Raw genomic sequence first — 72,089 nt, forward strand, 5'->3', positions numbered from 1 at the left:
CATCTCCATAGACACGCTTATTGTATTGAAAATTTGGGATATCCATAAACACGCTTATTGTATTGAAATTTTGGGATCTCCATAGACACGCATATTGTATTGAAATTTTGGGATCGAGAATGAGTTTCAGATTTTAGTATTGAGAAGGGGTTGGTGTGATTTCAGTTCATAAATGATTGATATGAGTGTAATCTTTCAATTTTTCAAATTTTAAAATCCGTACAAATAAAATAGAAATCTTATTTAAAAAAATTATGAAATATGGATAAAAATCGAAAACAGATTTTAGAAAATGGATTTAGGGTGTTGCTCCCTCCACCACCACACCTTTCTTCCTCCACCTCCCCAATTATTTTTAATTCCAATTATATCCTCAAATTAAAAAATTTTACTTTTACTATTTTAATTTATTTCAAACGTAGTTCTCCTACTTTACTCCCTACACTCAATCTTTCTATCTCTCAATTCCGTTTAACAATTCATCTTCTGTTTTATTTTACAACTCCATTTGTCTTCTCCGTTTCACTTCTCCTTGTCCGTTTCTTTCTTCTTCATTTTCCTTACATTATTAAAATACATTAAAAATATATTGAAAAATAATAAATCAAAACATTTAAATTAAATTTTTAAAATATTTCCCAAATAAAGAATAAACTAATAAAACAAACCCTAAAATTAAAAACGTAATCTTTCGGAGTCCGTTTAAGGAAAAAACGGATTTTATGGAAAAAACGGATGTCAACATCCGTTTAAGGAAAAAACGGATCTCGACATCCGTTTTACCTTAAACGGATGTTGACATCCGTTGAAGGATTTTGACATCCTTTGACGGATTTTGACATCCGTTGAAGGATGTCACCTCCGTTTAAAGGTTACGTTTTTTATTTTAGTGTTTTATTTGAAGGTTTATTCCAATAAGCACCTTGAGGAAGCAACAGACGCACTGCACCACTCCACACACTGCACGACACTGCACCACGATAGGAAGAGTGCTTGATAATTCTTTCCACCATCACCAATCTTTACAACTTCTAGTATCTCACAACGACAAAAGAAAGAGAGGAAGAAATATAATGTTAAAATGAAAAAAAAGTATTTCACTCATGTACGGAGGACTAGAATAGGTTATTAGTAGAATAGGTGGTGAATGGGTAAAATTAAAAAATAACCTTAAAAATAAAATTTTACTTAGGGGCAAAATAGTAAATGGGAGGTAGAGGGAGAAAGGTGTGGTGGTGGAGGGAGCAACACCCATGGATTTTTAATATATGTACAAAATTGGATGAGACTGGGCCACGCCGAAACCCATAAACAAAAGACATACTAAAGCTATCCCAAGAACATCTATCATTTTTCAATGTATCAAAATATCAAACCAAAAGAAACCCATTATGATAAAAGTTCAAACGTATAATTGTAATCATTTAAACACCTCTGTATTCAATTGTACAAAACACTTTTTTTGAATAATATTCAGTTTCATTCTTTTCTTTATGTTTCATTTTTTTAAACAACTTGTAGTATCTCACAACAACAAAAGAAAGAGAGGAAGAAATATACTGTTAAAATGAAAAAAAAGTATTTTACTCATGTACGGAGGACTAGAATAGGTTATTAGTGGAATAGGTTGTGAATGGGTAAAATTAAAAAATAACCTTAAAAATAAAATTTTACTTAGGGGCAAAATAGTAAATGGGAGGTAGAGGGAGAAAGGTGTGGTGGTGGAGGGAGCAACACCCATGGATTTTTAATATATGTAAAAAATTGGATGAGACTGGGCCAAGCCGAAACCCATAAACAAAAGACATACTAAAGCTATCCCAAGAACATCTATCATTTTTCAATGTATCAAAATATCAAACCAAAAGAAACCCATTATCATAAAAGTTCAAACGTATAATTGTAATCATTTAAACACCTCTGTATTCAATTGTACAAAACATTTTTTTTTTAATAATATTCAGTTTCATTCTTTTCTTTGTGTTTAATTTTTTTAAACAACTTGTAGTATCTCACAACGACAAAAGAAAGAGAGGAAGAAATATAATGTTAAAATGAAAAAAAAAGTATTTTACTCCTGTACGGAGAACTAGAATAGGTTATTAGTGGAATAGGTTGTGAATGGGTAAAATTAAAAAATAACCTTAAAAATAAAATTTTACATAGGGGCGAAATAGTAAATGGGAGGTAGAGGCAGAAAGGTGTGGTGGTGGAGGGAGCAACACCCATGGATTTTAAATATATATACAAAATTGGATGAGACTGGGCCAAGCCGAAACCCATAAACAAAAGACATACTAAAGCTATCCCAAGAACATCTATCATTTTTCAATGTATCAAAATATCAAACCAAAAGAAACCCATTATCATAAAAGTTCAAACGTATAATTGCAATCATTTAAACACCTCTGTATTCAATTGTACAAAACATTTTTTTTGAATAATATTCAGTTTCATTCTTTTCTTTGTGTTTCATTTTTTTAAACAACTTAATCTAGAGATAGTAAATAATTTTTGTATTGAATCTCAAACGGGAAACTAAGGCTAATTCACAACAACAATATATATTCAAGCAAACAAATAATTACATATGCAACACGTAATATATTCAACCAAACAATATATTCAACCAAACAATATATTCAACCAAGAGTAAATAATGTCATTTCAATTAAATTTAGGGTTTAGATACTTGAGTTTATTTCACTTGTTTACAACATGTTTCTCAAACCTTATTTGAATATTGTTTAAATTAACGTACCTCCCTTCCTTCCATCTAAAACCCAACAAGTCTTTTTCTTTTTAAATTTCTTTCTTGTTATTTCTTCTAAACTAAACTATCCAAAATTAACTCTCGCTTTTTTGTCTACTTTTCCTTATTTTTATCTACACCAAATGCGTTCAATTGGTCTCAAAATCTATCTATCTTGCTATTTTTTTATGTCTTATATTTTGTTAACTACCTTCAGTTACACTCTTTGAATCAATTCCTTGAAAAATACTCAGCCTTCAAAATCTATTGTTGAAAGGGGACAAAGGGACACATTGCAGTACACTTCCATTCTCCCTTTACTTCTTTAACTAACTTCGCTTCCACTCTTTGAATCCCTATGTTCTAAAAGACTTATTCTTCTTTTCAATTTCAAAAATAAATAAAAAATAAAATACATTTTCAATCACTAAGTGTTAGGATTAGAACCAATTAATCATCCCAAATTTTCAGTCTTCAAAGTTTGTTGAAACTCAACTTTTATTTTTTTAAATAACAATGTTACAGTTCAACGTGTCAATCACTACACTGTACATTTCTAAATTAACTCCGAATAGAATAGAGTGCGTAACACACTAAACTAAATAGCCAATACACTAGCCAATACACTGCCAACAAAATTCACTTACTCAAAACAACCAATACATACAATTTGTTTCTCTTTCGACCTCTATCAATTATTATCAGCAAAAGCACAATAAACCAACATCAATGCACACAGCAAGATTGAAATAGTGTTGGAGGCAGTACCGACAGAGGCAGTAGTGGCGGAGGAAGCACCGGCAGGGCAACGGTGGCGCGACGGTGAAGGAAGGAGGCGCGGCCAAGAACGAGGACGAGCAGGAATGCGCGACCACTGGCAAGACCGAGACAAGTGATACCACTGGCAACAGCACTGGCGAAGGTAGCACCGGCGAGGCAGCAATGGCGCGACGGCGAAGGGAGGAGGCACGACCAACAACGAAGACGAGCAGCGGCACAACCAAGACGGAGGCAGGCGAGACCACTGGCAGCAAAGCGGTGGCGCGGTGAGCAAGGAGTGAAACTGGTGGAGGAACGCGTAAATGAAGAAGAAGACCGTATACGAGGAAGAAGAAGTTGTCGTAAATGAAGGTTCTACGAGATTGTGAAATATGAAGTGGGTCTACTACCTCGGTTACTCAAACACGCGAGGTAATAGCCACATACAGCATCGGTTATAAGCAGAAACGAAGTAGAACGTGTGGCTAATAGACCTCGGTTTTTGGCTGAACCGATGCCCTAGGTCTGGCGTAGCAGGCAAGTACAAGCTGGAGCAGGCGTAGCAGGGAGCTGTGGCAGGTGGAGCAGTGGTTTAGGCATCGGTTGCCCTCCTGACCGAAGCAATAACAAGCACAGCAGAGGTGTATAGGCTTCGGTCCACTTGTGCCCGAAGCAATACGAGGTGCTTTAGGCACCGGTTACCTAGCCAACCGAGCCAGTAGGCAGTAGGTAGTTGTCAGATTTCTCATGCCCTTTTTAGCTTTTCAGAGGCGTAGCAGTGGTTTATAGGCCTCGGATTTCATCTTAACCGAGGCATTATAGCTTTTACACCACAGGTTAAATGGTGACCGAGGTATATAAGCTTGTCCACTTCGGTTTTCTGATAACCGAAGCGTATGTGGGGCGTCAGAATCTTCATTTTGTTCTAGTGTCTACTTCATTTTTCATTATATATTTTGTTATATGTTTTAGATCATTTATATTTTTTTATCTGTTTTGTTATTTGTTTATGCTCTTTATGAGTAGCTAACGATGCCACAACTATGATTACACATTTCATAACTTGCAAAAAATAAACTATAAAGAAAGAAAGCCAAAACCAAAGAAAATTGAAGGACAAAAGACTTACAAGAGCAAAGATGGAAGCATCTAAAACGACACAAGAATAAACTCTCACTATCATAAAGTCTGCTTCATAGCAACACAAACAAAGTATGTTTCATAGAAGTAGATACAAAGCCTACCTAAGTTGGTAGCACAAGTTAAAACCTGCCCCGACAACACATGAGCCTACCTAAGTCGGCAGGACGAGTTAAAGTCGGCCTCAACAACACATATGCCTACATAGGTTAGTAGCACAAGTTAAAGCTTGCCTCGGTAACATATGAGCCTATCTAAGTCGGTAGCCCGAATTAAAACCTACTTTGGCATCACATGAGCCTACCTAAGTCGGTAGAATGAGATAAGGTATGCTTCGGTTGCACATGAGCCTACCTAAGACGGTACCACAAGTTAAAGTTTGCCTTGATAGGATATAAGCATATTTAAGACGGTAAATATGCGAGTGAAGACCTTTTGGGAAGTTTTCCCGGAAAATGTGCCAGTGAGGACAAAGCACATTGGAAAGCCTTGTGTTGATGTGTGGGGGCAGTCAATATTCCTTGTAAGTTGTCAGGGCGTTACATATATCAACAAAACATGAGTCGATTGGTTTACTTTGACGTCAAAGTTACGTCAGCTTTACATCAATCCCCTTCCAATTGACGCCAAATTTTGCTTTAATATAAATATTTATTCAAATATATTAGACGTCAAGCACTTTAATATTCGACGTTGATAAGTTGTCGTTGAAGCTATCAAATTAATACTACTTTTCAAGGCAACTTCAGTATTGCCAAGTAGCATTCAAGAAAGTAGATAGGGTTAAAGTAACCCTGAGTCGTCTCCCAACGAATACGAAATTGCCTTTTAATATTTGAATCTTATGCATGCAATGCAATGTTCAAGAATAAAAATGATGTTTGGAGAAGGTTTAAAGAACAAATAAAAAAACTTTAAAACGATTATAATGAAATAGGCTAATTCCACTGCTTTTCCAAGATAGATTCATCATCGGTTATTCACAGATAATTGTTCAATTGATTATTATTTAAGTTTCAAATTAATTAAAGTACATTCTTAATTAATTTGAGGGCGATCATGCACTTAACCAAAGTAAATTCTCAATCAAATGCAAAACCTTTCTAGATTATTCACAATGAATTCAACCAAAGTACATTCTCAATTAAATCTTATTGTGTTTAATCATGTCTATTCTTAAATCGCCAAACCAAATTAAAAACTAATCAATCAAAGTAAATTCTCAATTGATTATAGTTGAAATTATTACTACCAATCAAAGTACATTCTTAATTGATAGTAAAAATCATTTAATCATATGAAAGTTCCTAATACAAGATGAAAGAAAAGTGAGAGAAGTGGTGAATGAATGAGTGAAGTGAAGTGGAGTCTCCCTTGGGTCTCTTTATATAGGACTTGATTGGGCTTGGATTCTAAATATTCAGTTGACAGAATCTTTTATCTTATATCTTCCAAATAACTAAAAGATTTAGATAATTATAACATTATTTGGAAGATGTTTTCTGTTGATATTCCCAAATTAAATTAACTCAACAACTGAATTTTATCTTTTAGCTTTTCTGACTTTTCAAAATTGCACAAAGCCTTGAAATTTCCTCTATCTGCGCTTTAGCCCCAACTGAATTTCCCAAAATTGCAACTGAACCCCTATTTGACCAACCTTGACCAGATTCAAATCTGTTGACCAGTTTTTGACTCATATGGACGTGAACAATGAGAGAGCCCGCCACGTGGCAGACCCCACTTCACCAAAATTAGGGTTTTGGAATTGCATATTAGGAAAACACCTTGCTGCTTCTCCTGCGCCGCGAGAATGGAAGAGGAATCGCGTTTCTGAAGGCATTGCTCTTCTCCTTTGCGGTGCGCGATGAGGATGAACTCACAAGGATAGGGGTGCGTCACGATCCTGAATCTGTGTTTCTTTGTAGGTTTGATTTTGATGCAGGTTCTGATGCGGTGCTGGAGGTGATGGATGGAGAAGATGAACGGAGGTTCGAGACTGGACGAACTCACAATCTGGTGGAGGCCCTTGCGGCTGACACTGATGGCTGTATTGACGCGTTTTTGCTTCGCGGTTGGAGGTTGCAGATGAGTCGCCCTTGCCTTCTGTTCCTGGGTTTCTGAATGCAGGTTTTGAAATTCCTAGAGGTGTGTCGCGGCAGCTTGTTGATGTGGCACGAAGAAGATAGATTGGTCTCGCGTGACGACAAATGTGCATGACGGACTCGCGATGGTGGCGGAGCGGCGCGGTTTCACGGTACGCGAAGACGAGCACGGTTGCTGCGTGACGGCGTGATGGCTCGAGAATATGGAGGAGGCTGTCACGGTGGAACTCACGATGGTGACCGACGCTAGTTGTGGATGTTGATGGAGGAAGAAGAAGTTGGCTGGCGGTGAGGATGGTACGACGGCGGCTGACTGCGTATGGCCTGGCGGAGGTAGAACGACAGCTAGGGTTTGGATTAGGAATTAGGGTTTCAGTGGGTGAAAGATGATGATGACGTGGCGGAGGGAGGTGATGTGGCAGCATGTGGTTGGCTAAATCTGTGTAGGGAGGATTTGGACACGTGGCATGATGTGGTGGAGTTTGGCCTAGGAGGGGTATGGGTAGGGAAATTTAGGAGGTGTATTCAGAATATGGTTACTGTTTGGCTTAATATTGGGCCTGGTTAAGAGAAGAGGGGTGTATGTAGGGAAATTGAGAGGTGCAAGGGTAAAAGTTGTCTGTTTGGCCCATCTGTACATTATTTTTCAAATAAAACCTGATTTTGGGCCTTAATTTGCAATTTAGACCAATAAAGCTTTAATTTCAGTTGCACAAATAAATATTAGAAAATCCAATAATAATTTATGCGCTAAAACTCGCTTTTACGTCTCTTTAATTCTTAAACCCAACAATTTCAATCATCACAAATTAACTTTAAATCAATCATTTAAGCACATGAATCTCATCAAAAATTTTAATTTTAAAGCATAAATGTGGACATAAATATGCACTCATAAAACGTGTCTATAAACAACAAGAAACGTCGCCCTAAATAAATTGACGTCAACGTTACGTCATACATCTTTGACCTTTACGTCAACTTTACATCTCTTCCCTATACATTTGACATCAAATTTTCTCTTAAATGTAACTAGTTATTCAGATATTAGACGTCGAATTCTGTAGAGCAGACGTGGATATAAAAGCGTAACGTCGAACGGTGGGTGTTCGACGTTAAAATTATGTCTCACAATATGACGTCGAATACGAATACGTCGTTAAAAGCCAAAAATATTCGACGTTGTACGTTGAAAGAACAACTAAAGGAATTGAAATTGAGGCTAAATTTGTCAGAGTGGTTAAAACGTACATTGAACCATCCTTTTGATCGCTACATGTAGGAAGGGCAACCTCTTCATTATTTATTTACAAGTGCAAAAACTTTTTTTACTATCTATACGTAGACTATAGATTCTAGTATTTATATTAAGTAGTCAAAGTTAGAAATTAGATTTACCTTGGATAAATTATAAAAAGAAGAAGAGAGAAGAGCATTTAAGATTTATTGTATTGAAATTTTGGGATCGAGAAGAAGTTTATGAGTTTCATATTTTAGTATTCGGAAGAAGTTGATGGTTTCAGTTCATATATGTTTAGATATGAGCGTAATCTAAATTGGAAATTTGAATTTTTCAGATTTTAAAATCCATATAAATAAAATAGAAATCTAGTTTATAAAAAATTATGAAATATGAATCAAATATATAAAACAGATTTTAGAAAATGGATTTTTAATGGATCAATTCAGTACAAAATGGCCAACCAGATCTTTTACCCACCCTTACTGACACCCTAAAAACATCTATCATTTTCCATCAATCAAAATGAAAGAACTGATGGATGAGAAACCAAAACCCATAAAAAAAACATACACACACAATCTAAGTAACCCTATACATCGGAAAAAGAAATCCATTATTACAAAAGTAAAGGTTGGCATGATTGTAATCATTTAAACACTTATGACATGTATAAACATTTTTTTCTTGTAACACCTTAAAATTAATATCGCTACAAAACTTAAAGCATTTACATATTCAATTACTAATTACCTCAGTTTATACACTTTATATTTATTTATTTGTTAACTTCCTCTTACGAATGAATGGATGACGTAAAAGAAAACAATTAAGAACACATTATTTTTAAAAGTTTTACATAGAGTTTTAAAAGACAAATATATGTTAGTTAGAAGCATTCAAGAACTTTTAACAAACTGAAACAAAAAGTTAAGTGGAAAACACTAATTGATAAGAGACAACACCGCTAGATGTTCTAATCCAACAATCAACAAGCTATGAGACGATCTAAATTATTAGATGTTAAGCACTCTTTCATCCTAAAAAGTAGTTTAGTATAGATTCTACCGTATGAATGTATTTGCTTCTAAAACTAATCATTTTGTTGATGAATGTATAACTACATTCTATGTTTTTTTTCTTACAAATCAAAATACCTTTTAGGCCTATAATTGGTATCAAGTGCTCTTATAAAAGGGACCTATGAGAGAACTCAAAAGAAGAGAGAAAACTATAAATATAGTAAAAGAGAAATCAAAGCTATATTTTGTAATACCAAACCTTCTAAACAGTGTCCAATAATGTATCTCTACCGACATTTCTTATATTTCTAGAAAAGAATTATAAACTCTAAGTTATGAAGATGAGAGTTCAATTAGGAGATGTCTAGGAAGTAGAGAGAATTAGTATTCAACAACCTTTTTTTTACAAGAAAATCTTATTATAGCTTAGATGAAGTTTCACGGCAACCTAGTTGTCAAATTATCCTAGGACATTACTATCTTGGGTTTAGTTCTAGATGATGTTTTAATGAAAACTTCAAACTTAGATACGATAAAAAAAAAAGTCTAGAAGAAATGAGAAGACCAAGAAAACGTACACTCTTTACTTTAGAAAGAAAATTTGAAGTCTTGAAGATGAAAGATGATAAAATCATAGAGGATTTACTAGGTTGATGAAAAAGTTGTAAATAATATCACATTGTTGGAAAAAAATATCAATCAACAAATAGTTGAAAAAAGTCTAAGGAGGGTTCTCTAGTAAAAGGTTTGAATGAGAAAATTGTCAAAGAGATTACTTTGAAAAATATTTAAAAGGTGAGCGAAATTTTTTAAAAGTTTAGAATATGTAAAATAAATACTGTGGAAAAGAACAGTTGATAACATAAAGGTAAAACACCACTACCATATGTAGATACATTAAAAGCTTAATTAATATATAATTAATTTGGTTCTTATATTTAACATCTTGATTCGTTTTGATTCTATTTTTTTATTTAATTAAGTCTTAATATTTATTAAATGAAGTTAATGTGGATACAAAATCAAAATTATATATTAACTTTATTTAAAAGATATTAAAACTCCGGTGAACAAAAAAATAAATATAAAAACAAAAGTAAATAAAAAAATCTAAATATAGATATTAAGTTACTAATTAAAATCATATTGAAATTGAAATAAAAATGATTATATATATGCTTAGTATATAAAATCAACAAAATCAAAATTCTCAAAAGGAAAACCTCATTAAAATTGAAAATATTTCTCATGAACTTAAAAAAAACTCAACAGAGGGCACTTGGTTGATTGATAATGGTTAAACTCTACATGATCGACAATCTAGATTTTTTTTTCTTTTTTTTTTTTTGCAAAGCTTAAACTTGAAGGAAGATAGTGAAGATTGGAATTGAGACAAACTTGCCCTAGCAAGTATTGGTAAATGAAGTATGCCCATTCATGCAATAATAGGTACTAAATTTAATGATGTTCTTTTAGTTTAGTGTTTTGATTATGTGAGTCAAATGATATGAAATATTGTTTGTTATTTAAAAAAGAAAGAAATTGTGTAGTTACTTATTAATAGTGATAAATTACTTCACCTGGCGATTATAAAAAGAAGCTTTTCTATTAATTATATTTTATTTATAGTCAAGAGTTTAAAGTTAAAACTTGATTCCAAGCTGACACATAGATTTTTTTCACCTGAACATGATATCTATTCAATTTACTCAAAAACATGAATTAGTCAAAGAATTACCCAATATTCAAGTTATTTTCATGGGTATAAAGGTTGTTACATAATTTTTTTTCCGATTCCAACCACACAGAAAGTAAGTTGGATTAATTCACTCTAGTGTACATATTAAAATTGCTTCACTCAATGGCAAGAAAAATTGCATTTCCTTCATGAATCACTTTACAATAATGACTTGGGTTTACTTTATTAAATTGAAATCCGAAGTTTATTATGTTTTTAAGAAATTTATAACCCTAGTTGAAACTCAAAATATAACTGTTGTGAAGAAACTTGAAACCGGCAACGAGGAGATTTTTCTACTAAATTTAATTATTTTGTGATAACTTAGAAAATGAACGACATCTTAAAGTGAGTTATTGACTTAAACAAAATGAAGTTTCAAGAGAAAAAGTTTACTAACATGTAATTATGTCTTCAATTCTGAATATACCTATTTTAATATATTAAATCTTTTTACTAGTAGAAAAAAATGAAAAGCAAATGTTAATTTTATTTGTTTTTCTCATACTCACTATAAGATTTGTTACCATCCTTCAGAAAACTCAAACAACCTAAGCTATGTAATGTTTCTGTATATATAAATTGAACTTAATAAAATATAAATTAAATTTTAATTTTAATTTTTTTTTTAGTAAAATAGATACACACAAAATATGAATAATATAATACTCATTCCCAATCAATTTATAAACGTATATTAATACCAGCTCTTTCCTAGATACTCAGATATTGCTCCATATACTTAGGGTACGGATATTTTTATATCCCTAAATTTGACCCTGTTACGTGATTAAAGTAAGCAAATTTATTGAAACAAAATTTAAATTCCTAAGTTTTGTACCATTGATAATTTTAAACGATTAAGTCAATTCTTAATTTTTGTAAAAGGAGCATGTTAGTTACAATTCTTTAATAAATAGAAACTCTTTATTTTCGAGTTTTGAAATTTGAAGTAGTTGTATTTATAACGAAAAAGGTTAATGCATATTAGACATTAATTTCGATTAAATATTAACAGTGTTAAAGTGAAAGAAAAGTACAAAATTTGGGGAATGTATAAAGCTACAGTGAATTTTGGTTTAAACGTCTAAAATAAATCTCTTATTTCTTCGAAATTTGAAATTATAATTTTTATCTCTTGCATTTTATAAAAAGCATTTCTTTTAGGAATTTTAAAACTTTACAGTTACATTATATCACTCTGAGATATTAGTTGATATTTTTTTAGAGTTTAAGAGTTAACTATTGTGATAAATATTAAAAGTAAAACATAATTATTCTTACTTTAGAAAATGTTACAAAAATAAAAAGAAAACTGAAAATTCAATTTTATGTAACTAAAAATATATGGTATGAGTTAATCAAGAGATTATATTAGCTTATGTGTAAAACAAATTATGATTTAGTAGTAATCATTAAGGTGAAATTAATAAATAATGAAGACTGAGCTCACATTCAAATAAAGAATTAATAACTATTTCAATTTAAATATTTAAAGTGATATGCGTTAGAAGTCAATTTTAAACGTTGCTTAATTATATATTTCAAATGTGAAATTAGACTTTAATAAATGTTAATGAATAGTATAATAATGATTCATAGATCAAATAATAGAATTAATAAATAATAAATTTTACTTATACGGAATTTTAATAAGTGGAATTTAATTATAATAAACACTAAATTTAAATTCACAAATTAATACTTAAGTTTAAAATTTTATAAAGTAACCTAAGTTAGAAGTTGATTTTGAATATAAAATTAAATATTGATAGATAATTTAATAAGGATTCATTCATACGGTGAAATAATAAATTAAAATAAATATTAAATTTTATTAAAATGTACTCTAATATATAATTCTGAGTAATACATTATAATTCAATCTTAAAATGGCAAATGTTGTTTTATTGATGGATATGTTTTATTGGAGTGCATGCATTTGTGGAGAGTAGAATGTGTATCATTTCCTGAAACAACAACAAGTGAAAATTGCACAGAAACCCCCACTAGTGTATCCCAAATTATGACAGTTAAAGTTGCAATTGTCGAAAGAAACACATGGTCCAGCACAGTCTACCCATGGACTCACCGTCACAGGTTGCCCTGTAATAAACAACAAAAGTTCCAAACATTTGTAAAAAACAATTCCAGATATTCCTTTCATCAAATCATTCAAATGGGGTTCCAGATTTTCAACAACTATATGCCTACAAAAAACCACTTCAAAACTTGGCATTCATATATAACATTTTTCTTATATCACCCACTCTTTCAACCAAAGTTTGTCAGCACACACACACGTTTGAAAAATCAAAAATCAGATTTTGAATTCTTACCTGTTGTCAGAACCAAAGCAGAACATAGAATTCCCAGAAATACAAGTCGAAAGATGGAGAAGACCATTTTGTGAAGGATATACTGGTATGAATTCTTTCTTCTTCTCTGTGTTGGGATGCTTTTTATATACAAAACTCTAATTTTTGTCTCTATTTGTAACAATACCACAATGATGAAGTAAAACCTAACTGAAATAACAATTAATGATTTAGGTATTATATATACTCCACTTGAATAAAACCTATACACTCATTAAATACAATAATTTATTATTCTTTTCTATATTCAATTTATGTATATTTTAAGGGTTTTTTTCGTTAATTAAGAAATATAATAACTTTTCTTAATTCTAATAAAATAGTTATGTGATATTTAATTTTATTTTTATGATCTAATCAAGTAGGACTCAAAAGTTTGAGAAACTTAAAATAAATTTAAAAATAAAACTTTTTTATTTATTAGTATAAATATTTATAATTAAAATATATTATAATTTTGAAAAACACAAACAAATTTTAAAACGAGACATTTTCTCTAATAAAATAATTTATTGTAAAAATCAATAATTACTTATAATAATTTAATTTAAAATTTATTTTTATATATAATTTTATAATTAATTTAGTAAAGATATATTAATGCTAAAAAGTATTTAAATTTTATTTTTGTAAAAACTTAAGACTAAGACGATTAAACCCTCGTCTAATAGACATTATTTCAAAATTGAAATACACATAAAAGTATAATAGAAAAAAAAATGATAAACGTATTCATGAAATTCTAAAAGAAAAGATAAACTAATAATTTGTTTTAAAGACTTGAGAAAATGGGTCAAGTCGGATACGGATAGTGTCTATCCACAAACTAATCCGATAAAAGAAATCCACCTGCTATTCGCACGGATATTCGCTTAAAAAATACTTGCGGATATTTTAAAATTCCTCGGATACCAATGGATACCCGTAAATATTTAAAAAAAATATATATTTTTATAAACTATTATAATAAAACTTAAATAAAATTACAAAAAATATATAAAATATAATATATATTAAATTAAATATAAATTAAAATTTAATTTTAATTATATTTAAACTTATAAATATAAATTAAAGTTAATTTTAATTAAATTTAACTTAATAAAACATAAATTAAACTTTTATTTTTATTTTTTGTGGTTAGCAGATATCCACGAGTACAAATAGTATAATACCCGCACCCGATCCGTTTATAAGTGGATATTAAAAAACTCGCTATCCACAACCCGCAGATAGTAAATATCAACGCGTACTAACTATCCGTCGCAGATTTTATCCACAAATATCTATGGATGCGAATTTTTTTACTATCCTTACTTGAGACAAATAAAAAAACAGAAGAAACAGATTTGTTAAATACTATAAACATTTATTACATATTTAACATTTCACAAAATACTTATTAAAGAAATTATTACTTTTTCTATTGCCAGCAACAAATTTAGTACTTAAAAACTAATATATATAAAATAATGCTTCAAAATGTATATTAAAGTATTGAAGTGAACTATAATTTTATGTATTGATTTCTATTATCATATTATTATTTGAAATATCATTATAGCACTACAAAAATAATTAATTCTATTGGCGGTTTATTATATGTGTTCCATCCTCCACCAACAATATCCCCTGAGACTGACCAAAACAACCCCTGCCGCCACCTCCCCCTCCCCTTCCCTTACCGTCCATGGCAGGTAGCTCTTGCATGGAGCAACTCCTCTAACTCCCTCACCCTGTGCATGGACCAGATTGAGTGTCGCCTCCGCCACATCGTCGCCACCCTCTCAGACCGCCTCAAGCGCGCCGAGAGTGCCTTCATGGAGTGCGTCGTGGGGAACTGGTTCTGGTGCTGGGAGGAGCATAATATCGCTGCCGCCAAGGAGGTGGGGGGGCGCGGATGCTAAAGCACAAATGGAAGAGGTGGTGAGCGTGGTTCTTTGGGCGAACCGCGTGAGGCGGAGCGTTCTTGTGGACATAATGAGCGCAACCATTGTGTACCAGGCAATGCTCTTTCTTGAAGGCCTAGCCCAATTCCTCATTGGCTTCAGAGAGTAGGACCTGCTCAATGTCGTCGAACAGTGCAAGGTCTTTCCTCACGCTAAACATTATCGCCCTTCCTCTCACTGATCCATACTCCAACATTTTCAATTCATGTCTAAATTTTCTTTATTCTACAGAGACCACTATTAGCATTAAATATATATTTTAGTCTTTCCTTTTTCTGCCATGTTTTCCTTAATTTCAAGTCTTACACAATAATATAGTTTCTGCACTTTTTTTTCCCTTTCATGATTTTTCCGAAATATTTCATTTTATTACAAACAGATGGGGAAATACCCCGCTTGATGAAGCCCTGATGTGTGGAAATAAGATTCGATCAAGTTGCTTGAAGATGCAAAATATGCTCAACTGTTAGAATTCCCTCGAATTCCTCCCAAGAATTTACAAGTACTGACATATTGCATTACCTTTATAGTTTTCCTAAGAGGTGGATAGGAAGTATGGTAGAATAAACTTCTTAGCAATTTTGATTGATTAATTCTTCCATCCTAAAGTGATAATGCCTGAGAATTTTATAACATGTACAGGAATGTATTATTATGTAGCCTAACATATTGGCAATGTTTTACACTTTTTCGTTTTCTCTTAATTCTCTGCTTAGTTTTCTTTGTTAAATTTTATTTTTGGCACTTGATTACTTACCTGTTTCTCTCATAATCGAAGCAAGATTATAACATGACACTTGATGCACTTGATCAATCTATATTTGTTGTCTTGGGTTCAGATAGTTAGCAGGGACATGATAGTTTACTCCAAATAGAAGCATACAACTGTTGATGGTAAACTCCATACTTAACAAGTTGATTTTTGTAAGATCCTAGAAAAACGAACACCATTAATTCCCTGTCTCATCCTCTTTAATTGCTCTAAAAACCCTTCTGTCGTGTATTAAAAACGCACTTCCAGACTCTCTGCCTTCCTGCCAGGTGTCGTGATGGAATGTTCCTAAATCAGTAGTGGAAGACAAGTGTCAGCAAGAGAACAGACGTTGGTTTTTAAACAAAAATGATTTTTCTGAAGTCCGCGTCACTCTCTGCATGCACTCTTCTTCTTCCTCAGAACTCAACCTCCATTTTCTCCACCTTCTCTCTAGAAAGCCTTCAACTTCTCTCTACTGTTACTCACCCATTTCTTCTCCGTTCAATATTCAGAACCGTAGAAACGTTCGTCGCGCCGTGAGCTTCCATTTGAACCGAACAGTTTTTAGAACTGAAACGGGTAAGTTTTCCTTCAGTAGTTCGTTCTTAGGTTTTCTGAAAAACTAAGTTTTGGCTGCATGCAAGAGTTTAGTCTGAGTATATCGATTTTTCTTGTGGTTAGATTGATTGGAATAGTAAGTGATCATTACTGCTAGAGAACGAATGTTGGACGAGTCTCAATTCTTACGTATTGAACGTTTAAGTCATCAATCCGGGTAAGGGAAGCTTATTAAATTTAATTCGTATGCTTTTGTTTGTGTTGTATCAATGTTCTGAGAGTTGCGTGAAGCATGACCTATGATATTTGATTTTGATATATGATCATCAGTATGAGTTGATATATGGTGAATATGAAATGTACTATGATATGAGTATTTGAAAATATGAAATATACATGCTGAGAAATGAGTGAATGTAAGTGAAACTTGAATATAAACTCCCCTATGATAACGTACGTTCGACATTAAACGGTTCTTGACCGTTTGGTGTTCTAGTAAACTTCTTTGAATTGGAATACTTTCATTTGGGAAGAATTCTGGTTGAGGATGAGCTGTGTCGGTCTTCTACTTAGAACTCATAATGAGCAGTGTCGATCTTATACATAGCAATCGTATTGAGTAGTGCTCGGTCTTACACCAAGCACTCTTACTCCTTTCTTGAAAAATCCCTTGATGAAAAATAGTGTTGGTTTAACTTCAATAATGTTCTCTACCGTGCTCACTCGTTTACTAGCATTGGAATTCTTGTATGTAAACTCTACCAACTGGTCCTTCCGACAAGTTGACCAACCTTGATATTCCACGAATCGAACCTCAGGTCGTCCATCTGTGTCGACCGACCGTGTTGATCACCCATGATAATACAGATCATCCATCTGTGTCGACTGACCATGTCGAAGCACCCTTGTTAATACAGGTCGTTCATCTGTGTCGACCGACCATGTTGATCACCCTTGTAATACAGATCATCCATCTTTGTCGACCGACCATGTCGAGCACCCTTGTTAATACAGGTCGTTCATCTGTGTCGACCGACCATGTTCATCACCCTTGTAATACAGATCATCCATCTGTGTCGACCGACCATGTCGAGCACCCTTGTTAATACAGGTTGTTCATCTGTGTCGACCGACCATGTTGATCACCCTTGTAATACAGATCATCCATCTGTGCCGACCGACGATGTCGAGCCACCTTGTAATACAGGTCGTCCATCTGTGTCGACCAACCATGTTGAACACCCATGTTAATACAGGTCGTCCATCTATCTTGTAGTCGGTCCTATTCTGTTTTGGAACGGGGGAAATTCTTAGGTCTCGTTCCTCACGTTTGTCCTCGTTATAAAGAGGGCTAAACGTTAGTGATTTTATGTACTTGTACTGAAAGACAAAAACAAAAATAAAGTGAAAGATTATAAATGATGAACAGTATATGTGATGATTTAATGATTATGGAATTTGAACGAGCGTTCCAGGGAGGAACGACTCTTACATATATTGAATATTAAATTTGGTAAAGTATGACTGTGGATAAGTTAAGACTTGCGGTCCATCTTGATGTTCCGTGAGTACTCATCCTCATGTAGAGGGAGTATGTCATGTGTGGGAATGGCAGGAGGTCCTTAGTCCATAAGTTAACATGGGCGACGTAAGAACGGACTAACCTCGAGTGGCAGCTGTTTGGTGTATCCCAATTACTACATCACTCGGGTGCAAGGACGCTTGTAACTACGCAGATTCATATAGTCCGGACGGTCGGTCTAGTATATATATATATATTTCGAATGATGTTATATGTGGAATTATGTGCTTGTTTGAATTGAAATGTTTGTTGTATATGTTGATGTATAAATTAAATTACATAAGCTTACCCTGTGTTCTCTTCTTTGCGTTGTCGATCGTCTTTGTACGTCTGTCCTGTCTATGCAATGATCATCCGTGTGGATGTGAGTAGGTGGTGAGGCGTTGCTTGAGGAAACGCTGGAAGAAGAAAATTTGGAGGAAGCAACCCTCGTAGATGTTGAAGTGAAGGCCGAACAGTAGACGTTCGGTTAGCTGTTTAGATTAGATATTTTTTTTTATTGTACTGATTTTTAGATCGACCCCTTTTGATTAATTGACCGTTCGGTATTTCTGTTTTGTAAACTGATCGGACAGGCATGCTTGGGTCGAGCGTTGTGTTGTATTTAACTTATTGTAAGGCCATTCGGCCGGAACCTTTGCTCACGTTAATTAAGACTGATTTGGTTTATCATTAATTGTAATTAATTCTATTATATGGTGTTTACTGTATTTTTGGGATGTTACAATTTTGATATAGAAAGATGACAAATAAGTATGTGATAGTAATCTTGTATGGTATGTGGTGATTTAGGAGCTTTTCATACCCATAATCCCCATTTAAATTCCACCTGACCTTTATCTACTCAGATCCAATTATATCACCAACATGTTGAACATATAATATGACACATTTATTCTAACATTGTAAACTCTCATGCAGTCTCACTTCTTTGCTAACATGGCTAAAATTTTTGGCTGAGGTAGTTAATCCTAAGAACCTTGAGCTAAATTCTGCAGAGAAAAAGTTTATACATGCCTACAATGGAAAGCCAATACTTTCACGCCCTCAACACAGTTTCTTTAAGGTTACACAAATGGATCACCTGGCTTCAAATTTTCTTCTTTAAATTTAATTATCATGCTAAATGAATTTATACCCTTGTGTATCAACTGTTAAATTATGTGTCTTCAATTCGTCATTGTATGGACCAAACTACTTTGAGATTGACTTGGATATACATCGCTTTGGCTATATATCAAGGAAAGCACTTGATCCACTTCAAGACCGTACAAAAAATGTTGTACTTAATTTAGGCTTAACTATCCAGGCAAAATATGGGCTTAACTACTCATTCTCTTAGACAAATGAAAGATTCAATTCTTTGTTTCATAAGTTGTATCTTATCTATGCAATTGTTATCATTCTAATAATACCCTTTTTCTTCTATGCTTTGACAGCCTTAAAAGTAGGAGGAATTGCCAGAGCAAGTCTTATGCTGCTTACGACTGAATAAAATTGATTTTGTTAACCACAGTCAAATTCCTACACTAGTACAGGTAGAGGATATAACACCGGTTAAAATTGGTTATAGGCACTGGTTCTACAACCGGTGCATAACCAGACGAGGTAAAAAAACGTAGATATTATGCCTCGGTCATGAACCGAGACAAAAATGGTAAGATTATGCCCCGAATTTTAGATAACCGAAGCCGTAACACTATTTTTTTAATTATTTTTTTTTAAATTTAGGTAACCCAGTTCAGTTCAAGTTCAGTTCAAGCAAAAGGATTTGGTGACCGAGATTCACAAAAATGCAACTGCAAGAAGAAAAAATCAAAGCAACAGAAACGTGGTTTAGTAATCCAGAACCCAGAAGCAAAAATCAAAGCAATAGAAACGTGTTTTGGTAATCCAGAACACAGAAGCGCAACCCATAACCCAGAACAGCAGCCTAGAACAACAACATGCAAACCAAAACAACAACCCAGAACCACCATAACAACAACCCAAATCGTGCCTCCATGATTCAATCTTCTCCACCTCAACCTGCACACAGAACCCAGAAACTCAAAAATCGGAGAAACGAAACTCAAATTGCAGCAACCAAACTCAAATCGCAGAAGCCAAACTCAAATCGAAGAAACCAAACTCAAATCACAGAAACTCAAACGGTAGGAGAGAAAACAGAGATGGTGAGGGAGATCGAGGAATTGTTGCTGTCGCCGCGTCCTCGCCGCCGCCGCGTCCACCATCGTTTCTCTCTCACCGGAAACCACCGATCTCGCGGCTATGCTGGCTGTGTGGGTGCCGTGACCGTCATCGTCGCGAGGGGATCTAGACTCAAGGACGTTGGGGTCGTGGTCGCCCGTCGGAGATCTCGTCCATGGAGTGGGACGAGACCGCACTCGGAGAAGGCGATGTCGCCGGTGGAGCGGTCGGGGACGAGGTCGCAGTCGGAGTAGATGATGCCGCCGGTGGAATGGTCGAGAACGAGACTGGACGACGCGAGAAAGCGATGGAGGGAGAGGGAGGGAGGGAGTCAGATTTGGAGGAAGAAGGAGAGGAGGGAGAGCGAGGGAGCGAGGGTGGGAGTCGGATCTGGAAGAGGGAGGGAGGGAGTCTCTGGAGGAAGAAGGAAAGGAGGGAGAGCGAGGGAGCGAGAGTGGGAGTCGAATCTGGAAGAGGAAGGGAGGGAGTCTTTGGAGGAAGAAGGAAAGGAGGGAGAGCGAGGGAGCGAGAGTGGGAGTCGGATCTGGAAGAGGGAGGGAGGGAGTCTCTGGAGGAAGAAGGAAAGGAGGGAGAGCGAGGGAGAGCGAGGGAGCGAGAGTGGTTAAGATACGAGCACATATGACTCGGTTATCTGCGCGCCCGAAACGATATATGCATATAGGTCTCGGTTCTACACCTGACCGAGGCATATAGTCCTCAAAAAAAAAATGAAAAAAAAATATAAAATGATTATATACCTCGGTTTCCGTTTAAACCGAGGCATAAACACTATTTCGTACTGGTTCTGAACGAACCGAAGCCATAGGCTCTGCACAGGTGGGCTTTTAGGCTTCGGTCATTGCTTTAACCGAGGTAATATGACTTATATGCTTTGGTTGATTTTGAACCGAGACGTATAAGTTCGCTTAAACTACGAAAATGCCACCGCATTTTGATAGGCTTCGGTTTCACCTAAACCGGTGCCTATAACGCGAGTTTAAAAGCAGTTTTTTTACTAGTGCTACCATTGTAGCTCATGATGATAATTAATTCATGTTGGCATTAGGTGGAAAATTAGGATAAAACCCATATGAACATCAAAGGCGGAAAGAAAAGACAAGATTGAGGGTTGTTTTGTAAGAAGTGGGTGTTGAATCTACTTAACAATGGAGGTAAAAGAAGAGAATTTGTGTTTTCTCTCACATATGCAAGATTTTTGTTTTCTTTTAGTGTATTCAAGTCCTGATTCTATGTCTTTCTTACACCTTTTGATTGATTGTCATCCTGGTTGTTAAGTTCGTAGTATATTTGGTTTAAGGTGAAAAATGAAAACTATTTGAATAGTTTCATGAATTATGAACAAGATTAACTTAATCTGAAACCAAATCAAACATGTGTTAATTCTCTTCATCATTCCATTAGTCTTCTTTGGGATATTATTACCATCTACTGTTTCAAGGTTGTGCCATCACAGTAAACATTAATTAAATTGTTCTTTAATTTTGTAATAATAGTTCTCTGGTCAGAGACTTAAAATCATAATGTAATATGCCTTTATGAATACCTGGCAAACAATATAAACATTTTCTGCGTTTTGAAGAAAACCCCTGGAAATAGGGGTGGTTTTTGCCAAACCCTGGCTATTTCTGGCGGTTTTTGCAAAACCCCGGTTATTTTCGACAGTTTTTGTAAAACCCCGACTATTTCTGGCAGTTTTTGTAAAACCCGGCTATTTTCGATGTTTTTTACGAAACCCCTGTCATTCTCAGCGGTTTTCGCAAAACCCTCGCTAATTCCGGCGGTTTTTTCCCAAAATCGCCGGTAATTATTTACCGACGCAGCTTTTCCCAGGGGATTTTGCAACCGCAAGAATTGTATTTTCTGGGGGTTAAAATCCCAGTAACATAAAAAATAATTCCTACTAAAATTATAGATTTTTGTAGTGTAGAGAATATTTTGATGTAAAAATATATTCAATACACATTATTATAAACTTAAAAATATTTCAAGTTTATGTGTTAAGGTTTTAATATAATTATTACTCAGTCATTATACTTTCATATTATATATATACTTCTATTCAATAAAAGTAATTAAATATAGGTTTAATACATCATTTGGTCCCTACTTTTGGGGGTTTTGTTCAAAATGGTCTCACCTTTTGAAAAAGTTCAGTAAGGTCCCATATTTTGGTTTAAAATGTTCAATTCGGTCCTTTTCGTGGACGGCGTTAGAAACTTAACGATGGTGGTGCCACTATGGCGAAATTTGAGTGAGCTGTTATGTTTTGATGGTTACGTGGCACTGTAAATTGGGGAAATATCCTAAATTGAGGACCCTAAAGTGAAAATTAGAATCAGAAGCCCTAAATTGGGGAAAAATCCCCAATCTTCTCTTGCTTCTTCTTCATCTCTACTCCCTGCAACCTCATCCAGACAAGACACACCTTCTTCACATTCCGAACCAGCACTGCAGCAACTGCGGTGAACACTCTTCTTCTACTTCTTTTTCTCCTTCGCTAGACGATTGATTTCAGCTTTTGCTTGGTTCAGCAGCCACTCCACGGTATTGCTAGCTTTGTCAATGCCCAGCATATCTTGCAAACCAAAAAACCTCCTTGCAACATTAAGGGAAAGTCTCATTCTCCTATCCCTCAGTCCCCTGCGGTGCTGTTGGAGGGAAATATGAGAAAGACTAACCGGTTGAGGGTCGGGGTTTTGATATTGGGGATTTTTCCCCAATTTAGGGTTTCTGATTCTAATTTAGGGTTTAGGGTTATTAAAACTTTAGGGTTTTCCCCAATTTAGGATATTTCCCCAATTTATAGTGCCACGTAACCATCAAAACATAACAGCTCACTCAAATTTCGTCACAATAGCATCACCACTGTTAAGTTTCTAACGCCGTCCACGAAAAGGACCGAATTGAACATTTTAAACCAAAATATGGGACTTTACTGAACTTTTTCAAAAGGTGGGACCATTTTGAACAAAACCCCCAAAAGTAGGGACCAAATGATGTATTAAACCTTAAATATAAAATGAATACCCATATATAGCTAATGGAGTATTTTATAAGAAATAAATTAATCACTAGTACGGAAAGGATTTTAGACGTTTGTTATTTTGGGTTGTTAACGTCTGGTCTCTGTCCGATGTCTATATTGGTGACCTTAATGAGACATAAGACCCTTTAAGTTAGACGTCAGACCTATATAGGTCAGACGTCTATATAGACGTCAGATCCATACAGGTCAGACGTCTTTGAGGTTGTTCTTGACTCATGGTAATTCGAGTTTTTTATATTTTAGTTGAAGAGAATATATTGTACATTTTTTTATTAGATGGTTTTAAAAATGTAGTGAAGGGAATTGGAGGAGTGCAAAATGCAAGAAATCGCCGCCCAAGGACACGAGAATAACTGCACCAAAACCCAACGAAAACACATTTTAATCGGTTCAAATGAAAGATAATGCATCAAAGAGTGATGTCATCGGAGTAAAATTAATTTAAAACGATGCAAAAGTGAGAAAACGAACTTGAAAAGCATAACCCGTAGAGAGAAAACGCGACGAAGATGATGAACAATGAGTGCGTGTAACGGCTGTCTCGCGTTCGCAATGTTTTAATGCTGACATTTAGATGTTGGTTTCCCCATAACAGACATCTAAATGGAGTCAAAAAGTGAATTTTTAAATTCTTGGACTCCGCATTTGGACGTCGGTTCCCCCAATAACAGACGTCTAAAGTGCTTTAGAAGTCGGAGTGGTGGAATCCGACTTCTAAATGGAGTCAAAAAGTGACTTTTTAAATTTCTGTGATGTGTTTGTAGACGTCGGTTCCCCCAAGAACAGACGTCTAAAGTGCTTTAAAAGTTGGAGTGGCGGGATCAGACGTCTAAATGGAGTCAAAAAATGACTTTTTAAATTTTTGGGTTGTGTATTTTGACGTCGGTTCCCCAACAACAAAACGTCTAAAGTGCTTTAGAAGTCGGAGTGGCGGAATCAGACGTCTAAATGGAGTCAAAAATTAACTTTTTAAATTTCTAGATTGTGTATTTAGACGTCGGTTCCCCAACTAACAGACGTCTAAAGTACTTTAGAAGTCGGTTCCCCCCATAACAGACGTCTAATTAGAATAAAAAATTATTATTTTTTTAACTTTTTCGTTTAGTTTTGGCGTCTATTTGGGAGAGCCGACGTATATGAGTATTTAGATGTCGGGCCCCTCCATAACCGACGTCTAAATAGTTGTTTTATTTACAAAAAATGCAACCGGTCATTATTTACGTTGGATATTCGAGGGTCAGACGCCTAAAGGGTGATGTTAAAGGTATTTTTTGCACTAGTGAATCTAGCTGTGAGACCCTAGAAAATAGAGTATTAGAATTGATAGGTATTTTAAAATAATGAGATCGAATATTTCTTTTTAAAATTAAAATAATTCAATAATATAAATAGAATTTTTTAAACTCGTATCATTATAAAAAACATTCACCATCTCTCTAGAACTCTTTCTCTGAGTTCTCTTTTCCTTCTTTCTAAAATTTCTAACTCCTAGATCATCCGTTCGACGATCAGAAAGTGTTTGAACGATCCCGATGGTGAATCATTTATTTTCATCCGATCAATCTTTCGTAGAACAAGTAAATTTATGCTCCTTTTTTCTCATATTATTTGGTCAGGTCCATGCGTAAAAATTCCTTCGCATTGTCAAATTAGTTTTCTTCTTATCTCTTCATTGATCAAAGGTCCTAAGGACTTTCTCTGATAATGTTTTTGTGATTTGTAGGTTTTCTAGAGTTTCGTGAGCTCGAAGCAAGAACAACGAGCTATGTAGAGTTGTGGTAACTTCCTTTTAAGGTAAGAGAAGCTAGTTTTTGTGTTTTGAGTATTAAATTTCAAGTATGACTAATGAATTTCTATAATGATAAGATGATTTAGTTATATTAAAGATAAATGGTTTGGTGATAATTGTGTTTTGATTGAGTGAAATTAGTTGTGTGATATTTGATTTCTTGTATGAACATGTGATTGATTAGGATAAACTTGTAAATGATGTTTATGAAATGATGATATTATATTTTGGTTGAAATGTTGAATGAAAATGTATTTGTAAGATTTTGGATCATATTTGTAAAACCTTCGTTAAAGATGTATTTGAATATGTGATCAATGTAGAAATATTGTTTAATTTAAATAAAATTATTATATTACTTAATTATTTAGAGCTTAGTATAATGGAGTAAAGGTTTGGTGACTATGCTTAATGTAAGACCTTGTTTGTCGAGACCTTTGTAGTGAGGTAAAGGTATAGTGGTTATGTTTTATGAGATATGAAACTTAATGGAATTAAGTTTAAAATTAATGAAATGGGAAAATAAGAAGTAAGTGAAAAAGGATAAGTTAAATTAGATTTTAAAAGGTTACATAAACAGTGAACTAAGCTTGGTTCAGTGGTAGCCGCGCTGTAATGGTTGTGTGTCTTGAGTTTTGGCTTCAATTCCTGACGAGAACAAAAGTGGAAGGTGTTTTATCCTGCACCAACCCTTCGTCCTACACTTTCAATTGTTCTTTAACTCTTCACTATTTTAACAAAACTTTATCTTTTATTTATAATTTAATAACTATTTAATTTAATTTCAAAAATTTAATATTATTTAATATTTTTTCATATTTTAATAATTATTAAAATATAATTTGTATTATTATAATATTATATTACAAAAATTAAAATTAAAATAATTAAAAAATAAATAATAATAATTTTTTTAATATTATTATATAATAAAATAAATTATATGTTAATAATTATTTAAATAAAAAATATATTAAACAATATTAAAATTTTAAATTAAATTAAATAATTATATAAATAAAAATCAAATTTTCAAAAAAACTTTCGTGTCGGAATTATCGGATACCAATATCCGATAATTTTATTTCATATAATAATTATATTATAATTTTTATTACTTTTATTTTAATTATTTTAATTTTTGTAATATAGTTATTATAATAATACAAATTATATTTTAATAATTATTAAAATATTAAATAATATTAAATTTTATTAAATAGTTATTAAATTATAAATAAAAGATAAAGTTTTGAAAATTTTGTTAAAAAAGTGCAGAGTTAAAGAAATATAGGATGAAGAGTTGGAAGTATAGGATAAAACACTCTTACTTTAAACTTTAAATAGAAACAGAAAAAGTAAAACAGATTTATTAAGGTTAAAAATAAATTTATGAAAAAATTGGAGGTACAGCATAAAACACTCTTAGGTTATTGAGAGTCAGAGAACTCAGAAGCCGGAGAGCGAGATACAAGAAATTCGAACCTAGGGTTGCCGAACAAGGGGAAATCGAACAAGGTATGGAAGCTAGTTCTTGTTTGGATTAGTTGTAATGGTTGTGAATTTGGTGCTCCAATTTTTGATTCTGTTTTGTTATATTGGATTGTTCAAGAATCATGTGAATTATGTATAAGGTGTTTTGAGTTTGAATATTATGTTCATGTTTGGGATTCAGTGAAATTGTTTGAGAAAGTGGCGTTCTTGTTTGAGTTTTTTTTTTTTTTTTTTCTACATTATTCTTAGGTGTTGTATGATTGGTGGGAACTATTGTTATTATATGTTTTGGAGAATAAGATTCTGGTAAAATTCTTTCTGAAAAAATAAGAATGAACTCCAGGGATTGAAAAATTGTGTATAGATTATTTTTGTTGCTGTTATACATGGAGATAATTAGTTTAATCTTGCATGAATTGATTAAAACATAAACTGTATATGTTAGAGCTGATATATGAAAGAAGGTATGTATGGGATTGGTTGCTATGATTAAGTCTGCTTATAATTGTTAATTTGAGAATAACACGTAGTAGTTTTTTCTAAACTATTTGGTTATTGAATTTGTGGGAAAGGGGTTAAGAGTGTATGAGCATCAAGAACCTGTACATAGCAATTTGACATGCATAATGGACTTGTATTTGGCTATTTGGTATGGTTAATGCTGGTTGTGATTATAGCCTTTTGGAGACTTTGTTTTAGGTTGTTCAGATATTATTATTTTCTATGGTTGTTGAAAATACGTATTACCATAGTGTTGGTGCAAAATTCCGTTGTTTAGTTTACCTTTGAACTATTTGTACTATATATTCATTGCTAACTATTTAGCTAATGGGACAACAGAGTTTTCTCATTTGGATTTTTGTATTAGTGAAATTCATTGATGTCAACAAAAGGCATGGGAAGGATATTGAAAGTTCCCGATGTGATTTTATATTGGGGTTTTGAAATTTTCTTTATCTTTTCTTTTAGTTTTTCTCTTTTTTATTTTTATAGAAGAAGAACGACCACAGAAAGAAATGAGTTGTTCAACAGATTTCGAAACCATGCTCGAGCAGCTCAGCCACCGCATAAAAGAAAAACAAAGAGAAAGTTCGAATTTGATTTTCATTAATAAGATGGTTACTGAACGAATTGAACAGGATTTGATTTTCATTAAAAAGATGGTTATTGAACGAATTGAACAGGAGAAGTTTATGACTAGTATATGGGAAGACTGTCAGAAACTAAAGTCAGGTAAATTTTTATTTATTTTTACTTAAAAATATATTAAATTTTAGGGTTAAATATGTTTTTAGTCCCTGAACTATCAGACGATTTTGTTTTTAGTCCCTGCTCAGAACTTTGATGGTTTTTAGTCCTTATAGTTTTGAAACTCTGAGTACTAGTCCTTAAAAATGGACGGTGTTAAGTTTTTGTAGATGTGACAAACGGCGATGCCACGTGATCACTGATATCTGCCTTTACTCTCTGCCACGTGGGATGTTTAACTGTTGAATTGAGATTAAGTCAAGAGCACTTCGTTATCTTTTATAAATGAGATTTGAAGAAGTTAGGTTCTTCTTCGTGGCTGCAGTTGGGGTCAAAGAACTTGGGTTCAGCATGTTGAACTAAGTGGACTCGATGGTCCATGTGAGAACTTTGGAAACAACGTCAATGTTCACATGTGGTCCATGTGGTTGTTGCAACAGTATGTAGATGTTAACGACCAAACCTACCTGGGCGGAAACCTCAATGTTTCTGACGCCGACTCGTTCCAAATCTCACTTTTTGCTATTCTTCACATTTGCATCCATGTTCAAGTTCCCTTCCTCACTACGAGGAATTGGGGGCACTCATTCTAATCTTCCCTCCTCGTTCCCAACATTTGCTATTGCCTATGGAAATTGCACTTTCTCTTCACAGATCCCAAACCCCACTTATGGGTTCTTCATCTCCTGGGAACCTTTCTTCTTTAGGGCGTTGCTTTGCCTCAAAGGAAAGAGATTGGTGTCACCCGTTTTCCCGGATATGTTGTTCCGTGAAATTTTCTCCAATTGAAAAAATTTACTTTGCCCCAATTAAGAACCCTAATTAACTTTGCCCCAATTAAGAACTCTAATTGCCCAATTAAGAACCCTAATTGTTAATTTGATTTCAATCAAGAACGTGGCAGAAAGAGAAGAGGGCAGCTGGTATTTCACGTGGCAACGCCGTTTGCCACCTCCACAAAAACTTAACACCGTTCAATTTGAAGGACTAATACTCAGAGTTTCAAAACTATAAGGACTAAAAACCATCAAAGTTCTGAGCAGGGACTAAAAACAAAATCGTCTGATAGTTCAGGGACTAAAAACATATTTAACCCTAAATTTTATTATGTTGTTGTATTTATTTTTTGTTGTGTTTTCAGTAAGGAAGCAGGAAGAATCAAAAAGGAAATACAAGAGCTGAAAGAAGAAATTAAAAGAATAAAGGAAGAAATACAAGAACTGAAAAAAGAATTTAAAACAATGAAGACTGACATGGACGAATTCAAGAAGAGTAACAAAAAAGCATTGGATTCGATGATGGCAAAACTAACTCAATTAGTGCCATCTACATAGAGAGGCTTATTGTATTGAAATTTTGGGATGTATATAGACACGCTTATTGTATTGAAATTTTGGGATCTACATAGACATACTTATTGTATTGAAATTTTGGGATCTACATACACACGCTTCATGAGTTTCAAATTTTAGTATTGAGGAGGAGTTTCAGTTAGTTTCAGATTTTAGTATTGGGGAGGAGTTGGTGGTTTCAGTTCATAAATTATTGGATATGAGCGTAATCTTTGAATTTTCCAGATTTTAAAATCAGTATAAATAAAATAGAAATCTTGTTTAAAAAAATTATGAAATATGCATTAAAAATAGAAAACAGATTTTAAAAAATGGATTTTTAATGGATCAATTCAGTACAAAATTGGATGAGATTGGTCCAACCAGATTTTTTGTCCATTTTGCTCACCCCTACTGACACCCCAAGAACACTCTCTGTACCATTTCATATCCATTTTGTCCTTGTTCTACTTACATAAAAAAATCTTCAACGTGAGATACATCCCTTTTAATAAATTTTTTAAAAATATTTTGATTATTATTTAAATAATAATATATAAATTAAATTAATAATAATTATTTTATTAAATAAAATAAAATTAATTTATAAATAATTAAGTAATAATTTTTAAAAAATTAAATAATATTTATATATTAATTTAAAATATAACAAATTAAAAAACAAAAAATTATAAAAAAAACTATAATGGATGTGATTCGTTTTAATAAATTTTTTAAAAATATTTTGATTATTATTTAAATAATAATATATAAATTAAATTAATAATAATTATTTTATTAAATAAAATAAAATTAATTTATAAATAATTAAATAATAATTTTAAAAATAAATAATAATATTTATATATTAATTTAAAATATAATAAATTAGAAAACAAAATCCTAAAATAAAAATTGCAACCGAGGTCACCACATCAAGAATGTTAATGGATGTACCACATGGGTTAATGTGCACATCCATTCTAATAAAATTTTTAAAAATATTTTAATTATTATTTAAATAATAATACATAAATTAAATTAATAATAATTATTTTATTAAATTAAATTAATTTATAAATAATTATTTAATAATTTTAAAAAAATTAAATAATATTTATATATTAATTTAAAATACAATAAATTAAAATATTAAAAACTAAAAAAAAAAACTCAACCGATGTGGCACATCCTTTAACGGATGTCGTACATTTATTGAAGAATTTTTTCTGCAATGGATATCGACATCCGTCTAAGAAAAGACATCCGTTTAAAAAAAGAGGTGGGAGTGTAGGATATTTTAAAATATAAAAGATAATTTTAGAATTTAAAAAAAAATATGGTAATGTAAGCAACAATGTGGGATGTGATATAGGGAGTAACCCTCCATTTTTCATTAATCAAAATATCATTAAAAACATAAAGAAAGTATCAAAGAATTGATGGTGACAAACCAAAACCCGTAAACAAAAGACATACTAAAGCTATACACAGTCTAAGTAGCCCTACAGATTGGAAAAAGAAACCCATTATCATAAAAGTTGGCAAACTTGTAATCATTTAAACACTTTTCTAGAAGACATGTTTAAATTTTTTTTTCCTGAAAAATATTTGACACCTTAAAATCAATACCTCTACAAAACTTAACGCATTTTATTGATGAATGTAGTTATGTATAACTACATTCTATGTTTTCTTCTTAGAAATGAAAATACCTTTTAGGCCTATAAATGGTATCAAGTGCTTTTATAATCTCAAGACACCTATGAGAGAACTCAAAAGAAGAGAGAAAACCATAAATATAATAAAAGAGAAATCAAAGCTATTTTTTGTAATACAAAACCTTCTAAAGAGTGTCCAATAATGTATCTCTACCGACACTTCTTATATTTCTAGGAAAGAATTTGAATATGAGAGTTCAATTAGGAGATGTCTAGGATGTCGAGAGAATTAGTATTCAACAACCTTTTCTTTTACAAGAAAATCTTATTATAGTTTAGATGAAGTTTCACGGTAACCTAGTTGTCAAATTATCTTAGGATATTATTATCTTGAGTTTAGTTCTAGAAGATGTTTTAATGAAAGCTTCAAACTTAGATACGATAAAAAAAAGTCTAGAAGAAATGAGAAGACCAAGAAAACGTATACTGTTTACCTTAGAAAGAAAATTTGAAGTCTTGAAGATGAAAGATGATAAAACCTATCAATCAACAAATAGTTGAAACATGTCTAAGGGTTGAATGCATAATTTTAAACTCAGAGTACTTTTAAGCTCTACCAAAAAAATCTATTTGAAAAATTGAAAAAGAAAGACAAGTTTTTAAATTAGACATAATAAGAGGTAAGTTACAATACAAGAAAAAATTGTCAAGAGATTACTTTGGAAAATATTTAAAAGGTGAGAGAACTTTTAAAAGTTTGGACTGTGCAAAATAACTACTAAGAAAAAGAACAGTTGTTAGAGGGATTCTCCCTGCACCACCACTCTTTTCTCTCTGTATCTCCCCAAATTTTTTTATTTCCAGAAAGATCCTTGGGTTAAAACTTTCTTATTTTTATATATTAAGTTTTCTGTTTTTTTTAAACTCTAATTTTACTGTCCTTTATTCACTGCACACCTTTACTACACCCCACCCCCACATCTCTCTCACTTTTTCCATTTCCCGTGCACAGCTCTACACCTCCACCCCTACATCTCACTTTCCCCATTTCCGTTTCTCCCTTCTTCTTCCCTCCCTTTCCTTTTTCATTTTCGTTTTGATCTTCCTCTTTCCCATTTCTTTTTTCTTTTTCATTGCTTCCATTGGCGGTAGATTTGAGGTGTGGAGGAGCATTGAGGAGCAGCGTTGAAGAGCGTTGAGTAGAGCAGAGTTGCTTCGGGGTTGGTTTCGTCTCCATCGAGGTTGGTTTTCTTCACCACTTATTTGTATCTTTGGAAGGTAGTTTAATTTTTTGCACATGGTAGGTAGTTTATTTGCTTTGAATGTGTGTTGTTTGTTGTGGTTGTGCTCTGGTTCGTGTTGATGTGCTTTTCGTGTTGCTGCTGTTTTGAATAGAACCCAAAACGGATGTGGGATATCTGTTTTCCCTTAGACAAATGTTGATATCCGTTGAAGGATTTTATATTCTTCTTTCGCTGGTGCAGCACCACCACCACCTAACCTCTTCTTCCACCAGCACCACTACCACCGGACCACTTCTGCCCATGAAAATCAAATTTTGCAACTTTTTTTTACATCTCTTGGTATTGCAAATCCTTGAAATCAAAGACTATATTATAATCAAAACACATTAACCAAAAATAAACCAAAATTAATTGAAGGACTCTACCAAGCAATGCATGATCAACATGAAAAACTAAACCCATTTTGTAATCCAATCCAACAATCTACAGGGATAGCTTAATGTTCGATATGTCAGATTCAGTATCATTTGCCCACAGTTCCATCCACCATAAACAAAATAGTATCCAATATGTTAGAAAGCACATATTCATACGTTTCCTCACAATCAAACTAATCAGAAGGTTGCAACAGTGCAAGCATATAGGTATCCCTTGTGAGAAATGAAGTACTACACCCTAGTAACTAATATTTTCATTTTTCCTACTGCAAAACGGCAAAAAGGTTAAATACTAAACTATTAACATCACTGATCATAGGGTACAAACCTTTACTTTTGAAACATTCAACTATTGTTATCATGCAAATAGTGTCAAACACAATTAATTAATAATACTTTTTCAACTCTATTAATCTACCTGTCAAGTCTGAAAAGAAACACCCCACACCAGAAAGTTCACAAGTATATTACTCCTTCAAATGTCAATGCTTACCAAAAATAGGACAAAATGTTAGTATGAAACTTTTGTTAGTAGGAAACTAGACTAATCTATAAAACAATGCCTAACTCAAATTGGCATAAATCAAAATTTATTTTCTTTATTTTTATGTAATACAGTTTATTTTCTATCATCCTATTCACCATATCATATTTACTAACTATACTATCTACAAAAAGTATCAAATTTCTACTACTATTATTGCCATTCACCTCAGGAAAGTTAGCAAGTTTAGTTGGTTTTGGCTTTCCCATAACCAAAGTATAGGCCTTCTTGCCTACTCCAGTTATGAGCTCCTTCATTTGATTGATTATATGAAAATAACCAGCTGCATCAGTAGGTAATATGTTAAATGAAATCCCACTTCTATTGAAAAAAAAAACAAGCATATAAAACATTTCTTATTCAAATAAAACGTTTTGTTTTCTTGGATGTTTGCAATATTGTAATGCTTCACAGGGAATGTGACAGTATAATTTTGTATATGCACATGCTACTTTAGCAATTACACGGACACACAAAAAATAAATAAACATTAGCATCCTTAGCTCTCTCTCCACATGACTATTATAGATGAATAACAGGTAAATAAGTACTAAAGCATCAAGTGAATCTAATCATTCTCATAATGTGAACTGTGAACAAGCAATTCAAGGACAGTCTTTCAACAAGTATATTACTGTCAGTAAAATCAAGATTTTCAAATTTCTTTCCTTCATTACCTTAAACTTTCTCCACTTACATCTAACCACATTATTTTGTACAAGAATTCATGTAAATCATTTTGTTCCGTGTAGAAATGTTCAACTTCAATGTACAATATCCGCTTCACACTTCATAGATATTTAATTCTTTCAACAGTGGTAGTCACCAACCAAGGGAGAGGTTGGAGTCATTTTGAAAAAATAGCTCAGGGCAAATGTAAATTCATTAAGTTTCATAATAGCATTCATGTTAACCCACCTTTGATGTAAAACACTCATTCGAATATGTATACTTTACTCCTTCAAGCATTTTTGTTCTACAGAGCTGATCAATTAACATATTCATTGACACAGCCTACAAAAAAAATGTAGGAGTACAGGAAAATGAACAATATATGAATGATAAATGAAATGAAACTCACTACTGTTGACCTGAAAGGGCAATCTTACATTGGTTTAGCCTCGGGTAATCCAGAGGCTTCTCCCTCGAGAAAAATGTCATCGGATGTAATTACAAGAAGTAATGTAGACAATAATCCACTGTCGCCAAGAAGAAAATCTAGTGCTATAGAGAAAGTGGTTGAGAGAAGATAAAGGAGAATGATCAAAAATTGAGAATCAACAGCCAGATCACGGGCTCGTAAGAATGTTAGTACTCATCACTGTATTAGTTCCACTGTTCTAACATATACTTAGAGAGAAGTAAGGGTAAAACATGTTTTTATTTTTTAAACTATCTCAGAATTATGTTTTAGCTCAAGTAATATTAATAAATTTTAACTTTATACACATACGAAATCATGTGATTTTAATTTCTTTTGAAAAATGAAGCCATTTCCTTTTGCACTGCAACTCCTAAAACTCACCTAATAATAAAAATTAAAAGATATATATAATTAATTTCTAACGTTCTTTTGTTATACCTTTTATTATTCTTTTGTTCCTCACTTTCTCAAAAATGTTAGTTTTATTCTAAAGATAAAAAAAAAAAAACTCTAGTAATTTACTGTGTGGGTGGATCTTCTATAAGGCACGTAACTATAATATTCTATCTCTTGTGAATGACGGGCCTACACTTTCGAACTAGAAGCTGAAGTTGCAAAACTTAAGGAAATAAACAGAGAATTGGAAAGAAAACAGGTATGCTGTCATTCTGCACCACATCCTTATCACTTATCAGTAAAATGTATACAAAGGTTTTGGTCTTCTCTGATTACAATTGGTTTGTTACAGGCAGAAATTAAGGAAATGCAGAAAAACAAGGTATGATCTGTTTTGCATATGAATCTCTGCCAATGTTCTCTTCATCAAATGGCTCTTTCCTCACTTTTTTCTACTGGTTGACACCAATAGAGAGATTTACCAACATAAATTATTTTTCAATTTATTTTCACAGTTTGAAAGCCAAATAAACATTTTTTATTTGTTTATCTAAGCAGGATTCAGACCCTGCATGCCAGCCAAGGGTAAGTAAAATACAATGCTTGAGAAGGACACTTACAGGACCATGGTAGTGGTAGACAATGTGAGTAGTTGTTTCTGAGTAACAGATATCCGAAGGAGAAAATCATTGTTGTGTCATAAGAACCGGTGTATGTTTGTGAACTGTGAGGTAATTGCAGTTCAACACTAGATAGGATGGTAGCTAGCTATTATTAGTTTTATGTATAGGAACTAGGAGTGGTGAGTTGTACATTATTAAACATGTATATTCAAATAATGAATTATTATATGTGCTTGAATATTATTTTCTTTTCTATTGCAGGAAGATAAGATAACTCAATCTTATTAAGCTATCATTTTAAGATATTAATTGACGTGGGTCCCACCTGAAGTATGAATAAAAGAATTGAAGGAAAGGGATAATAGTTTTATTTGTTAAAGTACGTAGGGAAGGTTTAAACCCTTGCCCTCTCAAACAATCACAGCACCCATGGCTACCATTCCACAAGCTTTTATGCTGAAAGTAATGTACAAAAAAAACATATATAACTCGTACTCAACAATTAATACACCCATAAAATAAAATAATAAATAAATAAATAACTAAAATTATAAATCAATGTATTTAATAACCAACAATCTAACATCTATCCAACATAAAATAAAAACTAATTTATTTTATTTTATTAATTTTCACTATTTTTCTTCAGATTTTACACAAACCACCAAACAGAATCCCATCCCATTATTATCAATATATAAAAACAATAAAGCCCCATTTCATAATTCATTCCAATTTCAAATCATATCATTTGTATCACCCCTAATCAAAGCACTAAAACATAAGGATTAGAAAACAAGTACCATTCAACAAGCTCTCACATAACATACCGCTAGAAACTTAGAGGAATAAAATGAAGCTATACCTGAGATCCCCTCATTTTTTTTTCATTTTTTTTACTCTCTTGGGAAGAGTAATGAACCAAGTTGGAAATCAAAGACTAAAGAAAGGACTTTATGAAGAAGCAAAAATTCAAATGTTTTGCTTGCAGATGATGCTAACCTTATCTAGTAGTACAATGCATTTCAAGCCAAGGAATTGGTTGAAGAAACATATAGGTTAAACAAATAGCATGAACGAAAGAAATAAGCAGATAAGAGTATAAGATGGTGAAAGAAAGACATAACACCTGTTTGTCTAAAGATAAAACAAGATAATAGCAAATTGTGCACCACTCAATCAAGTAAGAACTGTGAAGAGGCCTAACGAAAGTAAAACCAAATTTTACCTGTGAAAATAAGTCGATCAACCAAGTCAAAAGATTTTCCTCACCATCTACTCATTATCCCTATGTTTATTTAGTGTTGCTTTGGGGACAATGTTTATCTGTAAATCATAATGAGAAACTAAAATAAAATGAAAAACTCATTGTTAATAATTCTCCAAAAATTAATCTCTAAAAAATAAACACCTTTAACAGGGATTTCTTTGGGAACCAAGGTCGTTGGTTTTACTCCAACAGACTCATGAGCCACACCTTTATCAATAACAGGGTTACTACACACAGAGATCTACGAAAGTTTAGAGTGAGAGAGGCAAAAGCAGAGAGTCAAGCTCGAACACAGTAATCACTGCTTACCTTGACGGTCAGTGCGGGAGCGAACGCGCCAGAGCACCTCGACCTTCGACGAACAATAAGACGCCTCAACGAACAAAAAGACACCTCAATGCCTTGCTCAGTCCACAAATGCAGCCTCGACGCCTCGTTCCCAAGCAGGGGAAGACCCTCGTTGAGCCCACAAATTACACAAAGAAAATTACTATCAAGATGTGAATACCATACTGTAAGAAACACCTACTTTAAGAAAATTACATGAAAAAAAATACCTGATAACGAAGCCAATAAGACAATAAGATGGCACGAGGAAGGGGTTTGGGGAAAATGAAGGCAGCCGGGAGAGGAGAGAGCGATTTAGGGTTCGGGGAAAAAATGAAGGCAGAAGGAAACAAAATAAAATGAAGGCGCGAGGGGAGGGAACTACATTTTTGGGAAACTTATTCTAAAAATAAAGAAAAAAGTTTAAATTTTACGGCGGATACTTTTATAAACCGTCGGACATTTTTCTTTTTAAAAAAAGAAAAAGGTTACGGGTAGTTTATGTCGTAAAGCGCATAAAATTATTCGAAATTTATAAAACTGTCAAGAAAAACTCCTACTAAAATATATTATTTTTGTAGTGATAGTTGAAAAAATGGAACACCAAATTTGAGCGTCCATGAAATAAACTTGCATTCAAAATGTAACCTTAGATATTTACACTAAAAATTATCCCAAACAAACAAAAAGATTGAGATACGTGAGTATAACCATGAAATATAGCATACACACCATAAGAACAGGGGCCATAGAGCAATAACTACAATATAGTTTTTTGAGTTGCGTAGACCACACGTACTAGATCAATAAAATTAAAAAGTTGTTATGGACCCATAAAAAATGTGAAGAAAACTACCTTCAGAGAAAAATTCGTGGCAAGCATAATCAATATGCCGAATACTCGTTATGTCCTATCCCAACAGCACAACAAAATGTTAGCATAAAGCTCAAAAGTAAAATTTTTGATGATGTCTCAAAATCAAGTCTCAAATGCTTTTATTGTCGAAAGATCTTCATGAAAATTTGTTTTTATATTAAAACTTTTGTAATTTAGTAGATTTATGTATAGAATGTGGTGTATCTTTGATTCTATTTATTGTTTGTCTTAGGTTGCATTAAAATGTTTTTTGAATCAGAAAACCTCAATTTTATGCTCAAGATAATTGATTATCAATTTATAATAATCGATTATAAGTAATCAATTATGACTTGCAATAATTGATTATAATGAGCAATTATGAGAATTTTTAAACAAGTTTTTTACCGTTGTGCATTCATTAAATGCATAATTAATTATCATAATTGGATAATTGGTTATCACACGTTAATTAGTTGACAACGACTTTTTGGAGGTATCCTTGAGTGAGATCTCTATAAATTAGATTGGGACTCTCATTCAAAAATACGAAATAAGTGTGTTTCAAAAAATCTTATCTGTAGTGTGCGGTGATAAGTGTTCTAGGGTTTGTTGAACCCTTGTGCTTTGGCTTTGAGAACTTGGCGTGTTGGCATAGAGCAAGAACTTTCACAGGGAGTGTGATTGAGTGTCGTTGTTGTTGGCACAGAGCGGGAACTTTGACAAGGAGTGTGATTGAGTGTTGTTATTGTTGCTGAGTTAAAAGCCTATCATCCTTCGTGAAACATTCGAAGGAAGTGTTCATCCTTTGTGAAGATTCAGAGGAGGTGTTAATCCCTTGTGGATTACAGGGGAAGTGACTTTCATCTCTTGGGGTAACAAAAGAGGTGGTTTCTAAACTTTTCGAAATTGTTTCTTTGTGATTGTAATTTATAATTGTTTTGTGAGTAGTGAACTGCTTATCTTGATTTGAGATAAGCGACTGAATGTAAGATTGGTAAAATCCGAACCAGGTTAAAATCATCTGTGCAAATTTCTCTCAACCTTACTTTTTTTATTTATCGTTATTATTTGCTCTGTAAGTTAAATTGAGAAGAAATTTTAAAAGGCATACATTATTATGAAAAACCAATTCACCCCCCTCCCTCTTGGTTTGTTTTTCAACACTAACCATTCCGCTACAGCCGCTTTGACACAAAACAACCTTTATGTTTCCTCAATGTCCCTAGCAAAACAGCCTCTAACATTCACTCGTGCTACCAATAGCTTTTTATTTGACAACCTCTATGTAGCCTCAATGTCCCTAGCAAAACAACCTCTAATCTTCACTTACGCTGCCAAGTGCACAAAATTTAACTTCACATAATAGATATTTCAATTAACACTTAATGCCAGTTTTGTTAAATGCTAGCTTCCCTTACTTTGATTAGGACTCCTAAAGATCTCAAAGTTCTCTTTCCATATCCCACTCATAGGAAACTTTATTTACACAAATGAGTGTCACATCAATGATCTAAATATACCACTAAGATCTTAGACACACCGAGAATGAGTTTGAGTAAAGTTGAGTCACATGTAGCTCATCACACCCATATGCAAGGGACGAAAAAAATTTTGACTCTAGAAAAAGAACTTACTATATTTGTGATTCTGATTGAATAAAATTGTCAAGTTCTCTATTGTGAGCTTAGAGATTGTTTTTTTTATCAAAGAACACATGAATGATGAGTTAGATTTCTTAGAGAGAAGACAAGAAAAGATTGAAAGAAATAATTTTTAAAGATATAGGATTTTCTTTAAAAAAAATGAACTCAAACAATAGAAAAATGTATTTAAAGCTTAGCCTTCTATTAATAAAATATTTGTATATTATTTTATTAAACCCTCCCCATCTTAATTTCCCATTTTTTATATCTTTACAATATTCAATTTAATATCATATAAAATATTAATATAAATTAAAAACTATAATGCAAAAAATATTATAAAAATTATTTTTATAATTTTAAAAATAACACAATTTTTTTTCATAATGTTAAAAAGTAATCTTATATTTAGACACAATGCATAACAACACTACATTCATCCTTTTAAATCGAAATCAAGCTTTTATTTTGTATTGGTGATATGAAACAAGTGTTTTATTTAGAACATGACTACATTTTCTTATCATCATTCAAAATTAAAATAAAAATATTGATCTTATCAGGATCTTGAGCATGAATTTGCATACAGGTAGCAAGATTAAATTGGTAGCTTGAGAATTCTTATTGGTCATTATGGAATTTCTTGCTGCTCAAAGGGGAAGATCCACCTACAAAATATTCTTTGACGCTCAAATCAGTAGGAGAGTTTAAGATATTTATGAATAGAGTGAGTATGAGCGATTGTGAAGTGAGTATGAGCGATTGTGAAGCGAGTATTTCTTTGGACATACTAGTTGTATTTATAGGATCAACATGGGTCGTGGGCCTATGTTCCCATTGGATAATATTTACCTCAAGTATATAATAACAATGTAGTTAATAATAACATAATCATACCTCATCATAATAATAAATATAATACCAAACTATCGAGATGCTATGATATGTGGATATTGTCCCAATAGACATAGGTTTGGGCTGCTTCATAATGAAAAGGCTAAATGGGGCTTATTGAGCCATGCTTTTTAGGATGTCTATTGGGCAGGGTAGGAACATAACTCTCCCCAATCTCAAGAGTTTGATTTGGTACATGTGAACATGCTGATCTTTAGTCAGGCTTCAACGGACTTGTACAATTTGCAGATGGATTGGTCATTCGATTGAGCTCATGTATGGTTTTGTCAGAAGCGGCTGCAGCGGAATGGTTAGCGTGGAATAACAAACCAAGAGGGTTTTTAATTCAAACGTGTGCCTTTTAATTTCTACTCAATTAAACTTACTTAGCAATTAATATTGACAAATAAAGAGAGTAAGGTTGAGAGAAATTTGCACAGATGATTTTATCCTGGTTCGGATCTTACCAATCCTACGTCCAGTCGCTTATCTCAAAACAAGATAAACAGTTTCACTAACACAAAACAATTACAAACTACAATCACAAAGATACAATTTGTAAGAGTTTAAAAACCACCTCTCTTGATACCACAAGAGATGAAACTACACCTCCTTTGAGTCTTCACAAAGGATGAACACCTCCTCCGAATACTTCACGAAGGATGAACACCTCCTCCGAATACTTCACGAAGGATGATTCTCTTCCGAACACCTCCTTAGACACACCAAGGATGAACCGGCTATTTCCTCTGTCACCGTAGCAGCACTTCACCAGCTCCACAGACAAGAGTTTCACAAGCCGAACAAGAACACACAAGTCTCAAGAATTTCTGAGTATTTTGAGCACAAGGGAAGAGTTTTTGTGTCTCTGGATATTCTTCTTGAGAGGAAATGAGAGTCTATTTATAGACTCATCCAAAGACTCTTCCATTTTTCGTTTTCAGCCTTTCACACTGTGTTAATCGATTAGCTACAGTGGTTAATCGATTAACAACCCAACGGATAGTTCAACGGCTCTAAAAACGGCTAGTTTTTCAAACGGTCCTTGTGTTAATCGATTAACAGCCCTTGTTAATCGATTAACGTTAATCGATTAACACCCTCTGTTAATCGATTAACACTGCAATGCTGGGCTTCTTCATGGCGCACTGGAAAAATCGATTAACACCTTCTGTTAATCGATTAACACTGCACAGAATTTTGCTTATGGCTTATTTTTACATCACTTTTGAATGCATATGTAAAACCACTAATTTCCTAAGTCCTAGACACTAAACTACATTTATTACAAAAGCTTTCCATAGCAATACAAGTCTTCATAACATCTTGAATCTTGATTTCTTCTTGACTTGTTTTGGACATCATCAAAACTTCATCTTCATCATTTTGCTAACAATCTCCCCCTTTTTGATGATGATCAAAAAACTTCTTGATTTAAAGCTTTTGGTAATAATCTGTATTTAAAACACAACTTAAGGAAGAAACAATTGTTAGTGTACTTAGAAATAAGTTTAAGGCTTTAAATATTTCTCCCCCTTTTTGATCATTATTAAAAAGTGATGTATAATTGCTCCCCCTAAATTTATTAGAAATTATACTCCCCCTTAATAAAAGCATGTATGCATAGAAATATTAAGGAAAAACAACATACATTTGATTGAATTTAAAGAGGCAAGCATACAAAGAAGTTAAATATATAGCACACATACTACAAAAAGCATAGAAGCATAAAATACCCCTTTAGATATGCCTCCAATTTTGTAATGATAATCCTCTAGGTTGTTTCCACATTTTGTTTAGATCTTTATCTTGAGGATTGTCATCATTCTTCACTTCATTTGTTGTCTCTACAAATCTTCATCATTGCCTGCATGTAATTCAAAGGACTCAAGAGGTTTTGCCTCAAGGTCTACAATTTCATCAAAGACAACATGCACACATTCTTTTATTTCAATTGTTTTCCGTCTGAAAACTATATATGCTTAAAAAAATTCCATATTTTTTTTGAAATAAAAATTTCTTAATTCTTCTTTTTCAAATATTTAAAACAAAAACAATTTTTAAAAATTTTCTTAAATATTGTTTTAAAGAAATTCTAAATAGGTACCCAACTATTTTGTATGGGTCCTTTGGGTTAGTTTGAAAATTTGAAATCATTTTACAACCCAAATATATCTACCACTTGGAACACCATAATGCTTAATTTTACATTTATTTGAAGTATGACCCTTTTTCATACAATAAAAGCATGATACAACATTTGTGTTCCTATAAGTTGTTCCTTTTTCTACCCAAGTTCTACGGGTTCTATGATTGTGTTTATTTTTAATTCTAAGAACATACTTATTTTTAACAACCTTATTTTCATTATTTTTACTACATTCTCCTAAGGTTGTTTCATCTAGTAGTTTCTTATGATTAACACAAGATGAACATTTATCACTACTAGTAAATTTACCCTTTTCAAAAAATAAAACTTTATTTTTCAAAACTTTATTTTCTTCAAAAATATTTTCAAAATTTAATTTTAAATTCTTATTTTCTTCAAGAATATTTTCGAAGTCTGATTTCAAATTTTTATTTTCTTCAGAAATATTTTCAAAATTTAACTTTAAATTTTTGAAATCCTTTTTCAATTTTTGATGGGCTTTATCTAATTTTTCAGATTCTACTATTAAAGCAGCATAAATTTCATGCAATTCATCTTCACTAATTTGACTATAATTATCAGAATCGCTAGATGTACTTACTTGGCTTCCAGCGTCGTCGTTCACTACTAAACAGATATATGCTTGCTCATCAGAATCACCCATACTTGATGTTGTGCTTGATGAAGAGCTTGATTTATTCTCTTCGATGATCAAAGTATTCGTTTTAGCACTCCCAATTTCATCTCCGCCTTCATGAGTTACTTTTAAAGTTTCCCACATTTCTTTAGCGCTTTTGCAGACAGAGACCCTGTAGAACTCATCAACAGTCAATGCTGATGCAATGATATTCCGGGCTTTTACATCATTCTGAGATCTTCTCTTTTCTTCAATGGTCCATTGATCACGGGGCTTTGGTTCCTGCATATTGTTAGTTGGAACAAAAGGACCAAATGCAACAGCATCCCAAATATCTATATCAATAGATTCCATAAAAATTTGCATTCTGACCTTCCAAAATGCGTAATTTTCACCTGTGAATAGTGGTGGTCTATTGATTGATGCACCCTCTACAAAGGTTTGATGTGATCCTGCCATTTGAATGACTATCAAAGCAAGCTCTGATACCAATTGTCAGAAGCGGCTGCAGCGGAATGGTTAGCGTGGAATAACAAATCAAGAGGGTTTTTAATTCAAACTTGTGCCTTTTAATTTCTACTCAATTAAACTTACTTAGCAATTAATATTGACAAATAAAGAGAGTAAGGTTGAGAGAAATTTGCACAGATGATTTTATCCTGGTTCGGATCTTACCAATCCTATGTCCAGTCGCTTATCTCAAAACAAGATAAACAGTTTCACTAACACAAAACAATTACAAACTACAATCACAAAGATACAATTTGTAAGAGTTTAGAAACCACCTCTCTTGATACCACAAGAGATGAAACTACACCTCCTTTGAGTCTTCACAAAGGATGAACACCTCCTCCGAATACTTCACGAAGGATGAACACCTCCTCCGAATACTTCACGAAGGATGATTCTCTTCCGAACACCTCCTTAGACACACCAAGGATGAACCGGCTATTTCCTCTGTCACCGTAGCAGCACTTCACCAGCTCCACAGACAAGAGTTTCACAAGCCGAACAAGAACACACAAGTCTCAAGAATTTCTGAGTATTTTGAGCACAAGGGAAGAGTTTTTGTGTCTCTGGATATTCTTCTTGAGAGGAAATGAGAGTCTATTTATAGACTCATCCAAAGACTCTTCCATTTTTCGTTTTCAGCCTTTCACACTGTGTTAATCGATTAGCTACAGTGGTTAATCGATTAACAACCCAACGGATAGTTCAACGGCTCTAAAAACGGCTAGTTTTTCAAACGGTCCCTGTGTTAATCGATTAACAGCCCTTGTTAATCAATTAACGTTAATCGATTAACACCCTCTGTTAATCGATTAACACTGTAATGTTGGGCTTCTTCATGGCGCACTGGAAAAATCGATTAACACCTTCTGTTAATCGATTAACACTGCACAGAATTTTGCTTATGGCTTATTTTTACATCACTTTTGAATGCATATGTAAAACCACTAATTTCCTAAGTCCTAGACACTAAACTACATTTATTACAAAAGCTTTCCATAGCAATACAAGTCTTCATAACATCTTGAATCTTGATTTCTTCTTGACTTGTTTTGGACATCATCAAAACTTCATCTTCATCATTTTGCTAACAGGTTTAACCATTTGGCCAAATTTATAGTGGATTGACCATTCAACCGAGCTCGTATATGGTTTGTCCATTCAACTAGGCTCATAGGTAGATTGCTCATTCAATCGAGCTCTTTAAGTAAATTGGTCATTAGGCTAAGCTCTTAAGTTGATTAGTCATTCAACCAAGCTCTTAGGTAAATTGACCATTCGACCGAGCTCTTACTTTAGATGGGAAATTTAGCTGAGCTTTTAGGTAGATTGGTCATTTGACCGAGCTTTTTAAGTTGATTGGTCATTCGACTGAGTTCTTTAAGTATATTGGATATTCAGTTAAGCTCTTAGATAAATCAATCATTCAGTCGAGCTCTTAGATTGATTGGTCATTTGATCGAGCTCTTAGGTAGATTGGTCATTTAGTCGAGCTCTTAGATAGATTGACCATTCAACCAAGCTCTTTAAGTCGATATGCCTTTCGTCCAAACTCTTATGTAGATTGGCCATTAGGCCAAATTCTTAGATAGATTGGCCATTTGGTTGAGTTCTCAGATAAATTTGTCATTTGTCCAAGCTCTTAAATACATTGGCCATTTTGGCTGAGCTCTTACATAAATTATCCATTAGGCCTAGCTCTTAAATAAATTGGTCATTCAGTTGAGATCTTAGATAAATTTAGCCATTTGACCGAGCTCTTCGAAAGTCACTATGTGAGAATAACCCTCTCGACTTGTGTTGCTAACTTTAGACAGACTTTATGTTAGGTTGTCGACTAGGGTAGGCTCTATTACGTGCTGTCAACTTTAGTCAGTCTCTGCTTAGTGTTGCCGACTTTAGGCAGGTTCGTTTCTATGTTGCCAACTTTAGGTAGGCTTCGCTTTAATGTTGCTGACTTTAAGCAGGCTAAGCTTTGGCACAATCGACTTTGGGCATATGCACAATGCAGTACAATCAGAGTATATATCATAGCATATATCAGAGCATGTAATATCATATTGCAGCATTGTATCAAAGCTCATGTATAGCGGTACAAACAAAGCATAGTTGATATAATTTCAATCATCAAACATAGTTTAATCTCTTATCATCTCAAAACATAGATAAAGCGGATAAGCATAGAGATATAAGCATAATAAACATTCAATAAGAATATAAAACAAGGTTTAAAAATAACAGATATTCCAAGTTTGGAAACTTCAAACCAATGTCGAAACTCAATCGATTTGATCATAGTCATAATCGATTTCTTGTTGTAACACTTTGTTGATTTCTCATATTCACACAGTCAGCAAGCAATGTTCCTACAAAACCTTTCATGGTCTTTCCAAATCAAGCATTTTAGAATCAATGTATTACAGGAATTATCACTTGTAATGTATGAGTATGCAAAGATATGAATGTAACAGTAAAATGTAACACATTGCATACACTCATAGTGTGTAATTGATTTCCTCACTTATTTTATACTCCTATCATCTAGAATTCCTAGTTCATTTCTAATTGTATAAAATATTTCCTTGTTCAATGGTTTTGTGAAAATATCAGCCCATTGATGTAAGGTATCTACATATTCGACCTTAATTTCATCCTTGAGGATGTGATCTCGTATGAAGTGATGCCTTATTTCAACATGTTTAGTTATAGAGTGAAGAACATGATTCTTAGTTAATTTATTGCACTGGTGTTATCACATTTTAAGGGAATATGGTATAATGATATGCCATAGTACTCTAGCTGACTCTTAATCCAAAGAGACTGAGCACAACAACTTCCAACTGCTATGTACTCGACTTCTGTGGTAGATAATGCCACACAAGCTTGTTTCTTCGAATGCCAAGATACTAGTGAACACCCTAATAGATCACATGTACCACTAGTGCTCTTTCTGTCTAGCTTGCAGCCACCAAAATCAATCACTATATCCCTCAAGAAGTATGTTTGAACCACTAGGATACCATAATCCAAGATTTTTGGTCCCCTTTAAGTATTTCAAAATTCTTTTTACAATTGTTAGTTGTGATTCTTTTGGTAGGGACTGAAACCTAGCATAGAGACAGACATTGTTCATAATGCCTGGTCTACTAGCAGTTAAGTACAACAGATATCTGATCATACCTCTATACATTTTCTAATCAACCTCTTTTTCAGTTTCATCAAGATCAATATAGCAGTTTGTTGCCATAGGTGTGGCAACCTCTTTGTAGTCCAGCATTTTGTATTTCTTTAACAGGTCAGTGCAGTACTTGGATTGATGGATAAACATGCCATTCTCAGTCTGCTTAACTTGAAGACCTAGGAAATATGTGAGTTCTCCCATCATGGACATCTTAAACTCATCCTGCATAGTCTTAAAAAATTCTCTACATAAAGTATGATTAGTTGATCCAAAATCATATCATCAACATAAATTTGAACATATAATCTATCCTTTTTGGAATTATTAATAAAGAAAGTTGAATCAAATTTATCCCTAGTGAATCCCTTCTTTATCAGAAACTCACTTAGACGCTCGTACCAAGACCTTGGTGCTTGTTTCAACCCATACAAAGCCTTTTTGAGTTTGAAGACATAGTCTAAATGCTCATAGTCTTGGAATCCTAGTGGTTGTTCCACATAGACTTCTTCCTAAATGTAGTCGTTTAAGAACACACTTTTGACATCCATTTGATACAACTTAAACTCCATTACAAAGACAATAGCAAGCAAAATTCTTATTGCTTTTAGTCTGGCCACTGATGCATATGTCTCATCATAGTCGATTCCCTCTTCTTGGATGTAATCTTTAGCAACCAACCTTGCCTGACCAACTTAGTGCTTATAACCTGAAGGTTTTCACTTCTTGGAACCAGCTCCCATACCTTGTTCCTTTTAAACTGATTTCATCAGCAAGTGAAACTTCAATACCTTTGGGTTCAATCTTAGAAACATACGCTACATTCATGCAGAATTGATTAAGTTGACGCCTGATGGAAACTCCTCTCGTGATATCACCAATGATGTTGCTTATCGAGATACTTCTTGGTATTTTCCAGTCCTTAATCGATTCAGCTCTAGGGGATCGATTACATTCTCAAAATTTTCCTCTTCTGAATTTTCTTCATTTCCTTTTTCCTCTACAGTAGAATCATCTGCATCTATTGACTTTCTAGAATGAACAGGATTAGTGGTAACATCAATATACTCATCAAAGGCTACATGAACGGATTCTTCAATACACATTTTTCTTTTGTTATGAACATGATAAGTTTTACTTGTAAGAGAATAGCCAATAAAGACAACCTCATCGTCTTTGGAATCAAACTTACAAAGGCTTTCCTTACCATTGTTTAGAACAAAACATTTGCATCCATAGATCGGCAGAGTTGAGATTTTAGGCTTTCTTTCCTTGAACAATTCATAGGGAGTCACTTTCAGCATTGATCTTATCCTTGTTTTGTTCAGTACATAACAGGCTATGCTCACTGGATCTGTCCAGAAGTACTTTGGCAAGTCCCTCTCATTTAGCATGGTTCTTGCAAGTTCTTCTAGTGCTCTATTTTTCCTTTCTACAACTCCATTCTGCTGAGGTATCCTTGGAGCAGAAAAGTTGTGACTGATTCCCATCTCCGCACAATATTCATCAAACGTTTCATTCTGAAATTCTTTTCCATGATCACTTCTTATGAACTTTATTCTGAGCTTTTTTTCATTTTGAATAGCTGTAGCAAATTTCTTGAACACCTTGAAAGTTTCACTCTTGGCAGGAATAAAGAAAGTCCAAGTAAACCGAGAATAGTCATCAACAATAACTAAGCCATACAAGTTACCTTCAAGATTCCTAACCCTTGAGGGACCAAATAAGTCCATGTGTAATAGTTGTAGAGGTCTGGTGGTTGACATTTCTCTTTTATTTTTAAGAAATTGTCTTTTTGTTTTCCTTTTTGACATGCATCACACATTCTTTCAGAAACATAGCATATATTAGGAAGACCAATGACAAGATCTTTAGACACTAGCTTATTCAATTGACCCATATTGATATGAGCTAGTCTTTTGTGCCATAACCATGCATCATCTTCTTTAGACATAAGACAAATAATAGATTTGAATGAATTTTTTCTAAAGTCGATTATGTAAATGTTGTTATATCTTTTTTTGATTAATAACAACTCGTCAGTTGACCCATTGTTAATTAAACAATATTTTGGTTCAAAAGTTATTTCCATCCCTTTATCACACAATTGACTAATGTTGAGCAACTTATATTTCAATCCTTCAACAAGCAACACATTGTCAATTTCATATGTAGAGGGAGTTTCAATTTTACCAATATCGATGATTTTTCCTTTGTTGTTATCACCGTAAGTGACGTGTCTAGTAGTCTTGTAAGAGATACTTGTAAATTTTGTTGGATCTCCTGTCATGTGCCATGAGCATCCGCTGTCTAGATACCACATGGAACCTTTTGCTCCTTGTTTCAAACACGCTTTTGCCTTTTCAGATTTTGCCATCATAATGAGATTACTTCCTGACACATTCTCTTTACTATGATTTCGATGCTTGTGAATTTTCCTCTTACTTAGAAATCTTATAAACTTTTCAGCCTGCAGATTTATTCTTTCAGCCCTGTATTCCATCTTCACCATTTTTCTTGTTTCGTAACATACTTGTTTTCAAGAGACTTATAAAAGCCATTAGTAATGGAATTTGACTTAGCATTACAAGTAACATGCACAAGTTCAAACACAAATTTACTTGTCTTTATTGTTTGAGAAATAGAAGCCATTTTCCAAGGTCAATCGATTAAACGAAAATAGTAATCGATTAGTTTTTCAAATATTTTACGAAAACCAGCTCTGGTACCAATTGTTGAAATAGAATGGCTCAATTTCTCACACCAAGAGGGGGTGAATTGGTGAAGTGTAAAAACAAAAGCTTTTAAAATCTTTTTCATAGTGATGCCTTTACACTTTTTTTGAATCACTAGGTAAATGATTTGCAATGCAGCGAAAACTTAATCGAATATGCAAAGAACTTAATCGAATCAATAAAAGAGAGTAGGGATCAGAAAATTCAAACGCCGTGTTTTTATACTGGTTCGACCAAGCCTACATCTAGTGTCCTTCCAACCACACGAAACAAATGCACTATAAAGATCAAGGTTTTTACGACAAGGTTTTTATAGAGACCTCACGTCAAAAATATAAAACACCTCTCTAACCCTCTAATCTAATATAGGCAGTAAACAACAAGACCAACAGCAAGAACACCCTATTCTGCTGTCTAACCCTTTCAGAAACCCTCAAAGTAAAGAACACCACTGTTCTTCTTCCTGTAATTACAATAGGGAAACCAAACCATTCTTCAAAAGATTGTAAATCTGGTCACACAGCAAACACCCAAATGTGCAGATTGATCAGACGTTTCAAACACAGCTAGTCTTGATCCTCAATAAATCTAAGAATCCTTGATAACCATGGTCAATCTTGATTCTTGGAGCTTTTCCCTTCTCTGTAAGATCACACAACTTTCGGTAAAAAATATGAAAGTGTTAGAATCACAAAAGTTCTTACAGAATTCAAAACAACGTCAATTTATAGTTAGACACATATCAAACGCATTTTAATCGACTTTGCTACTAACGTAATCGAATACACCATTCAGTTATAATAGTTTAGCAACAATCACATCAATTAATCAAATGTACAATTAATGCAATCGACTATCATTTAATGTTTGGTCAACACAATTAAAAATATGACCGTTATGTTGTGAGAAGCATTTAATCGTTTTTCAAAACATCAACCAACTTAGTTGAATACAAATCACATGCAATCAATTAAGCAACAATACTTAAAACATTTCTGAAAACTTTTCTTCTTGAAAAATCTCACAGCACACTTGAAAAGATTTTGTGCAAACACACAAGTTTTAATCGATTCACCCCACAATGTAATCAACTTAAAACTGTTGTTTTGCCACATATTTAAAGTTCAACTAAAGTGCTTGTGTTTTTCCTTTTCCAAAAACATATGTCATGCATACACATTTAAAATCACATATTTAACACAAATATGCAATGAACAATACAATCATGTTCTCATATATGCTTATTTAACACAGTGATATGCAATGAACAATACAATCATGTTCTCATATATGCTTATACAAATTTAACACAGTAAAGAACAACATATAATATATAAACATATAACATGTAACATAGATATACATGTGTTATTAATTATGTGTTGTCATCATAAAAAACACAAAATATTTCTGAGATTGGGTTAAGCAACACATGTGCTCCCCCTATCAACAATCTTAACACTCTTCATGAATAATTTTAACTCTTCATGAATCTGAAAATTGCCTCTAATACTCTTATTCCAACATCATTGCTACCAAGCCCTCCTCAAATGATCCCAAACCCTCTAGTCCTGAGTCATAAATATTAATTTCCCACAGTTTAAAACACGCCATGCAAATGTAGTTATGATTGTGTGATTTATTACATACATCAATGCTTATACTTGTAGTAATTGATATCTGTATCGACAATTAGTTCATATAGACATGGATATAGCTCTAGCATCATGCTAACATGCATTATATGACAATTGCAATTGATTTTTGATTATGTACACTTTCAAACACTCTAAGACACATTGGTTAGAGTACCTATCTGGTTAACCTCCACTTTGGAATACCCTTTTTTATTGTTTATCAAATAAGGGAGAGATAATCTTATATGGTAGTCTCATAATGTTATCTTTGCTATTGTTTTAGTATCATACTTCTTGCCCTAAAAGCTAACTTAGAATCCCATCTCTAAACTAAAATGGTAAACAACGCAGGAGGATTGCGCCAGACGATAGGATAAAATAGAAGATACAAAATCAGGGGTAGTCTCCACGTTCTCAAAAATTCATCTTAGGAGTTTACATTCATGTAATATGTTTATGTATATTGAATTAAATGCACAAAACTGCAACTAAGAAAAATCATATCGTTTAGATGTATATTTGTTAAAAATCAAAAAAGGGGAGATTTTAAGAAAAAATCGTCTAGAAGACTTACACATCTAAATGCTCTGATACATAAGAATATGAAAATGCTATAACTAGAACAATAGCATAGGTTGAAACATATTTGTTAGGCTCAAAATCCCTAATCGTCGAGCAACATAGGAAAGCCTTAGGAAAACACTTAGAGGTACATCAAACATAAAACAACTAAGTTAAAACATCTTGATGCAATGCTACATGACACACAAGTCAAAATGTCTATGAAAGTTATGCTAAACGCATAAGCAATACTATACCAAATGGTAAATAGTTAAACTTTCATAAAGATAAGGATGTTGAAATATTGAGACAATGTTTTTGGTAAATGCTCTTGCTCTAAAAATGCAATATCCAAAAAAAACGTTTACAAAAGACTAGACGTTACCATAAGTTAAACCCTTTACTTCGTCAAACGATGAAGTTCTCATTCATTGCTTGATATCTTAAAGACAAGCTTATCAAATAAGGGAGGGATAATCTTAGATGCTAGTCTCATAATGTTATCTTTGATATTGTTTTAGTATCATACTTCTTTCCCTAAAAGCTAACTTAGAATCTCATCTCTAGACTAAAATGGTAAACGACGTAGGAGGATTACGCTAGACGATAGGATAGAATAGAAGATACAAAATCAGGGGTAGTCTCCACGTTCTCAAAAATTCATCTTAGGAGTTTACATTCATGTAATATGTTTGTGTGTTTTGTACTCTGATTGTTTACCATGCTCTAATTAGTTTGTTCCTATATATTTCAACTATGACCATTAACCCGTATACATAAGATAAAATAGTAAAAAATATAAAACTTGAAAAGCACTAAACAACTAAGAACTATAAATGCACAAAACTGCAACTATATATTGAATTAAGAAAAATCATATTGTTTAGATATATATTTGTTAAACATCAAAAAGGGGGAGATGGTTAAGAAAAACTCGTCTAGAAGACTTACACGTCTAAATGTTCTGATACATAAGAATATGAAAATTCTATAACTAGAACAATAGGATAGGCTGAAACATAATTGTTAGGCTCAAAATCCCTAGTCATTGAGCAACATAGGAAAGCCTTAGGAAAACACTTAGAGGTACATGAAATATAAAACAACTAAGTTAAAACATCCTGATGCAATGGTACATGACTCACAAGTCAAAGCGTCTATGAGAGTTATGCTAAACACATAAGCAATACTATACCAAATGGTAAATAGTTAAACTCTCATAAAGATAAGGATGTTGAAATATCGAGACAATGTTTTTGGTAAATGCTCTTGCTCTAAAAAGGAAATATCCAAAAAAAAAACATTTACAGAAGACTAGACGTTACCATAAGCTAAACCCTTTACTTTGTCAAACGATGAAGTTCTCATTCAATGCTTGACATCTTAAAGACAAGCTTAACTGGTAAATGCTGCCTCAACAGTAAAAAATTCAAAAACGACTTTGTTGTTCTAAACAAATATTAAACCCCAAACAGACAAAAATTAGAACCTCAACTCTAAACATAAAAATCATCGGAAAACACTTAGGTCCTAGGAAATAGAAAAACATATAGACTACAACACTCAGGCGCATGACTAAACGATGTCTTGTCCAGGAGAGATTGAGTTAAATGCTCAATGCTTAAAATACCTATATTAGGTATTTTCCTTCTCTCAAAAACATAAATAGGTCCAGAAAATGTCTTCGACAAAACTATTAAAAGACTTAATTATTAAAACATATAAGAAAGTATAAGCAAGTTAAATGTTATCTGTCTAAACAGAGACAAAAGTTAAATAAGTTTTTACTTGACTAGATGATACTATTAGCTTAACAAATACCTCATGCTATGATGAAGTACTTATATATGCTTAGTATCTTCAATTTAAAGAACAATTATTTGTAAAATGCTACCTAACGGATTAAAAGATCTCTCAAGAAAAAAATCAAGAGGATAGACACAAAGAAAATCTTACAACGACATATTGATCCTAATAAGGGAAAAAAACAAGAGAAAAAAGCTCAAAGAAAATAATACATTTGAGCTGAAGAAAAGAGAAGATAAGAGAAAAAGAGAAAGAGATACTCTTGAGCTTAAGCGTCAAATTTCTTACTACGGTAAGAGAGAAAAGAGAAACACTTCCGAGTGTTTAGACTGCATTGTATATTATAATCAAATCCTATCGTAGAGAGATTGAGTCTGAACTACTTGTAAACAATCGTTGATTACAATTCTGAAGAGAATTAAAATACTTATCATGGCGGCGAATTGAGTACCAGGATTGGTTCAAATACTTAAAGAAAATCTCGGCAGGGTACTAAGTACCAAGAGTGATGCTAATACTCATTTGTAATCGTGTGAAGATTATAGTGGAACCCTCTACGGAGAAGACTGGATGTAGCTTAGTTGGAGGAACCAGTATAAAATCTCTTGTGTTATTTTTTGTTCTCTTTACTAAACGATCCTCTTGAAAAACCTGCTAAACGATCCTTTCTTTTTAAGGAAGTTCTTAGAAAACATTGCAGTAGAAACATTCTGAATAACACAACAATCTTATCAACGTATATCAATATATTTCAAGTCGAACGTCTAAGCTTTCAAAAGAATACTCCACACGCTCGATAGCATGCTATATCAAAAAGGTTACGAAAAATGTTTTCCTTAAACACTATTCAACCCCCCCTCCCCTCCTTCTAGTGTTTTTTAGGTACTTCACTATAATGTTGGCCTTATTTTCTCTTCTTGTACTCGGATACATGTTAAAGTGATGCTCGAGCATTAAACATCCTACTTATTATATGTTCTGTCTATTGCTTTGAGCAATCTATTTTAGTTAGTAATCCTTCATTTTGTTGTTGTCTTACCTTGTATGAAGGTCATTTAGATGAAAGTTGTTGTCTAAATAGTTTGAGTGCCACATTATAATCTAGTAACTCGGGTGTCTCCTTTGAGGGATTTAGAACCACGTTCGTGGTCTTATGTTACAATCTACTAGCTCAAGTGCCTCATTCGAGGGCTTTAATACCACATTCGTGGTCTTACGATACAATCTAATAGCTCAAGTACCTTATTCAAGGGCCTTAGAACCACCTTTGTGGTCTTTTTTTCATGTTACAACTAGTAAATTGGTCGCCTCAATCGAGGGCTTTAATACCACATATGTGGTCTTTTGTTCATGTTACAATCTAGTAACTCTCCAGTATCTCGTTTAAGATCTTTAGTACCATGTTCGTGGTCTTACGCTACAATATAGTAACTAGGGTTTTTCGTTCGAGGGATTTAGTATCACGTTCGTGGTCTTACGTTATAATCTAGTAACTCGAGTGCCTTATTCGAGGGCTTTAGTACCACATATGTGGTCTTTTGTTCATGTTAAAATCTAGTAACTTGGATACCTCTTTCAAGAGCTTGAGTACCACGTTCGTGATCTTAGGTTACAATATAGTAATTCGGGTGACCACAACTTCTACTCATAAAACCCATTTCTCATCCCTAAAACGTAAACGAAACACCTAAGCACCAAAGAAATGAAATTGACCTCCACTGTTGTGAACTTTCGTACCATAGGTATTTCAAAACACAATGTTTGTCTTTTGTTCATCTTTCGTTCTCTTCATCTTCAAATCGTTGATGTAAAAAATTAAATGTCTTCGTCTTTTGTTCTCTTCCTCTTTAAATCGCTGATGAAAATCTCTAATTTGAAATGTGTGCCAAATCCCTAAATGATTAGAAACAATAAAAAATAATTCAATGAAATAAATTAAATACAAATAAACGAATTACATTAAGTATTAAATTAATTCCACGTAATAAACTCAGCCACATCAGTTATGTCACATTAGCACATTTTAACATCGTTTTTGTCCACTTAACACAAAGGGCCTACTTATTACACATTTTACAAAATTAGGACTTAGTTAAGACAACTTAAAACTTAACGACCAAATTGAGATTTCAATACAAACATGAGGATCATCCGAGGGTTTTAACCTATATCAATTTAGAGTAATCAAGTTGTTATCTGAGATAAATCAGATGCTTATGGGTCTCTGTGTCTCATTTGAGTAAACAAGACTTTGTGGTTATTGGATATTTATATTAGGTTCTATTATGTCGATTACTAGTATGATAAAGCTTTGTATTTCTCAAATAAATTAATCAATAGACTAGATTGAATGGCACACAAAAACTGGTTGGTGAGTGGTCATATGTGAAACTATTTGGTGAATAAATTGGGTTAAACTGAGCATGATCTTATTTGATTTGTAGGGCTTGTGTTTTGACGAGAAACACTAGTTGTTGTGTTAATTAATCTATTTAAACTAATTAAGGAGTATGGGTTACTACAAAATGAGCATATTTGACGTGGTCATAAGTATAAAGTGGGTTGAACCTTGTTTAAACTAATAGCTATCATTTAAAATACGTTTTGAAGTTGTTTATAATATTATAAGTTGTTGGTTAGATTAATTTATTTTATGAGTGCTCTATTTGGTATTGGATATAAGGACAACCTTGACAGTAAAGGTTGAGCTGGCCGAGTCGAGAGTCGGGGCTCTTCAAGGGAAGGTGATTCATCTTAAAAAGGTTTGTTAGCCTTGAGGCTGATGTTGGTTTCCCAGGTTGAGCAGTGTCACCTGGAAGGCTGGCTGGCTAGTGACCTATGTTGACGGTACAGAAATAGGCCGCCTTGAAAATCTTTCTCCGAGTTTGTTAGGCTTTTTCTTGTGCTGCTTGGGCTTGTTGAGTTTCTCTTCTATTGTCGATATGTTGAGCTACTCCTCTACTACTTGAGCTTCCCTATTTTTTAACATTCTTCTATTGTCCTTTCCTATTGAGGTATCCTCTTTTGTATCATGCATTAATTTTAATCTAGCTTTCTTAGTTAACTAATGTACTCGAGTCTTGTCTTGTAGAGTTACCTTTGTATTTAGGTACTGGACTTCCAAGTTACTCTCGTGCTACATATTGTTATATTGGGCTTTTGTTTTATTTTTGTACTCGGGTCAAATTGCTCATATATTGAAATGTCGAGTTGCTCCAATTTTTGGTCGTTGGATCACTTGTTGTGTTTTAGAACTAGGATTCCAATGCATTTTTGTACAAAGCTAATGGATTGCTAAATTCCTTTGAACTTCGTACTAGTATGTCATTTTACTTTTGTGCTCGGGTACATGCCAAATTTGCCTTTGTGCTCGGGTACTATAATGTTGGGCTTATTTTGTACTTCGTACTCGGATACATGTCGAATTGATGCTCGAGCACTAGAATGTCATGCTTATTTTTGGTCTAATGCTTTGAGATATCTATTTTAACTAGGTATCTCCTTTAGTGAGTTGATGTCTTACCTCGTATGAAGGTCTTTTAGATGCAAGTTGTTATCTAAATAGTTTAAGTGCCAAATTCATTGAATTGTGTTTATGTTACAATCTAATAACTCGGGTGTCTCGTTACATTGCAATCTAGTAACTTTGGTGCCTCATTAAAGGACTTTAGTACCATATTTGTGGTCTTGCGTTTCAAACTTGTTAGTTCTCTCATTCTTCTCTCTTCTCTTTCTTATAGTGTTTTGATTCTACACAGTGATGTGATTCTACATAGCTATGCTAATTCCAGTTTAACATGGATAATATTAGTACTTGTTTAGAACAATTTTCTTTACAAAAAATTTTAGAAAAAGAAAATGAAATCAACTCCTTTGTAAGCTAAATATCATATTTTAGAAAAATTAACAAAAAAACAACTTCTACAAATTAACTTACGAATAAACTAATTTTAACTAATGAAATAACCGATTTCATTTTTTCTCTTTTCATTCTTATAAATTTTTATGAAAATATTTTTCAAAAATCTCTTTCTATAGCAACGGGTGCCCTAAAAGCAACTCAACACATAAAAACTCTCTCCTATACACCAACATATGGAGTGTAGTTTTAGTAGCGCCACCACTCGCTCGACTGCGGGCGTTTCTTAGGCAGCGCCAAATAAGTGCAACCTCACTTGTGAGTTTTCTCACTCTTGGACACCATGTAAAGTGTTTTTTATCTTTTCTTTAACTTTCTCTCCAATTTCTTTTTACAGAAGAAGAGCGCCATGGAAAATGCTCTTTGACTTAAAGATGAGCCCTTCAAAAGAAGGTGGGGCGACAAAAAGTGGATTGTTTTTCACTCTCACGCCAGAACTTTAATTGTTGTTTAAGATCTAAAAATTCTTTGAAAAAATATTAATTTTTAAACCATGCTACAACAGTTCAACCACCCCATAATAGGAGAACACATGAAACTTAAACGAGAAATTTCGAGTTTCACTCTATTGAACAAGATGCTTACTGATAAAATTGAAGTGCTCCTATTAGAGCATTTGAAGTTTATGACATCTATGTGAGAAGACAATCAATGTAACACCCCATTTCTAAGATGTCACGAGTTATTAAAATCGGTAAAATTCAAAATTTATCATAGCGCAGAAACATACTTAAAGAAAACCTTATCCAATTACATTATTTCGAGTAATAAAATAATAAAGGAAGTACTCCAATTATATTGTCTTAACTTGTAAAACAAAATAGCTTTAATGAATCCCAAGGTTATTTCTCATCCTCTCTCGAGTCAATCACGTCTTTAGAACATTTGTAACATTATCTACTCACGTATGACATATTATACGATCATCGTCGATAATTTCATTCACAAACACACAAACACAAACATGTATGGGGTAAGCTACCGATAAAACAATCATAATAATAAGATACATACATACTGATTATATCAACCATAAACAAACACACAACAAAATACATATATTTTGATTATACCAATCATAATCAAACACATAACAAGATACATATCTTCTGATTATATCAACAATAATCAAACATCCCACAAATAGTAGTAATAACAATAAGATTCTTAATCCTCCAACATAAACAATTCAATCATATTGAATTACTCGATCCCCATCTTTGATCCTTGAACTTTATCAATCCTTGATCTCTAACCCTTTATATCATCACTGACATCTCACACATAGACCCTTAGTCTATCCACTCATTAACACACATGCTAACTACTTACTATAACTATTATAGTAATACCACTATCAACATAACATAACCTAGAGCATCTCAAGTACCATGATCATCATCATAGATACACCACCATCATGGCTATCTCAATCATGAACAACACCATGAGCATCACCGTACCATAATATCAAAGTGGAAAGAGTCCATCTCACTTATGTACCCTACCTCATTGACTATAATTGCTCCTACAACCCACTTGTAGCCTCCCCTACAAGACATATGTAGCCTCCCCTATAAATCATCTCCTTTTAATGCACACAAGGCAAAAGGAAACACATATCCTCAAATAAAACCAAGATTTACGAGGTACAACAAGAAGGGATAATCGATTATCGCTCCAGATAATCGATTATTCCTGAAACCACACTCAAAACCAATGCATAGATAATCGATTATTACTAATGATAATAGATTATTGTTGAATCGAAACACATCCTACACATGATTCAAGCATTCAAACATACAAACATCAACCCTAGGTCACGTGGAAACATAGTTAACACATCATACATACATTCAAGCATCACATACCCACGTAAACATACTCAAACATATATAACACAACACTTGAATCATCTAGATCCAATCATTGACATGTTATACCCCCAATAGTAGGCTACAAAAGAGTCTCTGATAAAAACACCAAAGAGGGTTTTCAATCCGCTAAACTAATTAAGCATAATGCTTACACATCAGAACCTAAAAGATGAAAATTCTCCAAAATAGAGTTGTTGATGTGCGATTGTTTTCTCCCACTAATTGACGATCTGAACGGTCAGAATGAAGAACCATACCTCTAGAACTCACTTCAAATTACTCTAATTAGGCCTAACTCATCTCTACTAAAAGAAAGTGAGACATAATGGTCAACATTATTTGGCCTATTCTCCACATAAAAAGGGAGCCATATAACCCAACACTTACAACATATATTTGCATGGAAACCCTTAAGCATCATAATTTTGTTCTCTTTTAGCATCAAACCCTTTGTTGGGATAACCCAACAAAACATACATAATACATTCATAGGGAAAACTCATCACAAATATTACATAAACCCAATGCTCATTCATACCAAAACTTTTACCCAACAATAACCATAGATATTCATAATCATATACACATGTATAAAAACAAGGATTACCAATCAAGATAATCAAGAACACATATAACATACAACCATAAACAAACAAAGGTAAGTTTCCTCATACCTTGGTCAATCATAAAGTTTTATCTACAATCCTAAAACACCACCAATCTCCCTTTACACTAAGAGTTTCCCATCTCTCTCTTCTTCTTCCAAAATGTCAATCTCCTCTTTTCCTCTGTTTTCTTTCTTTGATTTAGAGTTTCTAGGGTTTCTAAACACCAAACCACCCATAAATTAATTTACACCAATTAAATAAAGGTAAAAGACTCTTTTGCCCCCCTAGACAAAAATATAAAAATAAAAAAATAACATAATAATTATGGTCTAACAAAAAAAATACACTCAAAAACACTAATTTCTAAACAAAAATTCAAAGTTTCAAAACTACTTTATTTTTAAAATCTTATTTTCTCGAATCTTACAGACACTAAAATCTAGTAATATTTTAGTTATTTTTATTTTAAAAAAAGAATTAAATTGTTTTATTTGGTTGTATTTATTTTGTGTGTTTTCAGATGAAAGAACAAAGAGGGAAATATAAGGTAGGAAAACAGACATAAAAGAAATTAAAGGGATGGAGAAAGACTTTGTTCTTAAAACACATATATGGACACTTAAAAGGTTAACCAAGTGACACGTAAATAGATACGCATTTTTAGTTTTATATTTTTTTCACAATCTCAAAGAGTATGTAAGAGCATGATTTATATGTACTTGATGTTGCTTATGTGTTTCATATTAGGATATTTTTATTTTGCCACTTTAATAGAAAATTTCTTGTACTTGGATTTTTCAATAAAGAATCATTTCAAGTTTTCTTTTTGTAGAAATTGAAACTCAGTTTGGCTACAAAATTGAAATTGTATGAGTGCAAAAAATAATTATTAGGTGAAACAATTCACACTCTTCTTCACTTTAATGTTTCTTCATATTTCTGGGATGACTTTTGATCGAAAAACACATTAATGATGAGTTAGATTTATTAAAGAAAAGACAAAAAGATTGAAAGAAATAGTTTATAGAAAGATAAGAAAGTTGCGAAATTAGATTTCATAGAAAAAAGACACAAAAATATTGAAAGAAATAGTTTCTACAAAAATAAGAAAGTTTTAAGAGAAATTAACTAAATTTAATTAAAGTTTAGCCTTTTTTTAATAAAATATTTGTGTATTATTCTATTAATATTATTCTATTAATATTAATTATCCATTTTATTAATCTTTACCCATCTTTGATTTAATATTATATAAAATATTAATATAAATTAAAAATTATAATACAAAAAACTATCATAAAATTTATTTTTCAAAATTTTAAAATAACACATTTTTCTCTTGTAACATCCCAAAAATACAGTAAACACCATATAGTAGAATTAATTACAATTAATGATAACCAAATCAGTCTTAATTACTAAAACAGAGGTTCTGGCCGAACGACCTTACAAGAAGTTAAATACAGAAAATAACGTTCGCTCTGAGTAAAGTAACCGAACGACTTACAACTCAAAATACCGAACGGCACAAAATAAACAAAAGGAAAGAGGGAAGTCCTAATACAATAGGCTAACGTCCTATACTAACAAAATAACCGAACGCACTACGGTTCGGCCTTCACTTCAACTTCCACGAGGTTGGCATCCTCCAAATTTTCTTCTTCCAGCGTTTCCTCAAGCAACGTCTCTCCCTCTGCTCACATCCACACGGATGATCATTGCATAGACAGGACGGACGTACAAGAACGATCGACAACGCAAAGAAAACGAAAGGGTAAGCTTATTGAATTTAATTCAAGTAACAACATGCAATTCTTAACGCATCAAACATATCAAATATTTCACAACATATAATTCAATCAATCCTTTAACTCAATCAATTCCTGATACTAGACTGACTGACTGTCCGGACCGTATGAATTTTGTGTAGCTACGACGTTCGTGCACTCGGTGATATAATAACTGGAATGTTACATCAGCTACTTCCCGAGGTTAGTCCGTTCCGTCCAAGTTACAGTTATGGACTAAGACCTCCTGCCGTTCCCACACATGACATACTCCTCTCTACTTGAGAACGAGCACTCACGGAACATCAGGATGAACCGCCAGCTAAGCTTTCCACATTCATACTTTACAATTTCAACGTTCATCCTAGAGTCGTTCCTCCCTGGAACGCTCGTTCAAAATCCACAATCATAATTTCATTTCTTATACCGTTCGCACATTACAGTTTTCCATATTAAAGTCAATTAACTCTTTCGTTCCACTTTCATAAAATGACGAACGTTCAGCCCTCTTCAAAATGAGGACGAACGTTAACACGATACAGAGAAGTCCTCGTTTCTGAACAGAAGGAAACGAACGCGTTTCCAAGGACGGATGTTGTGACCACTTGAATCAGTTAAATGAACTGATTCTAGAACAATTCAAATGATACTTAGAATAATTTAAGTACAATAATTATAGATCGAATCCAAATGGATAAAGACACCGCAAGGTGTTTAGATACTGATACCAAGTACGATTTAATCAAAGAGACTAACCACCAGTCAATGACCGAACGCGGTAATGGATATTGATTTAAATTTTTGGACGAACGCTATTTACACCCGTTTGATAATTAATGCAAGGACGAGCGTTCGGTATAAGACCGAGCGCCACTCATAACGAACGCTTTGGGTCGAGGCCCATCGCTGATGCGAAATATTTATAGAAATAGAAATTTATAAGATAACAAATAGGAAAGTGAGGTATTTAAGAATGACTAAGTATAGAAATTTATATTTCTCAAGCTTCTCAATTTCTCACATAAGACTCAAGGCATCTACGTTTGGCCGAACGCTCAAACGTAAGACTAATATAAGAGGGTGTTCGTCCTCAATAAGTATTCTTTCCAAATGAAATAATTCTGTTTTTCAAGGGAATTACTAAGAATACCAAACGGTCAAGGACCGTTCGATAACGAACGTTCATTATCATAGAATTTCATATTCAAAATCTCACTTACAGTAAACTCATTTTTCAGTATAAACTTTCATACATTTAACTACTCATATCATAGCACATTTCATAATCAAAATCATATACCCAAGATCCAATAATACAGATTTCATACTTCATAAGCTCACATAACGTCATATAGCACAGCACATACACAAGAATTAAACTTAATAAGCTTCCCTTACCTGGATTCGTGAACGAACGTCCTAACGTGTAATCTGGATTCGCCCAACTACCACTTTTATCCTCAGATCACTCAACTCTTGTGAACTAAAACAATTTACAGAATCAAAATTTGATTCAGACAAAGCGAATGCAGGTAACCAGGTTTGGTTTTGCATGAAACCTAAGAACGAACGACTAAGGGAAGAAACTTACCAGATTCAAAACTTGAACTTGTTCGGTTTAATGGAAAGCTTGGGACGTCGGGATCTCTTCTACGGTCTCTGAAATTGGATCGGAGAAGAAGAAAGTGAGTTACGGTAGAGAGAAGATGGAGGTTTTCTAGAGAGAAGGCAGAGAATTGGAAAGTCGGAGTTTTGGGGAAGAAGAAGAAGCATGCAGAAGAGTGGGAAGAGGGTTTTTCAGAAAAATCATTTTCCCTTCCCATGTAGAACGAGCGTCCATTCTCCTGCTGCCACTTGTATTCCACTAACGATTTTCGAATGTTCCAAAAACGACACTTGGCAGCTGCATGCAGATTCTGTGAGTGTGTTTTAATGGCACTGACTGTGCGGCGTGGGTGCATTTAATGGTGATCAGAATGTGGGGTTTTGGTGCGTTTCTTAATAAAATCTGAACAGGGTTTTCGGGCGCATTAAATGCGATTTAACAGGTGGGGTTTGGGTGCATAATTTCGAGACATGACATTCTCCCTAACTACAAAAATTTTCGTCCTTGAAAATTAAGACTTACCAGGAAATAGGTGAGGGTACAAGTCTTTCATGGCGTCCTCTACTTCCCATGTAGAGTAGTCCGTCTTCTCGTCCCACACCACCTTTACTAACCGAACGACTTTTCCCTTGTAATACTTAGTGCGGACGTCTTCAACACGAACTGGTTTCATCTCGAGCGTTCGGTCTTGACGAAGACGAACGTCCTCGAGCTCCAATATGTGCGAGGGATCTGCTATGTATTTCCGGAGTTGGGAAACGTGGAAGACGGGATGAATGTTGGACAATTGAGGGGGCAAGGCTAGCTCGTACGCTACTGGGCCAATCTTCCTTAGTATTTGATAGGGTCCGACGAACTTCGGAGATAACTTCTTTGGTCGCATAGCTCTGCCGACTCCCGTGGTCGGATTCAGCCTCAAAAAAACGTGATCTCCGGTTTTGAACTCTAACGGCCTTCTTCTCTTGTCAGTATAAGACTTCTGTCTGCTCCTTGACGGCTTCAACCTCTCTTGGATTAATTTCACCTTTTCAGTCGTTTGTTGAATGAGCTCGGGTCCAGTCAATATGTTCTCTCCTTTCTGAAACCAGCAAAACGGCGTGCGACATTTACGTCCGTAAAGAGCTTCGAAAGGAGTCATTCCAATGCTCGACTGGAAGCTGTTGTTGTAGGTGAACTCTACTAACGGCAGTACTTCATCCCAGACGCCCATGTGATCTAGGACGCACGTCCTCAGTAAGTCTTCGAGCGTCTGGATGGTCCTCTCAGATTGACCGTCCGTCTGAGGATGATACGCTGAACTCATTTAAAGCTTGCTGCCCAGTTCGCTTTGCAAGGATTGCCAAAACCGAGAGGTGAATCTCGTGTCTCGGTCAGAGATGATACTAGACGGCACTCCGTGTAGACGAACGATCTCCTTGATGTAGAGCTTTGCCAAGTTAGCATTGATATCTTCAGGTTGACCGCAAGGAAATGAGCACTCTTCGTCAGTCGATCCACTATCACCCAAATGGAATCGTGATTCTTGACTGTACGGGGCAAGTGGGTCACGAAGTCCATTGAGATGCTGTCCCATTTCCACTCTGGAATCTCAAGTTGCTGCAACAAACCGCCCAGCCTTTGGTGTTCAGCCTTCGCTCACTGACAAGTTAAGCATGACGCCACGAAACGAGCGACATCGTTCTTCATTCCTGGCCACCAGAACATCTTCCTGAGGTCTTGATACATCTTAGTCATGCCGGGGTGCATGCTAAGACGGCTGTGACGTTCTTCCTCCAGGATGATTCTCTTCAGATCTCCATCATTTGGAACGCACGTCCTACCCATATAGCGTAATAGGTCGTCCGTCCCCGTGTTGAATTCCTTTGCTTGATCCGTGCCGAGCGCTCTTCTGATCTTCATCAATTCTTCATCTTCCAGTTGTTTTATTCTGATCCGGTCAAATACGTTACTGGATATCCTAAGGTTACAGCATTTGATGTTGTTCGGTTCTAACTTGAACTACAACCTTAGGTCTCTGAAACTCTCTACCAAGCTTAATTCGCGTACCATCATAGACGAGACATGCACCACCTTCCTGCTTAACGCATCTGCCACAACGTTTGCTTTGCCAGGATGATACAGCAATTCGAAATCGTAGTCCTTCAAGAACTCTAGCCACCTCCTTTGTCTCATGTTCAACTCCTTTTGATCAAAGAGGTACTTGAGACTCTTGTGATCGCTGAAGACCTGGAAGGTGGATCCATACAGATGGTGCCTCCAAATCTTCAGAGCAAAGACGACCGCTGCCAACTCCAGGTTGTGTGTCGGATAGTTTCTCTCATGAATCTTCAGCTGACGGGAAGCGTACGCGACAGCCTTCTTCTCTTGCATAAGAACGCAGCCCAACCCTTGGTGAGACGCATCGCAGAATACTTCAAAGGGTTTGGACGTGTCAGGAATAACCAAGACTGGAGCGCTCGTCAACTTCTGCTTCAGTGCTTGGAAGCTGGATTCACACCGATCGGTCCAAGCGAACGGGTGGTCTTTCCTGGTCAGTTGTGTTAACGGTGCTACTATCTTAGAAAACCCTTCGATAAAGCGCCTATAGTAGCCCGCGAGCCCCACAAAACTCCTAACTTCCGTGACCGAACGTGGACTTTCCCAATCCAGTACCGCTCGTACTTTGGCTGGATCTACAGATATACCTTCTGCCGAGACTATGTGCCCCAAGAACTGTACGCTTTCCATCCAAAAATCGCACTTAGATAACTTGGCGTACAACTCCTTTTCTCTCAATACGCCCAGCACTAACCTCAAATGTTCTTCATGTTCTTCTTGGTTCTTGGAGTATACTAGGATGTCGTCAATGAACACCACCACAAACTTATCTAGATACGGCCTGAATATCCGATTCATATAATCCATAAAAACTGCTGGGGCGTTCGTCACTCCGAAGGGCATCACCATATATTCATAGTGTCCATAACGGGACCGAAAGGCCGTCTTCTGAATGTCCCCTTCCTTCACCCGAATTTGGTGATAGCCCGAGCGTAAGTCAATCTTCGAAAATACGCTTGTACCCTGCAACTGATCCAGCAGGTCATCAATCCGAGGCAGTGGATACTTATTCTTGATGGTCAGCTTGTTTAGTTGCCTGTAATCAATGCAGAGCCGACAGCTGCCATCCTTCTTCTTTACCAACAATACAGGCGCTCCCCAAGGTGAGACGCTTGGTCTAATAAATCTCTTGTCCATCAGATCTTCAATTTGTTGTTTGAGTTCGGCCAACTCAGCTGGTGCCATTCTATATGGTTGAACCGAGATGGGTGCTGCTGTTGTCACCAAATCAATAGTGAATTCAACTTCCCGAGCGGGAGGCAGTCCAGGCACTTCTTCTGGAAAAACATCAGGAAATTCGTCCACGACCGATTGTCCTCTACTCATCTGACTACCGGTCGATCGTTCTCCACTGGAGTCTTCATCTGAGTGCGTCATAATGAAAAAGCAACTGGCGCCCTCCATGATATCTTCCTTCAGTTGACCGAGCGTTACTGACAGCTCCTCTTCATCTTCTTCAGGAAAAATTAATTCCTTAGCACCACAGTCTATGAGAATGCGATTGGTAGTCAACCAATCCATTCCTAAAATCACCTCTAACTCTTTTAGAGGTAAGCATATTAAGTTGACCTTATAACTACGCCCCTCGACCTCTATAGGACATCTAATACAAACGGTAGACGTCCTAACCTCACCAGCCGCTGGGGTTGACACCACCAAGTCAAACTGCATCTCGCTCTCAACTAACCCCAGTTTTTCAACGCACGCCTTCGAGATGAAGGAATGTGTTGCCCCCGAATCAAACAACACACAGCAAGACTACCCATATAGTAAGCATGTACTGATGATAAGTGTACCTGAACTTGCTGCTTCCGCTCCCGTAATTGCATACACACGCCCAACAGCTTGGGCTCGACCACCTCTTCCTTGCTGGGTCCTTCCAGTGTTTGGTGGTCTCATAACCGCTCGTCCACCCATATTACACTCGCTCTCCAGATGGCCGTTCCTCCTACATCGAGTGCAATATTTTCATCTAACCAACTGAGGGCATGAAGACTTGTAGTGAGGTCCTCCACACTGAAAACACCTGATCGTCCCCTGTTGTCCTGATTGTCCAGCAACCACCAAAGCTTGAGAACCACTAGACTGAGCTGGACGAGTGTACGGTGTCCTATTCCGATTCAGGTTCGTCCTTGATAAAATTGGTCCTCTGGTTGCTTGTTGCTTCTTCTGTTGTTCTGCCTCAGCTACATTTTTCTCCAACACCTTGGCCCTCTCAACCATTACAGGAAATGACCGAATACATAAGCTGGAAATTAATACCTTCAAATCACTCCTCAGCCCATTTTCAAACTTTCTACACTACCACTCCCCACTGGTCGCCATGGTATTGAAACGAACCAAGTGCTTGAACTTGTTCGTATACTCAGAAACAAACATCCCCCCTTGTACCAACTGTAGGAACTCCACCTACCAACTATAGGAACTCCACCTCCTTGGCGAAACGGACACTGTCTGGAAAATACTCTTCATAGAATTTGCTTCTGAATACCTCCCAAGTAATAGGACTGTGAGCGTCCGTCAATATAGCCCTCACGCTCGCCCACCAGTGGCGCGCTTCTCCAGTCAGAAGATATTCTGTGAAAGCCAAACGATTTTCATCCGGGCACCTCTTTGCATTAAAAATCCTATCCATATCACGCAACCATTGATCTGCTTCATCAAGAAGGCACGTCCCACTGAACTTGGCTGGGTGATGTTGGAGGAAGCTTTCCAAGCTCCACTCAGCATATGGTGTAGCGGTAGAAGAGGACGCTCATGGCGTGCCTCTGGTAGCGGCAAGAATATCCATTAACTGCCTCTGGGTAGCCTCAGAGTTGGCGCGAGTGGCCTCCAAACTCTGCAGGGCATTCTCGTTCTGCTGCATTAGAGTAGCGTTCTGCTCCATCAACGTGTTGTTCTGCTGTTGTAACCTCTCTATCACCGTTTGCAACAACCTAGTGTTGTTGGACGCATCCGGCTCACTAGGTTGTGGAGGAGGAGGAAGTCTAGGTGCCATTTGTTCTCTAGAAACAGAGAAAAACAAGCGTTAGTCATGCTCAAAGAGTTTCAAAATTACTCATTAAACACACATTAAGCACACAGCAAAAACACAGTGCACTCATAACCTACAGTGTCCTTAAAAGAACAAAATTGCTCTGATACCAATAATGTAACATCCCAAAAATACAGTAAACACCATATAGTAGAATTAATTACAATTAATGATAACCAAATCAGTCTTAATTACTAAAACAGAGGTTCTAGCCGAACGGCCTTACAAGAAGTTAAATACAGTAAATAATGTTCGCTCCGAGTAAAGTAACCAAACGACTTACAACTCAAAATATCGAACGACACAAAATAAACAAAAGGAAAGAGGGAAGTCCTAATACAATAGGCTAACGTCCTATACTAACAAAATAACCGAACGCACTACGGTTCGGCCTTCACTTCAACTTCCACGAGGTTGGCATCCTCCAAATTTTCTTCTTCCAGCGTTTCCTCAAGCAACGCCTCTCCCTCTGCTCACATCCACACGGATGATCATTGCATAGACAGGACGGACGTACAAGAACGATCGACAACGCAAAGAAAACGAAAGGGTAAGCTTATTGAATTTAATTCAAGTAACAACATGCAATTCTTAACGCATCAAACATATCAAATATTTCACAACATATAATTCAATCAATCCTTTAACTCAATCAATTCCTGATACTAGACTGACTGACTGTCCGGACCGTATGAATTTTGTGTAGCTACGACGTTCGTGCACTCGGTGATATAATAACTGGAATGTTACATCAGCTACTTCCCGAGGTTAGTCCGTTCCGTCCAAGTTACAGTTATGGACTAAGACCTCCTGCCGTTCCCACACATGACATACTCCTCTCTACTTGAGAACGAGCACTCACGGAACATCAGGATGAACCGCCAGCTAAGCTTTCCACATTCATACTTTACAATTTCAACGTTCATCCTAGAGTCGTTCCTCCCTGGAACGCTCGTTCAAAATCCACAATCATAATTTCATTTCTTATACCGTTCGCACATTACAGTTTTCCATATTAAAGTCAATTAACTCTTTCGTTCCACTTTCATAAAATGACGAACGTTCAGCCGTCTTCAAAATGAGGACGAACGTTCAGCCGTCTTCAAAATGAGGACGAACGTTAACACGATACAGAGAAGTCCTCGTTTCTGAACAGAAGGAAACGAACGCGTTTCCAAGGACGGATGTTGTGACCACTTGAATCAGTTAAATGAACTGCTTCTAGAACAATTCAAATGATACTTAGAATAATTTAAGTACAATGATTATAGATCGAATCCAAATGGATAAAGACACCGCAAGGTGTTTAGATACTGATACCGAGTACAATTTAATCAAAGAGACTAACCGCCAGTCAATGATCGAACGCGGTAATGGATATTGATTTAAATTTTTGGACGAACGCTATTTACACCCGTTTGATAATTAATGCAAGGACGAACGTTCGGTATAAGACCGAGCGCCACTCATAACGAACGCTTTGGGTCGAGGCCCATCGCTGATGCGAAATATTTATAGAAATAGAAATTTATAAGATAACAAATAGGAAAGTGAGGTATTTAAGAATGACTAAGTATAGAAATTTATATTTCTCAAGCTTCTCAATTTCTCACATAAGACTCAGGGCATATACGTTTGGCCGAACGCTCAAACGTAAGACTAATATAAGAGGGCGTTCGTCCTCAATAAGTATTCTTTCCAAATGAAATAATTCTGTTTTTCAAGGGAATTACTAAGAATACCGAACGGTCAAGGACCGTTCGATAACGAACGTTCATTATCATAGAGTTTCATATTCAAAATCTCACTTACAGTAAACTCATTTTTCAGTATAAACTTTCATACATTTAACTACTCATATCATAGCACATTTCATAATCAAAATCATATACCCAAGATCCAATAATACAGATTTCATACTTCATAAGCTCACATAACGTCATACAGCACAACACATACACAAGAATTAAACTTAATAAGCTTCCCTTACCTGGATTCGTGAACGAACGTCCTAACGTGTAATCTGGATTCGCCCAACTACCACTTTTATCCTCAGATCACTCAACTCTTGTGAACTAAAACAATTTACAGAATCAAAATTTGATTCAGACAAAGCGAATGCAGGTAACCAGGTTTGGTTTTGCATGAAACCTAAGAACGAACGACTAAGGGAAGAAACTTACCAGATTCAAAACTTGAACTTGTTCGATTTAATGGAAAGCTTGGGACGTCGGGATCTCTTCTACGGTCTCTGAAATTGGATCGGAGAAGAAGAAAGTGAGTTACGGTAGAGAGAAGATGGAGGTTTTCTAGAGAGAAGGCAGAGAATTGGAAAGTCAGAGTTTTGGGGAAGAAGAAGAAGCATGCAGAAGAGTGGGAAGAGGGTTTTTCAGAAAAATCATTTTCCCTTCCCACGTAGAACGAGCGTCCATTCTCCTGCTGCCACTTGTATTCCACTAATGATTTTCGAATGTTCCAAAAACGACACTTGGCTGCTGCATGCAGAGTGTGTGAGTGCGTTTTAATGGCACTGAGCGTGCGGCGTGGGTGCATTTAATGGTGATCAGAATGTGGGGTTTTGGTGCGTTTCTTAATAAAATCTGAATAGGATAATTACGAGACATGACATCTCTCAAAATGTTAAACAAATAAATTTATATATAAACACAGTTAAAGAATGAGATGGGATACTTATAAATCAAAATCAGGTTTTTATTTTGAATTCATGATCACGAACGGTTTTTTTTATTATTATTATTATCATTCAAAATTAAAATTTTAAAAAATAAATAAAGACAGAAACCTATGTATATTTTCTGTCTTTAATTAAAAAAAAGAGAGCATATAGTTTATGTCCATTTTTAATAAAAAAATATTATACGGTTTTCACTCTCTCACACTTTTCTTTTATTTTTTTCCTCAATTTTTTTTTCTTTGCACCAACTTTAATTGTTTTCAAGATTTAAAAATTATTTCACCATATATTTAGAATCACATTCCAGCAGCTCAGTCATAGAACACATTGAATTTGAAAAATAAATTTCAAATTTGACTTTCTTAAACAAGATTTTTATTCACTGAATTGAAGAGGATTTGAAGTTTATGACTAGTCTATGGAAAGATCGTTACAAAGAAAATTTGAAAAGAGATTCTTACTAACCGAACCGAGCATTTGAAATTTATGACTAGTTTATGGGAAGATGGTCAAAAACTAAAGTCAAAAACTAAAGTCCCATAAATTTTTATTTATTTTTATTTTTTCAAAAAAGAATTAAATTTTGTATTTGGTTGTATTTATTTTCTATGTTTTGAGTAGAGAGGAATATTAAAAACAATCAAAGAAAAAAAAGTGAAATTAAAAGAATGAAGGCTGATATGGACGACTTCAAAAAGGGTAACAAAAAGCATTGGATGTGAAAATGTCAAAATTGGCTAATCGAGTCACACTTACATAGACACGCTTGAGTAATGTTGACATTGTTATAATATATTATAATTATTGCAAAACAACGAACGTTGAGAAATTTTATGATTGCAACGTTCAAAAATATTTATGATAAAAAATGTTAATGCTCCAACTTTAAAATCATTAGTTTTAATTTCTTTTATTTATTTTATTTTTTACTAGTTCTATAAATAGAGGATTATTCCCATTCCTCTTCCAAAAAATATTTTGGATTATTTTTATACACTTTTTAGAGATTCATGCTAGTTCTGAGATCCTCAGAAATTTTGATAAGTTTTTGTTGCATCTTGGGGACTTGCGCAATAGACCGTGGATAAGTCCTTAAGGACAGTGACTCTACA

General features: G+C 34.3%; 4 long non-coding RNA genes across 20 annotated transcripts; 2 read left to right on the forward strand and 2 right to left on the reverse strand.

Annotated features, from left to right (window-relative positions):
• Positions 1-12,571: 12,571 nt before the first annotated feature.
• Positions 12,572-13,200, reverse strand: LOC108328800 (uncharacterized). The gene is made up of 2 exons (XR_001832152.2): positions 13,096-13,200; positions 12,572-12,862 (listed from the first exon to the last, which is right to left on the reverse strand). It is a non-coding gene; the product is annotated as an uncharacterized LOC108328800 (long non-coding RNA).
• Positions 13,201-14,699: 1,499 nt separating this feature from the next.
• On the forward strand, positions 14,700-18,544 carry LOC128195565 (uncharacterized). Of its 2 annotated transcripts, XR_008247218.1 has the most exons (6): positions 14,700-15,222; positions 15,463-15,585; positions 15,923-15,977; positions 16,350-16,416; positions 16,519-16,612; positions 18,350-18,544. It is a non-coding gene; the product is annotated as an uncharacterized LOC128195565 (long non-coding RNA). The 2 variants fall into 2 exon arrangements; XR_008247217.1 differs by lacking the exon at positions 15,923-15,977.
• Positions 18,545-26,392: 7,848 nt separating this feature from the next.
• On the forward strand, positions 26,393-29,209 carry LOC108328379 (uncharacterized). Its single transcript, XR_001832109.2, has 3 exons — positions 26,393-26,541; positions 27,511-27,750; positions 28,907-29,209. It is a non-coding gene; the product is annotated as an uncharacterized LOC108328379 (long non-coding RNA).
• A 2,186-nt stretch (positions 29,210-31,395) lies between these two features.
• Positions 31,396-37,135, reverse strand: LOC108329265 (uncharacterized). 16 transcript variants are annotated; one of them, XR_008246917.1, is made up of 8 exons: positions 36,725-37,131; positions 36,557-36,656; positions 36,374-36,471; positions 34,092-34,206; positions 33,901-33,996; positions 33,150-33,265; positions 32,857-32,926; positions 31,396-32,295 (listed from the first exon to the last, which is right to left on the reverse strand). It is a non-coding gene; the product is annotated as an uncharacterized LOC108329265 (long non-coding RNA). The 16 variants fall into 16 exon arrangements; XR_008246913.1 differs by having other exon boundaries at positions 31,396-32,352; XR_008246915.1 differs by having other exon boundaries at positions 31,396-32,352; positions 32,857-33,265; positions 36,725-36,871; positions 36,973-37,130.
• Between the last annotated feature and the right edge of the window lie 34,954 nt (positions 37,136-72,089).

This window comes from Vigna angularis, chromosome 2 (genome assembly GCF_016808095.1).
Source record: "Vigna angularis cultivar LongXiaoDou No.4 chromosome 2, ASM1680809v1, whole genome shotgun sequence".
Classification (NCBI taxonomy): domain Eukaryota; kingdom Viridiplantae; phylum Streptophyta; class Magnoliopsida; order Fabales; family Fabaceae; genus Vigna; species Vigna angularis.